The following is a 72,089-nucleotide window of genomic DNA, read 5'->3' as shown; positions in this document are numbered from 1 at the left end:
AATGAACATGTTCTATGAGAATGGTTTCCCGCGTGGAGCGAACTGCCTCAACCATGGCAGGCTCTACTTTGGTCTCTAAGGATTTCCTCTCTGAAAACACGGCACTTTTACCTGAAGAACTCTGTTTCAGCTGCAGGTGGAACACAAGCTGCATTTCACCACACTGTACACCATGGGCACTTCCCCAAATGAATCTTCTATATGCAGGGTGTCCCTCGTGCAGCAAAGTGCCTCAACCTAGGCAGGCTCTAGTAAGTACTGTATGCATTTCTTCTCCCAAAACGCGCAGTTTTACCCGAAGAGCTCAGCTTTAGTTGCAGATGGAACACAAGCAGTATTTTTCCCACTATGTACTCTTTGGTCTCTTCCACGAATGAACTTCTATATGCAGGTTTTCCCACGTGGTGCGAACTGCCCTCAACCACGGAAGGCTGTAGCGAGGACTGTAAGCATTTCCTCTTGAAAACATGGCAGATTACCCAAAGAACTCTGCTTTTGTTGCAGGTGGAACACAAGCAGCATTTATCCCACTGTGTACTCTCTGGTCTCTTCCACGAATGAACATCTATATGCAGGGTTTCCCATGTGGAGCGAACTGCCTCAACCACGGCAGGCTGTAGCCAGGACTGTAAGCATTTCCTCTTCAAAACATGGCAGATTACCCAAAGAACTCTGCTTTTGTTGCAGGTGGAACACAAGCAGCATTTCTCCCACTTTGTACTCTCTGGGCTCTTCCACGAATGAACTACTATATGCAGGGTTTCCCACGTGGAGTGAACTGCCTCAAACAAGGCAAGCTGTAGTGAGGAATGTAAGCATTTCCTCTCCCTAAACACGCAGTTTTAGTGGAAGAACTCTGCTTTAGTTGCAGGTGGAACACAAGCAGCTTTTCTCCCACAGTGTACACAATGGGCACTTCCCCTAATGAACATGTTCTATAAGAATGGTTTCCTGCATGGAGCGAATTGCCTCAACCATGGCAGGCTCTCCTGTGGTATCTAAGGATTTCCTCTCTGAAAACACGGCACTTTTACCAGAAGAACTCTGCTTTAGTTGCAGGTGGAACACAAGCTGCACTTCACCCACACTGTACACAAAGGGCCCTTCCCCAAATGAATCTTCTATATGCAGGGTGTCCTGCCTTCAGCGAAATGCCACAACCAAGGCAGGCACTAGTAAGGACTGTAAGCATTTCCTCTCCCAAAACACGCAGTTTTACCCGAAGAACTCTGCTTTAGTTGCAGGTGGAACACAAGCAGCATTTCTCCCACTGTGTACTCTCTGGGCTCTTCCACGAATGAACTTCTATATGCAGGGTGTCCCTCGTGCAGCGAACTGCCTCAACCAAGGCAGGCTCTAGTAAGTACTGTAAGCATTTCTTCGCCCAAAACACGCAGTTTTACCCGAAGAACTCTGCTTTAGTTGCAGGTGGAACACAAGCAGCATTTCTCCCACTGTGTACTCTATGGTCTCTTCCACGATTGAACTTCTATATGCATGGTTTCCCTCGTGGAGCGAACTGCCTCAACCATGGCAGGCTGTAGCGAGGACTGTAAGCATTTCCTCTTCCAAAACACGGCAGTTTTACCCAAAGAACTCTGCTTTAGTTGCAGGTGGAACACAAGCAGCATTTCTCCCAGTGTGTACTCTTTGGTCTCTTCCACGAATGAACTTCTATATGCAGGGTTTCCCATGTGGAGCGAACTGCCTGAACCACGGCAGGCTGTAGGGAGGACTGTAAGCATTTCCTCTCACAGAACACGCAGTATAACGGAAGAACCCTGCTGTAGTTGCAGGTGGAACACAAGCATCTTTTCTCCCACAGTGTACTCAATGGGCACTTCCCCTAATGAACTTGTTCTATAAGAATGCTTTCCCGCGTGGAGCGAACTGCCTCAACCATGGCAGGCTCTACTGTGGTCTCTAAGGATTTCCTCTCTGAAAACACTGCACTTTTACCCAAAGAACTCTGCTTTAGTTGCAGTTGGAACACAAGCTGGATTTCACCCACACTGTACAAAAATGAACCTTCCCCAAATGAATCTTCTATATGCAGGGTGTCCTGCCTGCATCGAAATGCCACAACCAAGGCAGGCACTAGTAAGGACTGTAAGCATATCCTCTCTCAAAACACGCAGTTTTACCCAAAGAACTCTGCTTTAGTTGCTGGTGGAACACAAGCAGTATTTCTCCCAGTGTGTACTCTTTGGTCTCTTCTACGAATGAACTTCTATATGCAGGGTTTCCCATGTGGAGCGAACTGCCTCAACCACGGCAGGCTGTAGCGAGGATTGTAAGCATTTCCTCTTCAAAACACGGCAGATTACCCAAAGAACTCTGCTTTTGTTGCAGGTGGAACACAAGCAGCATTTCTCCCACTGTGTACTCTCTGGGCTCTTCCACGAATGAACATCTATATGCAGCGATTCCCATGAGGAGCAACCTGCCTCAACCACGGCAGGCAGTAACGAGGACTATAAGCATTTCCTCTTCAAAACACGGCAGATTACCCAAAGAACTCTGCTTTTGTTGCAGGTGGAACACAAGCAGCATTTCTCCCACTGTGTACTCTCTGGGCTCTTCCACGAATGAACTTCTATATGCAGGTTGTCCCTCGTGCAGCGAACTGCCTCAACCAAGGCAGGCTCTAGTAAGTACTGTAAGCATTTCTTCGCCCAAAACACGCAGTTTTACCCGAAGAACTCTGCTTTAGTTGCAGGTGGAACACAAGCAGCATTTCTCCCACTGTGTACTCTTTGGCCTCTTCCACGAATGAACTTCTATATGCAGGGTTTCCCACGTGGTGCGAACTGCTTCAACAAAAGCAGGCTGTAGAGAGGACTGTAAGCATTTCCTCTTCCAAAACACGGCAGTTTTACCCAAAGAACTCTGCTTTTGTTGCAGGTGGAACACAAGCAGAATTTTTCCCACTGTGTACACTCTAAGCTCCTCCAAGAATGAACTCCTATATGCAGGGTATCCCAAGTGGAGCGAACTGCCTCAAACAAGGCAGACTGTAGCGAGGACTGTAAGCATTTCCTCTCCCTAAACACGCAGGGGTTTTTTTTGTTTTTGTTTTTTTTTTTTTTTCTTTTTGCGGTATGTGGGCCTCTCACTGTTGTGGCCTTTCCCGTTGCGGAGCACAGGCTCTGGATGCGCAGGCCCAGCGGCCATGGCTCACAGGCCCAGCCGCTCCGCGGCATATGGGATCCTCCCAGACCGGGGCACGAACCCGTATCCCCTGCATCGGCAGGCGGACTCTTAACCACTGCGCCACCAGGGAGGCCCTAAACACGCAGTTTTAATGGCAGAACTCTGCTTTAGTTTCAGGTGGAACACTAGCATCTTTTCTCCCACAGTGTACACAATGGGCACTTCACCTAATGAACTTGTTCTATAAGAATGGTTTCCTGCGTGGAGCGAACTGCCTCAACCATGGCAGGCTCTACTGTAGTCTCTAAGGATTTCCTCTGTGAAAACACGGCACTTTTACCCGAAGAACTCTGTTTTATTTGCAGGTGGAACACAAGTTGCATTTCACCCACACTGTACACAATGGGCCCTTCCCCAAATGAATCTTCTATATGCAGGGTTCCCTCATTTTCTGGGTAACCTTGAGTCAGTGAGTTGTCCTCTCTGGGCCTCATTTCCTCACCTGTAAAAAGGGAGAAGAGCAGCTGTTCGTTCATGAATGCAACATAAACATACATATTTCCTGCATTCCTGCCATGTGCCGGGCACCTTGGTAGATGAGGCAGGCAGCGTCCTCACCCTCATTGATCTATTCCAGGCCCCCACCTCCAGGGTCATGTAGAATTAAGCACTGTGGTGGCCTGTTGTGAACCGCAGTTCCTGTCGTCAGCTGTAGGCTTCAGCTTTCCTCATCGGTAAGGTAGGGATAGAGGTACCCACCGTGCGTGGTTGTCATGGAAGTCCGGTACCCCGTGTATGGTAATGGCGATTTCTAAATGAGGGCTTTGTTATTGGTGTGGTCTTGGGCTCGAGATGCAACTTGGATCCTTCATCATTGAGCTTATGTTTCTTTTCTTTTTTTTTCTGGACCACGCCACACAGCTTGCGGGATTTTAGTTCCCCGACCAGGCATTGAACCTGGGCCCCCCCAGGCAGTGAAAGCGCTGAGTCCTAACCACTGGACCGCCAGGGAATTCCCATGGAGCTTATGTTTCTTTTCAAAATATGAACTTGGCGTGGCTTAGAACGCATTTTGTGGATGCTAAATCTCTGGCCTTGGATGTGACCCTGGTGCTTTACTAGGCTTTTCTGAGTTGGGCACACCTGTTGTACTGTGAGGCGTCCAGAGACTCAGTTTCCTCTCCTCTCCTCTCTGGAACTTCAGCAAAAGATTCTTCGTTCAGCAGGCTGCTGAGTTAACCAACCTTCGTTTGGGGGGTGTGTAAGTTAGCACAGGTCATGCTAGCTGCTGTAACAAATAAGCCCTTTCTTCTGAGTGGCTTCAGTGTACTAAATGGCTTCAAAGCATTTTTCTCACACATGTTATAGCCCAGTGAGGGTGTTTCTGGTGGGGCAGCCTCATGTGAACTCATTGAGAGAACCAGACTCCTTCCCTAGAGTGTCTTTGCCCTCCCTAAGTCTGTGGAGTCCACTTTAGATGAAGAAGTGTGGAGGGATGTCTTTTGTGCCAGGCCTGGAAAGTAGGAATGTGAATGTCACTTCCAAGTACATTCTGTTGGCCAGAATTCAGTCATGTGACCACACCCAGCTACAAGGGATGCTGGGAAATGTAGTCCAGGGAAAGAAAATGGTTGGGAGAAACATACAGCAGTCTTCACCATAGTGGGTGTGTATTTGTAGATGCCCGGGTGGCCAGTGGAATGAGTGGGAATGTCTCAGATCTATGGGAGGAGGCATCTGGATTAGCTGTTTTCCTGACCTTTGGACCTGCAGTCTCTGATAAGACATATATATTTCACACCATGATCCAGGAGGGATACACACACACACACACACACACCTGAAACAAAGTTTTGTGGAATACTTAGCTAAACCACCTTTGAGTCATTCAATCTGTTTTTTCAATTTTCCTCTGTTCTTTTTCCTTCATTTGTTTCAGTGATGGTTGAGACTCACTATACTGATTTCATCACTGCTCAAATTTTCCAACTCACAATTTGAAAAGCGCTGAAAATGAAAGTAGAAATGTGAGGAACCCTATGGGCAACTTCTACGCTCCTGAGAGAGTACCACCTCAGTTCCCCATGTGTCCCAAGCCCAATTCCAGAAGCGCGTTGGAGGCATTGGGGCAACTCTGGAAGGTTAGAACACTTAGGACAAAATCTACTGGCTTCCCGTGCTTACTGCACCCGCCCCAGCTACTTCTCTGATGTCTTTCCCAGCGCCCTTCCCCCACCTCACAGTGATCTAGTTGTTCTTGGTGCCTGTCAGGCACATTCCTGCCTTAGGGCCTTTGCACTCACTGTTCCCTCAGCCTGGGATGCTTTTCCCGCATCTATTTGCACAGCTCCCTTCATTTCAGTCTCTGCTTCAGTGTCACATGTATTGACCACCCTGTTTTAAAACTAAATCCTCCCCTTCCCCATCATGCCCTTATCCTGCTTTTTGAGCTCCTTCTGGCCACTTGCCACTAGCCAATATCACGTCGTAGATGACTTTGTTTACCAATTTATGGTTTGCTTCTTCCAGGAGAATTTAGCTCTATGAGGGGTCTCCCAGGGCCTGGGGCATAGTGGGTGTTCACTGAATATTTGTTGAGTGAATGAATGCACATGTTTTGGTTTTGTGGTTTTTTTCTCCCTGCCCAGTGGGAAAGCAGCTTCCGCTCATCAGCATTTTGGGAAGGTGAATTGTCCACCGGGTGTTGTAAGAGAGGGTTTGGGTGGGGGTCGGGTAGGAGGGAGAGAACCAAGCTGGGAAAGCTGTTCCCAGGAATTCTGTGGAATCAATAGCTTGGTTGCTTGATGTGAGAACATATGTCTATAGATTATTATTTCATAAAAGAATCGCTTAGGAACTGTGTGGGTTTTTCTGTCCCCCCTGCTGAAATAACAGTGCTAAATCTCACCTCCTAACCAACTTAATCTCCCAAGGCACTGCAGAGCGTGGCGGGGCAGAGGGGGGGTTCCCTCAGGTCCCTCTGGCCTGATTTGCTATATGTGTGTGTGTTTTCACTTTTTGTTGAAGTCTAAAGGTTTCTATGTTTGCTTGGTTTTGTGTTTTGAAGTATAAAGGTATTTCTGCCTCCGAAATCAGCACTTGACACACTTAGAAAATTCTACAAACCCAGCACATTTCACATGCCTCTGTGGTTTCTGTGTTTTCTTGCCCATTTTTGGCTTTGGTGGGGTTGGGGGGCGGGGTGTGGTGGATGGAATGAGAGGCTAAAGCTTCACACTCACCTCTCACACGTGGCGCCCCCATCCCAGGGCCAGTAGTGGGTACAGAGGGAAGTGACCCAGGGACGTGCTTGGGGTGTCCCACCTGGGTCATGGAGGGCACCCAGGAAATTCATCCAGGGCTGGAGGCGGGGGTCCCGGCGCTGCCCCATGCGTTTGAGGGACGGGGGCCGTGCTGAGGGAACATGTTCTGGGAGGATGTGCAGCCTGGTAAGTGCAGGTTGGGAGTCATGGTCCAGGTGGGGGTGGGGATGGGCCATGTGACCAGTTCCTTCCTCCCTCCCTCCCTCCCTCTCTCCCTCCCTCCCTTCCTCCCTTCCTTCCGTTTTTGCTTGCTTAAAATTTTGAGCAGCTTTATTGAGATATAATTCACATACCATAAAATTCCCCCATTTAAAGCATACAGTTCAGTGGTTTTCTGTTACATTCACAGAGTTGTGCAGCCATCCCCACAGTCTAGTTCCAGGACATTTTCATCCCCCCAAATGGAAACCCCGTCTCCTTAACAGTTGCTCCCCATTCCCCCTTCCATCCAGCCCCTGGCAACCCCTAACCTGCTTTCTGTCTCATGAATTTGCCTGTTGTGGACATTTTCTATAAATAGAACCCTACACTGTGCGGCCTTTTGGGTCTGGCTTTCATGCAGTGTGTTTTCAAGGTTCATCCATGTTGTAGCATGTGTCAGAGCTTCATTCCTTTTTTTTTTCTTTTTAAACATTGAGATATTTGCATGCCATTAATTTCTCCCCTTTAAGCGTACAATTCAGTGGGTTTTAGTACATTTACAGAGTTGTGCAACCATCCTCACAATCTAGTTCTAGAACAATTTCACTCAAAAGGAAACCCTGTATATTTTCCTCTAATCCCTGGCAACCATTAATTTACTTTGTCTTTGGGGATTTGCCTTTTCTGAACATTCGTACAAATGGAATCGTGCAAGATGTGGTCTTTTGCGTCTGGCTGCTTTCATTTCATGTATTGTTTCCAAGGTTCATCCATGTTGTAGCATGGATCAGTGCTTCATTCCTTTTTATGGCTGAATAATATTCTGTTGTACAAATGTACCGCATCTGGTTTATCCGCTTGTCAATTGGTGGACATTTGGGTTGTTTCCACTTTTTGTCAACTATGAATAAAGCTACTTGGTGGCTGTTTCTTCAGTTGAGGTGGAATATGGCATTTTCAGCCACCCCCTGCCCAGGACTGTTCTTCCTTTGTGTGCTTACAGGTACACAGGCTTCCCTTTCCCTCTCTCCCTCCCCGCCTCCCCTTCCTCTTTTCCTTTCTCTTCCTAGTCTTCCTGTTCTTCTTGTGTTGTATCTCCTCCTCCCCCAGCCTCAGCCCAGGGCTTAGGAGTCTGGAAATCTTTTCCAGGGAAACCTGGGCAGTCCCACAGGGCAGTTCTGCTCTCCCAGCAGGAACGCCTCAGCCCTGCCTGGCCTCCCACCCCTGGGAGGGAACAGAGGGGACAACCTGATCCTTCTAATCCAGCCCCAGGGGAGATGTGTGGGGACAGGGCCACATGTAGGAAACAGCTTTTCTTTGGGGCTTAAAAATTTTTTTTTCTTTTTTTTTAAATAGGAACAACGCACCCAAGTAGAAAACTCGAATAATATCAGAGATTTCTAGTCAAAAGTCTCCCTCCCTCTCCCACCTCCCAGCTATCTGTACCCATATCCTCTTCCCAGAGGTAAATGGTTATTGTTTGGGGGCCTCTTTTCAAACAGACATTCTGTGCATGTGTAAGCATCTTTCCCTCTCTCTCTCTCTCTCTCTCTCTCTCTCTCCTTCCCCCTCCTTCCCTCCCTCCGTCTCTCTTCATGCCCCACCTCCCCCCATTTTTTAAGGCACTAATGACAAGTTATTCTAACACTGTTCTGCCCTTTGCCTTTAGCTTTTAATGATATATCCTGGAGGTTCTAACTTGTCAAGTTCTGTGTCTTTCTCAGCTGCATGGTATTTATTCCATTGGAAGGCCCTAGCTTGCTGAAGCAGTCCCCATCTGCTGGACACTTAGGTTAGTTCTAGGCTATCACAAACAAGACTACAGTGAGGTACCGTGTGTACCACTGTTGATTTGCATGAATGCAAGCAATGTGAGTACCGTGTAAGTTAAAAGCCCAGAGGTGGAATTGCTGGGGCAAAGGGTGTGCAGAAGAAAATAAAATTTATTAATGAAAAATTCCAACTGTATACAAAATTAGAGAGAACTGCATAATGAACCCTCCTTACTTATCCCCAGGTTCCATAGATCGAGATCTGGCCACACTTGCTTGTATCGATATCTTTTTTGTTGCTGTTGAACTATCAATATTTTAAAGCAAATCCCAGATCTCCTGTCATTTTAATTCTACAAACTCAAGTGTGTATGTAAATAGCAAAACTAAGCATTTTCTTACATAGCCACAATGACATTGTCAAACCTAGTAAAAATTATGGTCATTTGGTATCATCAAGGAATGTGCTTTTTTTTAATTACTTTTTTTATGGAGATGTAATTCACATACCATGAAATTCACTGTTTGAAAGTATACAGTTCAGTGGTTTTTAGTATATTTACAAGGTTGTACAACCGTCACCGTTATCTGATTCTAGAATATTTTCATCACCCTCAAAAGAAATCCCATTTCCATGAGAAATCTCCTCATTTCCCCCAGCCCTCCTTCCCCACTACAAGCCCGTGATCACCATTAATCTACTTTATGTTTCCATAGATTTGCCTGTCTGGACATTTCACATGAATGGAATCATCCAGTATGTGTGTGGCCTTTTGTACTTGGCATCTTTCACTGAGTATAATGTTTTCAAGGTTCGTCCATGTCGTAGCATGGATCGGTGCTTTATTCTTTTTTCTGGCTGATTAATGTTCTATTATATGAATATACCAGGTTTTATTTATCCATTGATAGACATTTGGGTTGTTGCCACTTTTTTGTCTCTTGTGAATATGCTGGTATGGGCATTTGTGCACAAGTCTTTGTGTGGATGTATGTTAATTCTCTTGGGTCTATACCTAGGAGTGGAATTCTTGGATTAAATGATAATTCTGTGTTCAGGTATTGAGGTACTGCCAGACCTTTTCCCCCAGCGGCTGCACCAGTTTACTTTCCCACCAGTAATGCATGAGGATTCCAATTTCTCTTTTCTAACATAACCATCCTACTAGGTGTGAGGTGGTATCCCATTATGTTTTGTTTTTAAAATTTTTTAAATGTATTTTTGGCTGCATTGGGTCTTTGTCGCTGCGCATGGGCTTTCTCTAGTTGCGGTGAGCGGGGGCTACTCTTCGTCGCGGTGCGCAGTCTTCTCACTGCGGTGGCTTCTCTTATTGCGGAGCACGGGCTCTAGGTATGTGGGCTTCAGTAGTTGTGGCACGTGGGCTCTAGACTGCAAACTCAGTAGTTGTGGCGCACAGGCTCAGTAGCTCCGCGGTATGTGGGATCTTCCTGGACCAGGGCTCTTGTCTATGTCCCCTGCATTGGCAGGTGGATTCTTAACCAGTGCGCCACCAGGGAAACCCCCCATTATGGTTTTGACTTGCATTTCTCTAATGGCTAATGATGTTGAACATCTTTAAATGGGGTGGGGGTGTGCATCTAAATTCTCATCTCTGTTTCCACTTGGCGGATGGGACCACTGGTTTTCACTGGCTTGTCTTTAATTTTCCCCGAAACACTTTCCTTCCCTCTTCCCTGCCTGTTTTCTCTGCGCCTGCTTTCTCTGTCTTGACTGAGTAGTCTTTGTGTACAGAGCCCACCAATCCTTCTTGCTGCCTGTCATTCAGGGGAGGAAATCTGGGCTTCATGGTAGTCTGGGCTCATGCCCTTCTCTGGGGCAGCGTGCAGTGTGCAGTGTAGGTATTTGGTGGTGTCAGCCTGCCCAGTGGGGACCCAAGCTCCACCCCTTCCTTGCTGTGTGACTTGGGGCCAGTGCCTTTGCCTCTCTGAGCTTCAGATCCTTGAGGTTAGTGGTGAAGCCCATTTCTTTCCATCTTCCCTTGTGCTTTCTCCTTCTTTCCTTGACTAGATACTTATTGAGCATTTTGCAATTCACATCCCCAAATGGGAGTAGCATGTATCCCTTAGCTCAGTTATTCAGCAGTTATTTACTAAGTGCCTATTGTGTGCCAGGCACTATTCTAGGAGGGGGTTTATAGCATGAACAAGACAAAAATCCCCGCTGTCTGGGGACTGGCTGGCTGGTGGGGGAGACCCATGATAGGACTCATCAGAAGGTACTGAATGCAGTGGAGCAAAAGGGAAAGTGGGTGGAGAGGGCTGGTGGTGCGAGTGGTCATTTTAACCTGCCCTCGCTGAAAATGTGACATTTGAGCAAAGACCTGAAGAAGGTGAGCTGGAAGCCCCGTAGCTATCTGCAGGAAGGGTGTTCCTGACAGAGAACAGCAAGTGCAAAGGTCCTGAGGCAGGGAAGTGAAGATACTTGCCCCAATTCACAGCTGGTAACTTGTGGAGCCACAGTTTGAACCAGGCAGTCTGGAGTTGGAGTCTGTTTTTGTTTTTGTTTTGTAATGAACTTCATTAAGATATAATTTATATTTAATGTGATACATCCATTTAAAAATGTTTTTAATTTAATTTTTCAAATTGAAGTGTAGTTGATTTACCATGTTTCAGGTGTACAGCAAAGTGATTCAGTTGTACATATGTATATTCTTTTATTTATTTATTCATTCATTCATTCATTTGTTTATTTATTTTTGGCCGCATTGGGTGTTCGTTGCTGCGCGCGGGCTTCTCATTGTGGTGACTTCTCTTGTTGCGGGGCACAGGCTCTAGGCACGCGGGCTTCAGTAGTTGTGGCTCACTGGCTCAGTAGTTGTGCCTCGTGGGCTCTAGACCACAGGTTCAGAAGTTGTGCCATACAGGCTTAGTTGCTTCGTGGCATGTGGGATCTTCCCAGACCAGGGCTCGACCTGTGTCCCCTGCATTGGCAGGCGGATTCTTAACCACTGCGCCACCAAGGAAGCCCCATATATATATATTCTTTTTCAGATTCTTTTCCATTATAGATTCTTACAAGATATTGAGTGTAGTTCCCTGTGCTATACGGTAGGTCCTTCTTGTGTGTCTATTTTATATATAGTAGTGTGTATCTGTTAATCCCAAATTCCTAATTTATCCCTCCCCCCAAGTGATGCATCCATTTTAAGGGTACTTATTGGATGCATTTTGACAAATCAGTACTATTGTGTAACCGCCTTCCCAGTCAAGGCACAAAACATTTTCTAGCGTTTGATGTAAGTAGAATCACACAGCCTGTATTCTTTGGTGTCTGGCTCCTGCCACCCAGCACAGTGATTTTGAGGTTCATCTATGTTGCACATCTTAGTGGTTCATTCCTTTTTGTTTCTGTGCAGTAATTCCATTGTGCAGATATAATACATTGCGATGTGTTTATCCTTTCGGCTGTGGGTGCACCTTTGGGCTGTTGCCAGTGTTTGGCCATCACACATGAAGCTGCTGTGAACATTCGGGTACTAATCATTGTGTGACATATGCCATCCTTTCTCTTGGGTAAATACCTAGGCGTGGAATGGCTGGGTTGGATGAGGATACGTTTAACTTTATTAGAAACTGTCAAGCCATTTTCCAAAGTGGCCGGAACATTTAACATCACCCCGAGCCGTGCATAAGAGTTCCAGTTGCTCCACATCCTCACCACCCCTTGCTGTTATCAGTCTTATACATTTTCAAATGGGTATGTAGTGGTGTCACTATGGTCTTAATTGAAATTTCCCTCATGACTAAAGATGTCGAATATCTCATTGGCTTATGCGCCATTTGTAGGTCTCCTTTCACTCATTTTTAAATTGGGTTGTTGGTCTTCTTATTGTGTTGTAGTATTTCTGAATATATGTCCTGGTCTGATACATGTGTTGTGAACATTTTCTCACAACATGTGAGTCCATTCTCGTTATTTGCAGTAGGTGTGTTCTGTAAAGTTGACAAAGTCACCACATTGGGGTGTTTTCAGAGATCCTGCTGGCTTTCCAAGTGGCGGGCAGCTAACTGAGGCCCCCCAGCTGATGTGCCGCTGTGGTGACTCCCCCCACCAGCCTACATCCCAATTCAGATACATCTCAAGACTACCCTGTCTCTTCTGCAAGCACCCAGGCATCCCCGTTCCCACCTTATGCCTCCTCTGGTGCTTCACTTTAAATGGCTTTATGGGATGTAATTCGTATACCCTCCATTTCACCAGTGGCTCTTCGTATATTCACAGAGTTGTACGACCATTACCACAATAAATTCTTGAACATTTTCATTCCCCCCAAAAAGAAACTGGGAACAGTCCCCTGCCAGGTGGCCCTGGACAGACAGGCAAGGGAGAAGAAAGTTGAGGAGGCCCATGTCGCTGGAGCTGAGTGGAAAAAGGAGGGAGGGCAGGGAATGGGGGCAGTGGGAGCAGGGCCAGTTCCTATGTGGCCTGGTGGGCCTCAGTGAGGAGTTTGCTTTGACTCCGAGTGAAACAAGAACTCTGCTCGGATTCAGGGCAGAGGAGGGACAGGAGGTGACTCAGGATCAAACCAGATCCCTAGACTGGGAGTGGGGGTGGGCAGACTGTTGAGGAGGCCGCTGAAGAAATTCAGGCATAATGTGGGTTTGGGAAATATTTATTGATTTTTGAATTGAAGGAAGGAATGATTTCAGCAAAGCAGTAGGAGGCATTTGCTGAAGCAAATGTGCAGGGGAGATGGCTGGAAGGTCTGTCCCAGCCACACCCCAAAAGCAGTCTCTCATGCTTCTGCCCCCTAGAACCAGCAGGGTATCGGGAGGACCCAGCCACTTAACAACCAAAAGCCCGGCTTCCAGGCAGACCTACTCTGTGACCTGGGGCATGCTCAGGGGGGTGTTGCCTCAATTTTCATTCTGTAAAATGGGAATAATCAAGTGCCTGGGTGTGGTCAGTACATGTTTGCTAGTTTTCTTTTTTTTTTAATTTTGAAATAGAGGGTTCATACAGAAGAGTAGAAAACGTGTCTTCCGCCTAGCAATGATCAACTAACACTCTCACAGTTACTTTGTTTTTAAACAGCTTTATTGAGCTTCAGTTCACGTATCATACAATTCACCCATTTAAAATGTACGACTCTGGTTTATGGTACATTCGCAGAGATGTGTAACCATCACCATTTCAATTTAAAACATTTTCATCACCCCCAAAATAAACACTGTGCCCCTGAGCCATCACCCTCCCCCGCCACTCCCATCCATCCCAGGCCTGGCAACCACTGATGTACTTTCTGTCTCTATGGATTTGTCTATTCTGGACATTTCATATAAAGAGAATCATATAACATTTGGTCTTTTGTGCCTGGCTTCTTTCACTTGGCATGATGGTTTCTCTGTTCATCCATGCTGTAGCATGTGTCAGTGCTTCATTCCTTTTCATGGCTGAGTAATATTCCGTTGTGTGGATGGACCACATTTTGTTTCTCCATCCATCAGTTAATGGGCATTTGGATTGCTTTTACCTTTTGGCCATTATGAATAATGCTGCTGTGAACATTTGTGTACATGTTTTTCAGTGCATACATATTTTCATGTTTCCTGGGTAATGTACCCAGGAGTGGAATTGCTGGGTCATAGGGTAACTCTGTTTAACCCTTCGAGGAGCTGCCAAACTGTTTCCCACGCGATCACACCATGTTACATTCTACCAGTAGTAGATGAGGAAGACAGTTATTCTTTTGTATTCTTCTGTCTTCTCCCCCTTTGGGGGAACTTGTTGTTGAATTACAACATGGAGAAAAGAGCACCCATCATAAATGTCCAGTTGGATGAATTTTTTGCACATTGGCCACACCCATGTAACTGGCTCCCAGATTTAAAAACAAAACACACAAAAAACCCCCAGAACATGACCTCCTCCCAAAAGATGCCCCAACCCTTTCTGGCCCCTCCATCTGCCCCCCACCCCTTCAACCCCCAGGGAACCGCCATCCTGATTCTAACTCCATAGTTAAAAGTGGGTGTGTACTTTACACATGAAACCGTACAGTGGTGTTTTCTTTCACTCAACACGATGTTTGTGTGATGATTCCATGTTGTACATACCAGTAGTTTGTTCCTTTTTCATTGCTGTGTAGTATTCCATTATGTGATGGACCGCAGCGTATTCGTGCATTCTTCCGTTGATGGACATCTGGGTTGTTTCCAGTTCAAGGGTGCTGTGAACATTCTAGAATGTTCTACATCTGCCCCATTATTCATAAGGGTGGACTTAGAGTAGCCCCAGGCTCTGTGTGATGCCAGGTAGAAATTATCTGTAGACTCCCCTCCCTTCTTGATGGAGGTGTGCCCCCCCATTGCATGTTCTAGAACCCTCCTTTCTTAGTGAGGGTTGAAAGCCATCATGGCAGTCCCTGCTGCTGTTCTTGGTTCTTTAACTCTTGCTCTGTGGACCTGAGAGATGTTCTCTTCCACAGCACCTGTGAACGAGCCATCCACGATGTCGGTGGGGATGCGGGTGTTGTCTGGGCGTCCTGTCCCTGTGGAGGGTTCCTAACCAGCTTGACAGGGTTCATCCGGGTGGTGTCTGTACACATTCTTCACACTTGCCTGGAGTTTTTATTGTCTTCCATATTGGGGTGGCTCCTGTCATTTGGGGCAGGAGCCACTGGTGTAGACTGATTGGCTTAATTTGCCTCCTGGGTTGGTGTTCAGGGTGGGGCGGGTGGGTAAGCCCTGTGGAGCATCCCCCCACTGTCCTGGGAAGATGCGCCCACCTCCTCTCTCTCTCCGTGTCTGTCTCTGAGACGTTCTCTATGGCATCGGCCCCATCAGCACCTCTGCTCAGTTCTCCCTTCTCTGAGCAGCTTTCTGTGGTGGGGCCCAATTCCACACCGCCCCCGCCTGTGACCTTTCACCTCCTCTCCCATCTGCCCCTGACAGGTTCCCTCTGGGCCCCTGGGCCTTGCTCTTATCCCAGTGGCCGGTCCCCCATTGTGAGCCCTGCCTGATGGTTCCCTGGTCAGCCTGTGATGTGCCCCACCTGCCCACCACGCCCACCCCCAAACCTGGTCACACACCTACTCTGTTCAGAATCAGCTGTGACCACGGAGAACGGTCCCCCTCTGTCATTCAGTCCATGTTTACACAGAGGGAACAAAACAGACCGAAACCTGGGCTCACCCGCTCCTCCTTGCAGAGCCAGGCAATAGATAAGACAAATCAGAGTCACACGTGAGCTAGTAATCGGAGCTTTGAAGTAAAGCAAAGCAGGAGAGGGAGGTGGAAGTGCTGGGTGAGGGGGTGGGGATCACGACTGCCAACAGATTGAGCCTCACCGATCTGGTGCCAAGGTCCTGAGGCAGGTGTGTGCCTGGTGCATTGGAGGAATGTGGAGCAGGCTGGTGTGGGTGGAGGGGAGTGAAGGAGGGAGAGAGGGTGAGAGGTGAGGGCAGAGGTGGGATGGGGGCAGATGGTCACAGTAAGAACTTGGACTTTGATTCAGAGTGAGGCAGGAGCCATGGGAGAGCTCCGAGCAGAGGAGGGACGTGTGAGCGGACTTGCCTTCTAACATGATCCCTTTGGTCACCATGTGGGGATGAGATTGTAGGAGAACCAGGGCAGAATCAGGGGGACAGAGGGGACAGAACCTGGTTGATGTTTGTCACAGCGAAAAACCAACATCACTATGAACCCAACTCCAGAATTGATTCAGATTTCCTTAGTTTCCCCCTAATGTCCTTTTTCTGTTCCAGGACTCCACCCAGCACACCACATTACACTGCGTCGTCATGTCTCCTTAGACCTCTCTTGGCTGTGACAGTTTCTCAGACTTTCCTTACTGCTGATGACCTCGACATTTTGGGGCACAACTGGCCAGGGATTTTGGAGAATGTGCCACTCTCGGGATTAGTCTGATGTCTTTCTCGTGATTCGATAAGCGGTTAGGGGGTTTGGGAGGAAGACCACAGAGATAAAGTGCCCTTCCCATCTTATCACATCAAAGGTACATAGTATGCACTTGACTTATCATGGCTGATGTTGACCTTGATCGCCTGGTGGAGGCCACAATACTTGTGATTCTACACTCGTGGCAGTAAAAATGGTAAGCATGTGCCTAATGCATATCTATTTACATGCATCCATTCGTTTTAATCCTCATAACCCTCTGAGGTGGGCACTACATTTAATCCCATTTTATAGAGAAAGAAACTATAGGGAAAGGGAGACTGAAGTGACTCGCTTGAGGTCACACATCAATTAAGTGGCATTTGAACCCAGAAGGTCTGGCTCCAAAGTCCAGGCCTTAACCGTCACCTGCTTTTTAGAAACTGTATACGTACATGACTCCACTTTGGTACATTATAAAAAAATACATAAAAAGTAGATTAAAAACAGGTGAGGAAGATTTTAAAAAATCAAACATTTTACATAGCATTATATTTATCAATAGTCATTACTAATGATAAAACCTAAAGGCTCTATTTTGAATGATGTTCTTGATAATTAAAGTTTCAGTCAGCTTTTTGCCAGTTCTGCTGATAACATCACTGATTTTCCTTTTTTTTTCTTTTCTCTTTATTTTTGGCTGCGTTGGGTCTTCGTTGCTGCGTAGGCTTTCTCTAGTTGCGGCGAGCGGGGGCTACTCTTCCTTGCACTGTGCGGGCTTCTCATTGCAGTGGCTTCTCTTGCTGCGGAGCACGGGCTCTAGGCACACGGGCTTCAGTGGTTGTGGCACGTGGGCTCAGTGGTTGCGGCTCGAAGGCTCTAGAGCGCAGGCTCAGTAGTTGTGGCACACAGACTTAGTTGCTCCGTGGCATGTGGGATCTTCCCAGACCAGGGCTCAAACCCGAGTCCCCTGCCTTGGCAGGCAGATTCTTAACCACTGCACCACCAGGGAAGTCCCTGACTTTACTTTTTAATGTGGCTTAAAAAGAGCTTACAATAGGAACAGCTTACAATAGGAATGGGACCATCATCTTTATTTTCTGCTTACATTAACTGTGTTTTCTTTTTTTGAGATAACATTCACATAGCATAAAAATTAACCATTTTGAGGGGGAAGGGATAAATTAGGAGTTTGGGATTAACAGATACACAGTACTATATATAAAAGAGATAAACAACAAGGACCTACTTTGTAGCACAGAGAACTATACTCAATATTTTGTAATAACCTATGAGGGGAAAAGCAACTGAAAAATTATCTATATATATATATAGATAGATAGATAGATAGATAGATAGATAGATAGATAGATCTGAATCACCTTGCTGTACACCTGAAGCTAACAGAACATTGTAAATCAACTATACTTCAATTTTAAAAAGTTAGCCATTTTAAAGTGCACAGTTCAGTGGCTTTTAGTACGCTAATAATGTTATGCAACCATCACCTCTATCTAGTTTCCTGCCAACCCACCTATCTGGGATAATTTCGTTTGCCCAAAAGGAAACCCTATACCCATTAAGCATTTTCTCTTTGTTTCTCCTCCCCCCAGCCCCTGGCAACCACTAATTTCCTTTCTGTCTCTATGGATTTACCTTTTCTGGACATTTCTTAGAAATGGCATCATACGATATGTGACCTTTTGTGTCTGTAGATTATGATTTGTAACCTTTTGGTTTCTTTGTTAGTACTTTCTTATGCCTTCTGTCTCTTCTTGTGAAGATAGTTTCATTAAAAGTTGATAACGTGATATATAAGTCAAGTTACTCGAGAATGTATTGTCAAGCAAAGGGACATCACGGTCTCTGCTTTGGGGACCTTGTACCCTTCTGAGGCACCTTGCTGCCTGGACTATCCATCACCTTCTGCCCAGCATCAATCCATATATTGATTACCCGTCCAGCTGAATATGTTTTATCTCCGAGATTAGGGAATAGATAGAAATAGACATTTTACCAATGGAAAAGAACAGAGAGCCCAGGATGAGAGCCAGGCAAGATACGGACATGTGGTCTAAGGCCAAAGTGGCCAGTGGTCACATTGATGGGGAAGGGAGAGACTTAATAAACCAAGCTGGGGACCAAAAACCAGTCATTCATTTGGAAAGAGATGAAGTGGGATCCCTACCTTACACCATATAGCCCCAGATGGTTTAAGGATTCAAAGTCAGATGTAAACTGCCGATCTCAGTTTAGACTTTGGGGAAAGGCCAGATTCTGAAACAAGACACACAAAGAGCTGCTGGGTGAGGAAGATTTGAAGGCCTTGCATATCTCAGCTATTTTTTCTCTGTCTCTGAGGCTCTGAACAGCAGCCCTCCCTGCTTTGTCCTGGGTGGGAGGCCAACCCCTCTCCTAATAACATAATTAGCAGCTTTGGGACCATCAGAATACCTTAGCGAGAAATGGCCTTAGCTGGAGCAGCTGCTTGATCAACCAGGAGAGCTGGTGTAAGGGTGCGTGTGCACTTCACATCCTGCCTGGCTGCCCACTTTTAGCTGCTCTGCCCTGCTGTCCGGCTCAAATTCCAGCGGGCCCTTGACTCTGCTCTTTCCCCTGCACCTCCTGCCTCCTGGCCAGTCCGTCTGCAGACCCTGTTGCTTGGCCATCAAACCCAGACTCCAACCACTTTTCGCCTCTTCCCCTGCCACCATTGCCACCTCTCTGGGCTCCCTGCTCCCATCCCTGCCTCGTGCAATTCTTTCTCCACTCAGCAGCCGGAGGGATCCTGTGAAAACCCAAGTCAGGTCACGTCCCTGGACTCACCCAGAATAAAAGCCCGAGTCCTCACCACGGCCCACCAGACCCTCTGTGGCTGACCCCGATCGTCTCCTCAACCCCGCTTCACCTCCTTGCTGTTGCTCAAGCAACCCCAGCATGTTTCTGCCACAGGACCTTTGCATCTGCTGTTCCTTCTTCCTGGACCACCCTTCCCTGGGTGTCTGAATCACTCCTTCCCTTACCTCCTGCACATCAACTCAGACTCCCCCTTCTCTATGAGGCCGCCCCAACCACTTTCACTAAAAATGCACCCACAGCCCTCCCCGCCCCCTCCCCACAGCACCTTTCTCCCGCCTTCTTGCTTTCCTCCTCTCGGCACCATGTCTCTGTTCTCTGTCATCTGACTCCTGCCCTAGAACGTCACCAGGAAGAGTAGGGATGTCTGTTGTCCTTGCCGCTGTCTCCCCAGCACTGTTTTGTTGAGTGGGGCAGTGGAGAGTCCTGGGAAGGGGAAACCACGTGACCTCAAATCAAATGGACCTCTTTGGCCCGAGTGGGGAGCTGAGTTTAGAAGGGACCCGAGAGGAAGCTGGAGGCCGGTTAGCCACTCCCCTGCAGCCCTCCAGACGGTGAGCACAGACAGGGTTAGACGGACGTTGCTGCTTGTAAGTAAGCCCTGGAGGAGGGTGGGGAGCATTTGTTAAGAAACAGGATGAAGTGTGACATCTTGAAACCAGGACCACAAACCCATGGCTGGCTCAGGACCTGCCCACCCAGCTCCCTGGCCCTCGTGGGGTAGACCTCAGGCTCCCACTTCTCAGGACTCCCCAGTGGTTCTGCCTCAAGCATCATGTGAGAGAAATCGGGCCATGATTAGGGAAGGCTCCTGACAAGTTCAGGAAGAAAAGAATTTCTGCTGGGAAAGGGTAGAGGGAAGGGAGGTCGTGCCAGCAGATGCCCAGTTTCCCAGCATTTTCATGGACACTGGAGTTGAGGCAGTGGGGAGTCCTGGAAGGCTGTCCAAGGATTTGGTGTCCCGAAGTCTGGGTTCAAATCCCAGTTCTTCCTTTTACCACTGAATAGCTTTTTAGTTTGTGTGCATTTGGCTGCAAGTAACAGTTTACGCTGATGAGTGATGGTGGAAACTCTCCTCTTATTTTTTTTTTAACACATTTTTTAAAATGTACATTTTGGGGAATTCTCTGGTGGTCCAGTGGTTAGGACTTGGAACCTTCACTGCTCTGGCCTGTGTTCAATCCCTGATCAGGGAACAAAGATCCCACAAGCCTCGGGGCATGGCCAAAAAAACCCCCCAAAACCAAAAAACAAATTATAAAAAACCAAAAGCTATTTTTGAAACATTTGCAGCGGAGTGTCTCCGTCCCATCTTTGTCCCATCTGCTGGGTCCCCCTCCTAGTTCATAAGTGGGTTTAGTGCTGTAGAGATCCTTCTGGAAGTTCTTTAGACCTAGAAAGGCATTTAGGATATATAGTCTTTTTTTTTTTGAGTAGATATATAGTGGATTTACTAGAATATATATTCTTGTATCTCCTCCCTACTGTCTTTAAGCAGATGGTAACGTTTTATACACTGTTCTGCATTTTACTTTCGTACAGAACAATAGTCGTGGAGAACTTTCTCTGTCAGTATATGGAGAACATCCTTGTTCCTTTTTAAAAAATAGCATCTTTATTAACATATAATTCACATACCATGAAATTCACCCATCTAAAGTGTACAATTCAGCACTTTCTAGTAGATTCACAGGTTATATATTCAAGATTATATAATGTGCAACCATCACCACTATCTAGTTTCAGAACATTTTTATCACCCCCCCCCAAAAAATTTTGTGCCCAAGAACAGCCACTTCAAATTCCTCCCTCTCCACAGCCTCTGGCAACCACTAATCTTTCTGTCTCTGTGGATTTGTCTATTCTGGACAGTTCATAAAATGGGATCATACAATATATGGTCCTTTGTGTCTGGCTTCTTTCACTCAGCATGATGCTTTCAAGGATCATCCATGTTGTACTGTGGTATATCAGTACCTCATTCCTTTTGATGTCTGAGTAATATCCCACCAAATTGAGAGACCACGTTTTGTGGATCCATGCATCCGTTGGTGGACATTTGGGTTATTTCAACCTTTTGGCTATTATGAATAATGCTGCTATGGACATTTGTATACAGGTTTTTGTGTGAATGCATGTGTTCATTTCTCTTGGGTATATATGTAGGAATGATATTGCTGGGTCACATGGTAACAGTGTTTAACTGTTTGGGGAGTTTCCCAGACTACTTTCCACTGAGGCCCCACCATTTTCCATTCCCACCAGCAGTGTATGAGTGTTCTGATTTCTACACATCCTCACCAGCACTGATTATTGTCTGTCTTTTTGATTGTAGCCATCCTAGTGGGTGAAGCAGTCTCCACTTGTGGGGTTTTTCTTTTTCTTTTTTTTGCGGTACACGGGCCTCTCACTGTTGTGACCTCTCCTGTTGCGGACGCGCAGGCGCGGTGGCCATGGCTCACAGGCCGTGCCGCTCCGCGACATGTGGGGTCTTCCCAGACCGGGGCATGAACCCGTGTCCCCTGCATCAGCAGGCGGACTCTCAACCACTGTGCCACCAGGGAAGCCCATCCACTTGTGGTTTTGATTTGCATTTCCCTGGTGGCTATTGATGTTGAACATCTCTTCATGGGCTTGTTGGCCATTTCTATTCTTTAAAAAAAATTTTTTTTAATTTTACGTTGGAGTATAGTTGATTTACAATGTTGTGTTAATTTCAGGTATACAGCAAAGTGATTCAGTTATATATGTACATATATGTATTGTTTTTCAGATTCTTTTCCCATATAGGTGGCCATTTGTATTCTTCATTCTTTTTTACAGCTGCATAGTATTCCCATTTAGATGGACCCAGTTTATTTAACCTGTTTTCCCGTGATGGCCAGTGGATTATTTCCAATATCTCGCTGGTAGACACACACCTTGCCCTAAAAACCTCCTAAATGTATAATTTTGGATATATCAGGTTGTACCTGTAGGATCAGACCATGAGTGAAATCTCCAGGTAAAGGGTAAATAAATGTGCTATAATCTTGACCAATATTTCCCTGTACTGTTGATTCTCATTCCCACATGCCATATTTGTGAATTCATCTACCTGCTAAAATTTCTTTGTAACCCCAGATCAGCACACCGGGTGCTTTCCCGGTCATTTACAGACATGTGCAGAGCAAGGGAAAAATTTGAGTTGTGCTGTGTGCCTGTTCCCAGCTGAGATCAACCAGGGCGACCCTCTGTCTTCTTGTTTCAGCTCTTACTATAGCCAAGTGGCTTTTTCTTGGTCTGTTTAGTGCCACGTTTTTCACATTTTGGGGCTTTTGGTTGCTGGTTTAGCTGTTTAAAATGCCCCGCAAACATTGTGCTGAAGTGTTGGCTAGTGTTCCTAAGTTCCAGAAGGCTGTGATGTGTCTCAGATGAGCTTCGTTCAGGTGTGAGTTACAGCGCCGTTGGTTATGGGTTTACTGCGAATGAATCAGCCGTATATATTAAATCAGGCGTCTTTAAACAGAAACACACGTAAAAGCAGGGTTATGTATTGATCAGTTGATGAAAATGTTGGGACCAGAGGCTCATAAGAAACTGTATTTCCCCCAGGAGCAATAGTTCCTTATTTTCTAATTCAGTGTTTGTGGCAACTTTGTCGAACATAACTACCACGAATAACAAGAATGGATTGTGTAGGGTTTTTTTGTTTTTTGTTTTTTTAAGCTGTGCTTTACTTGGATACAAATTAAGTATAATAAAAGGCACAAACCTTAAGTGCACTGCTTGATGAATTTTGGCAAATATTACCTATGTAACCATCACCCAGATCTAGCTACAGACCATTTCCATCATCCCAGAAGATTTCCTCGTGGACCTTCCTAGTCAGTACTTAGCCCTCTCCCCCTCCTGCTGCTCACTTAAGGCAATCACACCTCCGATTTTTTTCCCCATCACTTTCACTAGAACTTTACTTCAAGGGGATTGCACAGTGAATGGTCTTTTGTGTCTGGCTTCCTTTCCTCAGCATTGTGGATTTCAGATTCATCTATGACCTTGTGTGTATCAGTAGTTTATTACCTTTCATTATCAAGCTGTATTCAAGTGCGTGGATATAACATAATTTGTTTCTCCATCTACCAGTCGATGGACACTGTGCTGTTTCCAATTTGGGGCTTTTGTGAATAATGCTGCTATGAAAATTTCTGTACAAATGTTTTTGTAGACATACTTTTCACATCCATTAAGTCAATTCCTTGAAGTGGAATTTCTGGGTCATAGAGTAGGTGTATGTTTAACCTTAGTTAATTCAGGCTTTTAGTTCTCTTCTGGAACAACATATCTAGTTGAAGGCCATTCCAGGAATATTTGGCAGCTCAGTATTGCCAGGATGCTGGGTCTGTCTCTGATTCACTGGGCCTTCCCCCTCAGGAGTGCAAAATGGCTGCTGTAGCACTGACCATTGTCACCATGCTTCACAACATTCTCTCAAGCAGGAAAGAGTAGGGGCAAATAATCTTCCCAATGTAAGGTTCTGTCTTTTTTATTCAAAAGTAAAAATCTTCCCATGTCCACACTTGGCTGCAAAGGAGGCTGAGAAAGGAAGTCTCTGGCAAAGGGGCAAAAGGCCTATACTCACTGTGAGTCGTCCTCTTAGGAGGGTACATTGCTGAATGGAACCAAATCCAAGTTCTGTTTAAAAGGATATCAGACTGAGACTGGCTGTTGGACCCTCCTGAGCCTCGGAGAGGACCCTGCGAGGCCACATTGTCAGGGGCCTGGGCACTGGCTAGGAACTGGTGGCTTGTGTTCTATGCAAGAGCAAGAGCCCCAGAAGGAAAACTAAAGAGACAAAAGCTTCTAGAGCAGTGGTCCTTGGACCAGCAGCATCAGCATCACCTGGGAACTTGTTAGAAATGCAAATTTTCAGCACCCCCCGCCCCTGCCCCCAACCTGCTGATTCTGAAGTCCATTCTTTCATTCTTTCTTTTAAAAGCCTTCCAGGTGATTCTGGTGTCTGCCCACGTTTAGGAACAAGTGGTCTAAAGCATGTGTGGAATGTTGTAGGGGCTTTTCTTTCCCCTTCGCTTCTCTTAACTCCATTTTTTCCTGAACTTGAAGTGTTCTCTTTTGCTTGATGCCCTGGGCAGCCCTGTGTCTGGTCAGTGTAATCGCTGCTTTTGTTCCCTTCACCCCACCCCGTTACCTGTTTCACTCCTCAGAGTTTCCCCCCTGTTTTTTATACACTAGTATTAAGAAAAAAATTCAAAAACCTTTTCAGATGCCTGATTTTCTTGGCAAGTCTGTGGCTTTATAGCTTCATTTAGAACAGCGGTGAATGGCAAAAAGGGAAAGAGAGAACATACCAAACATTTCTAGTGGGTGACTACCTGTGTAAACAAGGCTTTTAGGAGCTAGACACCAGTTGCTTTATGAACAATCCAAGTTTTATAGGGCACGCTTTTATGTTGTTAAACGAATTCAGTGATTTTAGAACTCTAAAGGTCACTGAACATAAAGGTGGTGTCGATTTTAATTGCTCTCCAAAGAGCTCTTTCTTTCTCTCTCCCCAAAAGTCTGGGTGGATGGATAGATGAAAAGAGAGATGGTGAGGCCTGGATCTGGGCAGGAATAGTGGTCATGGAGAGGAGGAGATAAAGTGGAGAGATTTGGGAGGTGGAATGGGTAAGACTTGGGTGAGGGACTTCCCTGGTGGCACAGTGGTTAAGAATCCACCTGCCAATGCAGGGAACATGGGATCAGTCCCCGGTCCGGGAAGATCCCACGTGCTGCGGAGCAGCTAAACCCGTGCGCCACAACTAATGAGCCTGCGCTCTAGAGCCCGTGAGCCACAACTACTGAGCCTGCATGCCACAACTACTGAAGCCCATGCACCTAGAACCCGTGCCCCGCAACAAGAGAAGCCACCACAGTGAGAAGCACGTGCACCACAACAAAGAATAGCCCCCGTCGCCGCAACCAGAGAATGCCTGCACGCAGCAATGAAGACCCAATGCAGCCAAAAATAAATGAATGAATTAAAAAAAAAAAGAAAGAGTTGGGTGAGTCAGAGGTGTGAGGTCAAAGTTGGTACTTAGTCTCTAGAGTGGGCTGTATCAGCTAGCTGCCTCCACATAACAAATAACCCCCAACTTTAGAGGCTGTTCTGGTTACTGTCGCTGTTTAACAAATTACCCCAAAATGTAGCAGCTTAATGGAACAACTGTATTATGCTCACAGGTTTTATGGGCCAAGAATTTGACATGGAATTTGACATAGTGGGTCTCTGCTCCATGATGTCGGCGGTCTTGGCTAGGAAGACTCGCACGCTGGGGGCTGAGGGCTTGTTCATACGCCATGCATGGCACCTGGGCTGGGATGACTTGAAGATAAGACCATCAACCAGAGCATCTACTCATGGTCTCTCCATGTGTCTAGCTTAGGCTTCCCCATAGCATGGTGGCCTCAGAGTGGTAAGAATTCTACTAAGGTGGCTTAGGGCTTCCAGGGTAAATGTCCTGGTGGACATGGCAGAAACTGAGTTGACTTTTATGACCTAGCTTCAGAAGTCACATAGTGGCACTTCTGTTGCACTGTCCTGGTTGAAGTAGTCACAAAGTTTCCTCAATTCAAGGGGACTGGCAAGATCACACCTTGGTAGATCATGGGAGGTTGTAGACATTATTTCAGCCATCTTTGGAAAACACGATGTGCCACAGTGGATTAAAACAAAACTGTGGTTCCACTGGTTAGAATTTGGCCTTGGCTACCTCTCGTTACTTCTGTCTTACCTGGGTGTGGTCAGCTGTAGGTCAGCTAGGCAGCTCTGCTTCTAGGGCTTGGCTGGCTGTGAGCTTGGATGATAGAGGTGATGGGCATGTGTCTCTTGTCCTCCGAAAGGCTAGCCTGGACTTTGTCACATGGCAGCTGGGCAAAGAGTAGGCTCAGAAACGCACACCATCACTTCCACCACATTCTGTTGGCCAAGGCAAGTCAGAAGGCCAGCCCAAGTTCAAGGGTTGGATAATAAATAGGAGGAGCTGTAAACAGTGGGACTAGGGAGAAGAAGAGTTTTTGGCCCCAGTGGTCTTTTTTCCAGATCCCCTTGCCATCAGCCCTCTCCCATTTTGCTGGGCCTCTCTTCTGAATCAGCGGATTCACAGAGTACAGTCCTTGACCCACGGAAGGCTTTGAGAGTCCTTGTGATGGGCTGCAAAGATGTGTAGAAATGCCAACTCGTTTGTGTCAGGTTGTGTTTGACTGCAAATAACGGAAAACCTAACAGTGGCTTAAACTGTAAGGATTAAGAAGTCTGGAGGCAGGCAACCCATGAGGAGTTGTTAAGAACCTAGTCTTTTTCTCTCCTCTCATCAGTCATCCTCCGTAGGTGGGCTTACCAGCCTCAGATTTATTGCCTCATGATTGCAAAATAGCTGCCACAGCTCCAGTCTTCTCAACTGTATTCAAAGCTGGAAGCAGGAAGCAAAAGACTTTCTCCCTAGAGAAGCTCTGTCTTTATATTCTGGAAGAAAACCTTTCCCAAATTCTGTCTTCCCCAAAAGATTCATTGAGCAGAACCCAACTCTGTACACTTTGGCTTTTACTTATTTGCAAAACTATGGCTAGCCTAGCTGCTAGGAAGCCTGGGAAAGTGAATGGCTGATAAAGGGGAGAGCAGTGTCACTGGCCTCGTCCAATTATTTTAAAGCTATTTTGGCCACAACCCACAGTCAGAAATATGTACACACAGAGACACACAAAATTGAAACGAGTATCACAAACTGATCCTTTTGCTTACCCTGTGTGATGCCTTTTAATATTTCCTATTCTATCTCATTCCATTTGACCCCATACTCTTTAACTTAAAACAAAATTCCTTGTCACAACCTGCTAATTTGATTTCACAACCCTCAAAGGCATGACCCATAGTTTGAAAAAGACTGACTGACTCAGAACAGCGTTTGTTTACATCTTGGAATTGGCAGGGTTTACCCCGAACAGCATCAGGCTTCTGTGAGCAAGGCGAGGAGGGGTGGGGAAATGGTGTTTGGAAAAGCACCAGCTAGACTTTGCCACATCCTCTTCCCCTATCACTTCCCATGAGCAAATGGTAGTGTTCCGTCGACTTTGATTTTTATGACTTGCAAATAACCTGAGGGTTACTAGCATTAAATTAAATCTAAATTAAAATTAGCCTGTTTCTGGAGCTTTGCGGGGACTTTTAATTCTGTATCCTGCTCAGCAGCCTGGCTTCTGCACAACTCCTGATGACAACGCAAAACTCCGATGGCATTCCAAGTGCCGGAGGAATTCACAGGATTTTCTGGAAGGACACTTTGTCATTGTTGCATCGTGGCTGTTCTCTTGAGCTGGTTGTGGTTTCGCAAGCCCATCTTTTCGTGCTTTTGATAGCCCAGTGGTGGAGAAGGAGGTTCTTCAGAATCACAGGGTCTGAGTTCAAATTCTGGCCTCACAGTGTGGTTTGGGGCAAGTGTCCTGACCCCTGGGAGCCTCAGTTTCCTGCGCTGTGGGAAATGTTCCTCCTGTCTCCCCGGGGACTGGGAGGAATCAATAGGTGTGGGGTTAGCACAGGGCCTGATACCAAGGAAGCACTGGGGCAGGGTAGGCTCTTCCTAGATGTATCAGCCAGCTTCGGCTGAGTGCTTTGCAGTAATGAGTGAGCCCTAGATCTCAGCAGCTGACAGCAGCAAAGGCTCCTCTCTCGCTCGTGTGTCCGAGCTTCGTGCATTGGCTGTGGCTTCGTCCACGTACCCATTGTCATGCCAGGACTTGGGCAGAACCGTGCAATTGCTTTTAAAGCTTCTGCTCTGAAGGAGCGCAAGGCGTCCACTCCCCTGTGCGTAATTTGGGGTTGCAGCTTTGCATGCTAATTGTGTGTCCCCCACCTCCCCGGGTCACTTTTTCAAAAGCTTTTTGAGTATGTGTGTGTCGAGGAAGGAGAGGGGCGTCTAATGTCACCCCTGGTTGAGAACCACTAGTCCTGATCTTGCCCAAAGTCAAGGACTGGGTCTGCTTTTGTTCGTTACGGTATCCTCAGCTCTCCCCCATGCTGGACACAGAGCGGGCAATTAGTAAATGCCTTTCTCACCAGGCTGCTCTTTGAACGAATGATTGGGTTTGTTTAACCACCTGTGTAAATTCATTTGTTCACCCCACAAATATTTAGTGACCCCCTACCATGTGCCATGCTCTGTGCAGGCTCTGGGTGTCCCACAGGGAACAAAACAGACAAAATCCCTGTCCTTGTGGGGGGATTGACATTTTGGTGTGGGAGACAGACGACAAAAAATCAGGGAGACGTATGATTTTTTGATGTTCAAGTATTTTCAAAATAAAAAATTTTCATTTTGGAAAACTGCAAATGTGCACAAAGTAGAATAGTAAAACATGGACCCCATCAACCAACTCTTTGCCAATTTTCAGTTTTCCGCCACTCTGACAGACCAGCGCTGTCCAAGAGAGCTTTCTGCCACCGTGGGAATATTCTAGATCTGCGGTGTCCTGTGTGGTAGCCAGCAGCCACGCGTGGCCGTCAAGCCCACGAAATGTCGCCACCGTGACCGCGAACTAAATGTTTAATTTCCTTTACACTCTTAAGGTAAATCTTTTTTATTTAAAACTTTCACATTCCTCCTTGTCCCCTTTTTTTCCCATTTGTTTATTGCAGTAAAATATACATAACACAACCTACCATCTCAGCCATTTCGAAGTGTACGATTCAGTGACAGTAAGTGCGTTTGCATAGTTGTGCAACCTTCACCCCCATCCTTCTCCAGAACTTGTAGCATCTTGCAGAACTGAAACTCTGCACCCACTAAACAATAACTCCCGGTTTCTCCTCCCCTGCCCCCAGCCCCTGGCAGCTGCCATTCTACTTCCTGTGTCTCCGTCATAAGTGGCATCAGATGGTATCTTTGTCTTTTTGTCACTGGCTCATTTCACCTAGCTTAAGGTCATCCATGCTGTTGCGTGTATCAGAATTTCCTCCCTGAATGCTATTCCATTGTAAATAGACACCACATTTGGCTTATCCATTCATCTGTTGATGGACACTTGGGTTGTTTCTACCTTTTGGCTCTTGTGAATAGTGTTGCTGTGATTGTGGGTGTATAAATATGTCGTCAAGACCCTGCTTTCAATTCTTTTGTGTATATATCCAGAAGTGGACTTGCTGGGTCATATGCTAATTCTATTTTTAATTTTTTGAGGAACCGCCAAAGTGTTTTTCACAGCAGCTGCAACATTTTACATTTCCACTAACTAACAGAGCACCAGGGTTCCAGTTTCTCCAGGTCCTCGGCAAGACTTGTTAATTTTTGGTTTTTTGATAGTAGCCCTTCTAATGGGGGTGAGGCGGCATCTGTGGTTTTGATTGCATTTCCCTAATGATTGGTGGTGTGGATCATCTTTTCCTGTGCTTATGGCCATTTGTATATCTCCTTTGGACAAATAACTACTCAAGTCATTTGCCCTAATTTCATTTCATTAGCTTGAACTTAAATGCGCGTAGTCACACATGACTAGTGGCTTCCGTATTGGACAGCGCAGGTCAGTATGCCCCTGACCTCCCAGAACTGGATTATTTTGCAGTAAATCACAGACATTTGATCATTTCACCCCTATGTATTTTAGGATGTATTACTAAAAGGTAAGAACTCTAAAGGAAAAAAAGCAGAAAAACAAAAAAACTATGCCACTGTTATACCTAGAATCTTAATCACAATTTCTTAGTATCATCAGATATCCAGACAGCATTCAAATTCTGTCTTTCCATTCTCAGTGGGTTCATTTGTGTCTTTCAAGGCTCCCTCTGTCTGCTGGGTTGAAAGATGCAGGCTCCTGGGTAGCCTTGTGCATGAGTGGGTAGGGGGCACGTATCACTGGTTGTGTGTGGCCCATGGTTTCCCCTTCACCACTCTATTTAGCCTCGTTTATCTCACCTGACAAATGGGGTAACAACAGGGGTTTGGAAGGACCCAAGGAGACCTGGTACCTGGCAGTTGAAGTCGGACCACGTGCATAATCAAATGATATGTAAACCCTTCCATATGGTAACTCCATTTTTAATTTTTTAAGGAGCCTCCATGCTGTTCTCCATATTGGCTGCACCCATTTCCATTCCCACCAACAGTGCAGGAAGGTTCCCCTTTCTCCACACTGTCTCCAGCATTTATTATTTGTAGACTTTTTGATGATGGCATTCTGACGGGTGTGAGGTGATACCTCATTGTAGTTTTGATTTGCATTTCTCTGATAATTAGCAATGTTGAGCATCTTTTCATGTGCCTGTTGACCATTTGTATGTCTTCTTTGGAGAAATGACTATTCAGGTGTTCTGCCCACTTTTTGATTGGGTTGTTTGTTTTGTTGTTATTGAGTTGTATGAGCTGTCTGTATATTTTGGAAATTAAGCCCTTGTCAGTCACATCATTTGCAGGTATCTTCTCCCAGGCTATAGGTTGTCTTTTCCTTTTGTTTCTGGTTTCCTTTACTGTGCAAAAGCATATAAGTTTGATTAGGTCCCATTTGTTTATTTTTGCTTTCATTTCTATTGCCTTGGGTGTAAACCCTTCAAAATGTGCTCAAGGGCCAAATGTGACAAAAGGCACCAGGTGGAAAAGCTGGGGCCTGGGGACTTTTGTCCAACCTGACTGTGCTGTGGCCAGAAAGCTTTGGGAGTTGCCCCACTAGGTAAGATTCACAATGGCAGCTAAAATGATTGTGTAACAGTATCTATCGCTTACAAATACTTTACTACACCAGAGGATTAAAGGCCTAAGAGCCTCTCCACTGCCCTATGTGAAAATAAGGACTATGATTGTGCCCATTTTACAGATGAGGGCACTGAAGCCTAGAGCAGTGAAGTCACTTGCCCGACTTCAGCCCATGTGTGGGGAAGTGGAGATTTGAACTGCTGACTCCAACCCCAAACTGTAACCCCATGCTGGGCCTCTTGGCATCAACCTGATAGGTGACATAGATGCCAACCCTGGCACCTGAACAGGGGACCCATCTCAGAGGAACCCCGGACCTACTGATCATTGACAAATGGTTTTCGTTTTATTATGGAAACTTTCGAGAAGATGTACATTAACTAGAACGGTGTACTGAGCCCCCAGGTAGCCATCATCCAACTCTAACAGTTACCAACATTTGCCATGTCTGTTAGCTCTCCTCCCCCACTACAACTCTATGCTGATTATTTATTTTGTACAGTTTTGGTTTTTTTTTTTTTTCTCGGTACGCGGGCCTCTCACTGTTGTGGCGTCTCCCGTTGCAGAGCACAGGCTCCGGACGCGCAGGCTCAGCGGCCATGGCTCACAGGCCTAGGCGCTCTGCGGTATGTGGGATCTTCCCGGACCGGGACACGAACTCGCGTCCCGTGCATCGACAGGCGGACTCTCAACCACTGCGCCACCAGGGAAGCCCTGTTTTGTACAGTTTTTTAAAGGTAAAATTAACATGGTTGAATTGATATGTGTTGACATATAGAAACCTGAGCTGTGAATATTTAAACCCCCATGTAACAGACACCCCATCACCATGCAGAACCTTGCCCTCTCCCCAGAAAGTCCCCCTCGTCCATTGCTCTGCTGTTACCATCTGAATGAAAACACATGGATAACAGATTCTCACAGGCTGGAGCCTCCCACTGGACATTCACCCGCAGATCCCCTTTGGAGAGCCCTGTTCAGGAGACACCCACCTCCTGGCTCTACTTCTGGTCCGACGTTTACAGAACTTGGGCCACACCCAAAGCTTGGGGCATGGAGGAGGGGGGAACCCACATGGAGCTGGCGGCGCTCCCAAAGCCACCTTGGGCGCTTGTGATCACCCTGGTCCAGGGCAGTGCACCTGGAATCTAGATGGGCCAGGATCCCGTGTTCCAGGGTCTTGTGACAGATGCTTTCTAGATCATTCCAGGGCCTGGGGCTCTCCATAAAAAGGAGAAGCAGCTCTCGTTCCTGCTCTCTCTTCCATCTGCTCGCTTTATCGCTTTTTTGGATCTGAGCTATCCCAGGCATTCACAAAATGCTAACAAAGGCTGTCACCCAGCTTCGTCTTATCTTGACCCTGTGGCGTGTTGGCTTCACATTTAAAAGAGAAACAATATGAGGAGAGGACAGTCTGTGGGATAGTGGTTAAGGGCGGGGACTCTGGAGTCAGCCGACCTTGGCTCAGACCCCAGCCTGACCACTGACCACTGGAGGGATATAGGGCGTATGGCTCACCATTCTGAGCCTCGCCTTCCTCATCTGTGGAATGGGGCTGCGAAAATCACCTGCTTCATAGGGATTCAAAGACGGTGAACAGGCTGATACGTGCAGAGTACTTCAAACCAGCAGCCATCATCATCGTCGTCACAGCCACCATCATTACTGTCATCAGGTCAATCCTTGTTATTTGTGGATTCCATATTTGTGAATCCGCCTATTTGCTAACATTGTTAACCCCCAAATCAGTACTCACGGCGCTTTCCTGGTCACTTGCAGACGTGTGCAGAGCCGTGAGTCTATCTTGAGTCTCCCGATGCACGTGCTACCAGCTGAGGTTGAACGCGGCGACCCTCTGCCTCTCTGTTCAGCTCGAGAGCTATAAGGAAGCATCCTCTTTAGCGCCCTGTTGTTTTGCACTTTTGTGCTTTTTGTGGGTGGTTTTGCTGTTAAACCCGGCCCCTCCCATGTAGGGCTGAAGGGCCGCCCACTGTCCATAAGCACAGGAAGGCTGCGATGTGCTCTGGAGAGATCGCGCGTGTGAGGTGACCTGCCCTCAGGCATGAGTTACAGCGCTGTGGGCCTTGAGCTCGGTGTGAGCGAATCAACCGTTTATGTTAAACAGGGTGTCTTTATTGTTTTTTTAAATTATTTTTTAAATAAATTTATTTATTTATTTATTATTTATGGCTGAGTTGGGTCTTCGTTGCTGTGCGCGGGATTTCTCTAGTTGCGACGAGCAGGGGCTACTCTCGTGGTGCGCGGGCTTCTCATTGCGGTGGCTTCTCCTGTTGCAGAGCACGGGCTCTAGGTGCCCAGGCTCAGTAGTTGTAGCGCACGGGCTCTGTTGCTCCACAGCATGCGGGATCTTCCTGGACCAGGGCTCAAACCCGTGTCCCCTGCATTGGCAGGCGGACTCTCAACCACTGCACCACCAGGGAAGTCCCAAACAAGGTGTCTTTAAACAGAAACACACATAAACCAAGGGGATATATTGATGGGTTGATGAGAATGGGACCAGAAGCTGGCAGGAAGCTAACCCTGTCTTTCCCCAGGGGCTGCGGCTCAGTGGCCATAATCCCAAATTCACGGTGACCTTATAGGACATAAGCACTTCAGATGATGAGACCTGACTGTATTTTGCTAGATTGAAGTGCTGATGGATTATATCATATAATGTTATATACTATTGCATGATGGGTGTGTGTGTGAATATATATATATATATATGTACACACAGTGTATGTAGATATAGTGCAGTGTGTCTGCATATATATATGTGATAATGTACAGTGTTGTTTGCTGTGGGTTTTTGGGTTTTTTTTTGTTTTTTTGCGGTATGCGGGCCTCCCACTGTTGTGGCCTCTCCCCTTGCAGAGCACAGGCTCCGGACGCGCAGGCTCAGCGGCCATGGCTCATGGGCCCAGCAGTTCCACGGCATGTGGGATCTTCCCAGACCGGGGCACGAACCCACATCCCCTGCATCGGCAGGCGGTCTCTCAACCACTGCACCACCAGGGAAGCCCCTTTCCTGTGGTTTTAAACTGGTATTTGACCTCTCGTCTCTCTGGCTACATCTTTCTCCTTTTCACTGACTGTCTCACTCACAGCCTCTCTCTCATTCTCTCTCCACAGCTGGCCCCCAAAAGGACCCTCCCCACATCCCCAGCTGGGGGCCCTGCGTAGAGCTGGAGTGGACGCCCCCTCCTTCCCTTCATGATTCGTTTGTAGCGCAGGTAACCAGCCAAGCATCCCGCTCATTCCCGGAGGGGCCGTGGTCTCCCGTCCACCTCCCCGGAAGGGACGTTCCTTCTTGGAAGAGCCTGGCTCAGCCACATCCTTCAGCCCCGCCCTCTCCAGCCTGGGCCCCCTGGGTCATTCGGGCCATTCCCCCCCAACCTCCATGCCATCTGCAGGCAGGATCTCCCTCCCCGCTTTCCGTCTTCTCCAGGTTCTCTGCAGATCCTGCCTTGTCATCCCCTGGCCAGGCCTTGCCCACCTTAGGCTGGTTGGGAAGGGCAGGGGCTCGTAGGCCACAGAGCTGGTGACATGGGAAGACAGTGGGTGTGGGCGGAGATATGAAGCCAGAGAGAGTGTGTTATCTTGCCGCACGGATGCAGCAAGAGCCTTGGAAGGGCCTCTCTGGGGACAGTCCCCGGGGCCAGCTCTAGAGGCGAGCGTGTTAGGTGTGTGAGGCTCCGGGGCCATGTGTTTCTGTTCTAGACTGGGCTTGTTAACCCAGGGCCCGTGAAGTGTGTACGTGTGTGCATACGTGTGTGTGTGTGTGTCCCATGACACACTTCCCCCTGGGAAAGAACGTGTAACATTTCTGGCCCACATGCATGTTTCTGGCAAGAGGGTCTTTTGTTTTCATCAGACTCTCCTGGGTACTGTCCAGAGAAGCCCCTGAAATAACCATATGGGTTCCCTCCCTGATATTCTTTACGTCACAGAGCCGTCGAGGGTAATAGGGGCTGTAGTGGTGATCAGGAAGTTCAGAGAATGCTATTGAGGGTTAGGGGTGGTGACCCAGCTGGGGGGGGCACGACAGTCACCATGTCCTCAGTGAGTTCGGGACAATCCCCCTCCCCCTACCAAGAAGAAAAAGAGAGGGTAACAACTCCATGGCCCTGGACTGGGATTGTGTGTGATTTCTCATCGTGTTCTGTCTGCGTGGTTGGGAGGCAAGGCTGCGTGGGCTGATGGAAGGATAGGCGGATGGGGACTTCCCTGGCGGTCCAGTGGTTAGGACTCAGTGCTTTCCCTGCCCGGGCCCGGGTTCAGTCCCTGATCGGAGAACTGAGATCCCGCAAGCCTCTCAGTGCGGCCCAAAACAGTAAAAAGGAGGAGCGGATGGAAGGACGGGTCAGTTTGTGTGTTTGGAAGACAAGAAAGATGGGCGGTTGGGTGGAAGTTTGTAAAGATGGGTGTATGGAAGCTTGGTAGGATGTCTGGAGCAGTGGTGGTTGGCGCAGGGGTGGATGGGCAAACAGAGAACTTGTTTTCTCACTTGTAAACTGGGGCACACGGCATCCCTTTCCCATGGGGGCTGAACAAACTAACATTTGTGAAACGCTTGGGACAGTGCCTGGCACATGGTAAGCAGGAGCCAAATGTTAGCCGTCCTCATCCTCATCATTCTGACAGGCTCGGCCCGGCTCTGGCGGTTCCTCTGACTCAGAGCGCCTGCCCTCCTGGCCCCTCTCCCTCTCTGTTCCCTTCCTTGAGAACCACGCTGCATGTGTCTTCCAGGGGGACCCAGAGCCTGGGCCCCTTCATGCCGCCTCCCCTCCCTCCCTCCTTCACCCAGTCACGTGTAGGACAGGAGCACAGGCTTGGGGCCAGACTTGTGGGTTCAGGGCTGGCTCTGCCACCTGCTAGCTGGGAGACAGAGAACCATGGTCTCAGCTCTTCCTTTTACTCATCTGCAAAGCGGGGGTGGCAGGACCCACCTCGAGGGATCCTGTGGGGATTAAATGAGATACATGTGTGTGAAGCACTTAGAATGGGGCCTGCATGTGATCAGGACTCAGTCTGGGTTGATGTCATCACCATCATCATCAGATGCTGGGGAGAGAGAGGGAGGAGGAAAAGGCAGCTGTCTGTCTCTGATCAGGAGGCTCTGGTATGGAGGGCACCTGCCCCACCCCTACCCATGCCCCTAGACTTAAGGGGACAGAAACCCTGACCCCTCCAGGGGTCTTGGCCCCAGGGAATGGTCCTTGCAGGGAGGGTCCTGGCACGCTGCCGACATCTAACTTGTCTCCCTTACCCTCTTCCCGCCCCGCCCCGTCCAGTGGCGATGGATGATGAGGATGGGAGATGCTTACTAGACGTGATTTGGTGAGTAATGGGCTTCCCACCCCACCCCACCCTCCCCCACCCTCTCCCTCCCCTCCCCTGTCCCTCATCTCCTCAAATGTCTCTCCCCTTCTCTCTTTCAGTGACCCTCAGGCCCTCAACGACTTCTTACATGGATCTGAGAAGGTGAGTGCTGGGGCAGGGAGAAGCATCCCCAGGGCAGGGGCCTGTGGAATTGGGAGCTGAGAGACACTCCCCGCTGATGCAGTAGACATCTGCCCCTTGCCTTCCATGAGCCAGGCCCCAGGGTTATGGCAGAGAGTGAAAGAGATGGCAAATCCCTGCCCTCACTCCATACACATTTCCTTGGTAAACAAAGCAACCGAGAGCTAATAAAGGTGATGGTGGAAAGCACCATGCAGAGCAGCATAAGAAATAATAATGTCACTTGCACAACAAAAGAGGTTTAAAAGAAAATGAATGGGAGGCGGAAGCAGGGGCTTCTTCTCTAGCTGGTGTGAACCTGAAGGATCAAAGGGAGGTGCCCATGGCGCTCTGGGCAGGGGAAGGACAGGTAGGAAGGTTGGAAAGTTTGAGAAAGAAGGCCAGTGGGGCCGGAATGAAGGGGAAACGAGAAGGTGGTAAGACTGGAGTGGACAAAAATCACCAGGTCATGAAGGGCTTGGAGGACTTGATCGAGGAGTTCAGACTTTATTCTGAACGTGACAGGCAGTTCTGACGGGTTATTAAGCAGGAGAATGCCACATTCCGTTTGCCCTCCAGAGAACGGAACAAAGTGGGGGAGAGTGGATGTCTGTTGAGCCATGAGGAGCTGTATCAGTCACCCACAGCTGCATAACAAGTTATCCCATCACTTAGTGACTTAAAACAACATTTGTTAGAGCTCTCAGTTTCTGAGGGTCAGGAACTGGGGAGTGCTTAGCTGGGTGTCTAGCTCAGTGTCTCCCCTGAGTATAGCAGTCAGGATGTTGCCTGGAGCCACTGTCATCTGAGGGCTTGTCTGGGGCTGGAGGATGTGCCTCCACAGTGACTCACTGCCGTGGCAGTTGGCTGGAGGCCTCAGCTCCTCACCATGTGGGCCTCCCCCTAGGATTGCTTGAGTGTCCTCACAGCATGGCAGCTGGTTCCCCCAGAGCAAGTGACCCAAGGGAGAGAGCCAGGAGGAAGCTCAGTGCCTTTTATGACCTAGTCTCCAAAGTCGCACACTGTCACTTCCGTCATACTGCATTTGCTAGAAGCGAGTCACTAAGCGCGCCCACACTCACAGGGAGGGGACGGAGCTCAGCTCCTTGAGAGGGGATGTATCAAATAATCTGTGGAGCGGAGGCGAGTGTGGAGCAGAAGTTGGTGGCCTGGGCCCCAGGGCAGGCACGGGAGGAGGTACCAGACGCTGGCTCTGGGATCTGTCTGGGAGGCAGGATCACTAGACTTGCTGGTGGCTTAGACGGTGAGGAAGAAAGAGCATCCAGAATGCCTCCTGGACTTGACCTGAGCAGCTGAGTGGGTGGTGGTACCGTTCTCTGAGACTGGGAGTTCGAGGTGGATGCCAGAAGTCCAAGGGCGGCTATTGGATATAGCAGTCTGGGGTTCTGGAAAAAGATCAGCTGGACAGAGAAACTGGGGAGGCTTGGCTGTGGACAGCCATTCATTGGGCGCTTAGGGCCTGTTGTAGACATTGCCTATGTCTGCAGGAACGAGACAGGTCCCTGTGCTCCCAGACACGGGAACACACGCACGTTAGGCGCCCGGGTGGCAGGGCGTGCCGGGTGCTTGGGCTGGGCAGTGGAAGGAGTGACTTAGTAGGAAGGGACGGACAGTTGTCGGGAGGAGGTGACAAATGTGACCGGCCCTGCCAGATGTGTTACCAAAGACGCTTGAGCAAAGCCACGGAGGCAGGATTCTAGAGTTCAAGGCAGGCATGTCAGGAGAGGCTCGGACTCAGTGCTGGGGTTGCCTCGCATTTTAATCTTGCAGCCAAGCCCCTTTCTTTGGGGCGACTTTTCTGGAGGCGGAGTTTCCTGTACCCCTCGAATCTCCCCCCGCAACCCCCCCACCTCGTCTTTGTCTTTTTGTCCCATGTAACCCTCAATTGGTTTTTGTTCTAGAGGTGGGCCGGCCCACTGCCCAGCTGACCTTTGACCTTGGGTGGGGGCGGGTCTTGGTGCAGCTTGACAGTCATGAGCTCCTGGATAATCCCGGGGAGGCCCGAAGTGCCTTCTATGAAGGTCCTGGGGTAAGTGGCCCGGGGGCTCGGGGAAGGCCGTGGGCTCCAGGCATCACCCAAGTCGCCTGTGGTGGCAGCCAGTGGGGGAGGGGAGAAGGGGTCGCACTCATCCCCTGAGGCACTTTGCCGGGACGGGGGCAGGGGGCAGTCACTGAGGAGCAGTGTGGGGTGGAGGTGAGGCCGGAGCTGCTGGACCCCCAGCTGTGCCCTCCGGCCCCTCAGAGAAGGAGGTGTGGTCCTGAGTCCCTGGCCTTGGAGGGCAGCTGCTACAGAGCTGGAACAGAGGCAGAGGCTGGCTCTGGAGTTCACAGTGGGCAGGGCGGGGGCGCTGGGGGGTCCTGTCCCGGCCCAGCCATGGGTGGGGTGTGTGACCTGGGGGAAGGGGATCGACTGTTGTGGACCTCAGTCTCCACCTGGAAGATGAAGGCAGGGGTGATGAGCAAAGCCCAGAGCGGGGAACACAGTGGACTTTTATTGAGCACCTACTGTGTGCCGGGCCCATTACTCAGTGCCAATCGTCCCTCCCTCTTCTTCCTCTTCTGTGGCCTCTCCCCTCCCCGCTTCGCTCCCCATCCCTCCCCATCCTTTTTCCTCCTCCCCCCCTTCTCTCTCCCTCCCACTCCCCCCTCCTCCGTCTTCATTAACATAACTATCAGTTACCAAATACCTGTCATATGCCAGGCCCTTTACAGTAATTTTCATTTAGTCCTCACAACAACCACAGTAACATTCCAAATAATTTATCTGGCATAATATAAATGACTAAATCCAGAACCCAACAAATACACATTATGTTCATGTTATTACATTTACGGAAGAGTAACAATGTGCATTATTCTTACCCGTGCCATCCTCTTAATGTCCATAACGTCCCTGGTCAGGTTCTCAGCACCTCCTGTACGTGACGTCAGTGAACGTCACGACTGTCCTAGGAGGCGGGTTTGGTTATGGCCATTTAGCGGTTAGGAACTCAGAACTGCCTGGTCCTTGGTTGGGGGCTGAGCCGGAGCCCCATCCTGCCAGGCACTGCCCTCCACTCAGCAGCAGGGTGACCCCTTTCCCCGGTCTGGGAGGCAAGGAGGGAGCAGTGCCCACCTCACTGAGCTGTTATTAACGACAACATGGACAGTAATAATGACAGTAACAATGATAGATGATGTTTCTCGCGTGCCAGCCAAGAGCCACGTACTGCTCTGAGCCCTCCACTAGGATTAACTCAGAATCCTTCAAACTACAGGTGTTGTTATTTTTTTTAAATTTTATTTATTTTATTTATTTATTTTTGGCTGCGTTGGGTCTTCATTGCTGTGCGTGGGCTTTCTCTAGTTGCGGCGAGTGGGGGCTACTCTTCGTTGCAGTGCGCGGGCTTCTCGTTGCAGTGGCTTCTCTTGTTGCAGAGCATGGGCTCTAGGCGTGCAGGCTTCAGTAGTTGTGGCTTGCGGGCGCTAGAGCGCAGGCTCACTAGTGGAGCATGGGCTTAGTTGCTCCGCGGCATGTGGGATCTTCCCGGACCAGGGCTCGAACCCGTGTCCCCCGCATTGGCAGGCAATTCTTAACCACTGTGCCACCAGGTTTTGATCCATCGCCTGGTCAAGTATCAGTGGGTTTTCCATGCCCTTGGCATAATTATTACTCGTGGAATATTTGCTCTAAAATGCATGTATAGATTACACACTCGTGTCCTGGATTGCCATCCAGGAAAGCATTTAAGAAACATCAGGTTCGGGACTTCCTTGGTGGTGCAGTGGTTGGGAGTCTGCCTGCCGATGCAGGGCCCTGGTCTGGGAAGATCCCATATGTCGCAGAGCAACTAGGCCCGTGAGCCACAACTACTGAGCCTGGGCGTCTGGAGCTTGTGCTCCGCAACGAGAGGCCGTGACGGTGAGAGGTCCGCGCACCGCAAAGAAGAGTGGACCCCGCTCGCCGCAACTAAAGAAAGCAATCGCACAGAAACGAAGACCCAACACAGCAAAACAACAACAACAAGAAAAAGTTAAAGGGCATTAAAAACAAACCAACCAGATATATGTGGGTAGGCATTTTCCATCCCAGTTACAGAATGAGAAAACTGAGACTCAAACAGGGAAAATGACTTCCTCAAGGTGGCAAAGAAGGAAGAAGAGCCAGGCTGTAAATTCTGGTTCATCTGATGCCAGAGTCCTTTCCCCAACCACAGTGCCCGCACCGCTTCCAACTCAACTTCCTCCTCTGCTCCTCCTCCCTCCCCGTCTTTTCAGATGGACTGAACTGAAACCTGGCCCTTCTGTGAAGCCTCCTGACACCAGCGTTTGCCCTGCTCCCCTAGCCAGTCCCTCCGAAGGCAGCACAGTTACAGACACAATCACGCCTTTAAGCCATCAATCCTCTGAGGTGTCCCTCTTCCTCATCTCAGTTAACAGCATCTACTCAGTTGCTCAAACCCCAACCTGCCCTGCCAACCTCGATCTGTCCTTTTCCTTACCAGCTCTCCCTGTGATGTGTGACCCGTCAGCATGTCTGAATCTACTTCTAACATGATCCCTAATCCTTGCGCTTCTGGCCTCTTCACTGCTACTCCAGCCCAGGCCACCATCTCCACTGAGAGCCTTCCAGCTACTCTCCAGGATTCCCGTCTTGCCGCCCACAGCACCCTCACAGCAGCTAGAGCTTTGCACAGCCTCCCCTGTTTCCCGTGGCAGAGTCTGTGCTTTGCCGCACCGTGGCCTGGAAGTGGGTATCAGCCTCAGCAGCCTCCTCAGTGTGGCTTCCCACCCCCGCGCCATCCACCTGCCAGTGTCTGCCACTCCATGTCACTCCCTCGGACTTGGCCCCCTGCTGTACTTTCCTCATGTCGCTTTGTGGTGGACACAAGGTCTGACTCCCAGGTGGCTGTTTCTGCTTCCTCTTCTTTTCCTGGCAAATGGGATTCCAGTTTGGATCGGGTGACAACAAATTTGAGGGAACACACTGGTTCTCCCCACTCCTGGAACTGGGGAGAACCAGGGGGGAACACGACTTACGCTTTTGCCCTGGAGACAAACCTTGAGGGTCCGGGATAACGGTGGCCACTTCCCTTTCCACTGCCACGGGTCAGTTTAGAAAGAGCACGGGCTACAGTTCTGGCCAAGGAGACGTGAGGGGCGTTCCGTTGGCCGCTGCTACAAGCTTTCCTCACTTTTAAAAAGGGGAACAAAGAAGGGAGGGAGCTGCTCTCTGCCCTGCACCCTCCGAAGGTTTGGGTGCTCCGCGTAGAAGAGGGGATTCTTGCTGCTGCTGCTGCAGCCGACTTGCAGACGCTGGCCACTGCTGGCAGGCCTTGACTTCACCGTGGAGCCACTGGCACCACCACGTGTCCTGAGAGCTTAAACCTATGCCGACTCCTCTGTTATTACGGCCCAAAGCATATGCACTATAGATATCTAAACTCACCTTTTTGCTGCTTTATCACTCCTACCTTCCCGCTCCTAAAATGTAAGCTCTGTGAGGGGAGGGGCCTGTCCCTCCATCACTATGTCCCCATCACGTGGACTGGGCATTGTCTGGCACAGCTACAGCAGGTGCTTGATAAATGCTGGCTGCATTAATGCATGAGGGTCCTCCAGGGCAGGGACTCAGTCACTGTGGTTTCTGGGAGCGGCAGGGGCTCAAAAGCCTTCACTGGATCAACAGGCAGGGAAGCCAGAAGACAGCTTCTTAAGAAACAAATTTAATACTATATACAAGGGAAAACGTACAGAAACAACAAAGGAGACGCAACAAGGCTGGAGGTGCCCATCCCAACTAGCTGCCCACGCAGAGGGCCGATGCCAGCCCCTAGCTCGCCCTCCTCCTCCTACGGTTGGAAGGGCTCCACGGGCCACCTTGCCCTGGCGGTGGGATCCACGTGGTCCTGAAGCCGGTGCCACTTCATGTGGGCATTCCGACCCTTGATCTTGCCAAACACCCTGAGGAGGCACCAGAGGACACAGGGGTCAGAGCAGGGGGAGGCGGGTAGCCCTGAGGGGGGCACCCCAGAGGGCTGAGGGCAGGCGGTGTGGGAGCATCCAGGGAAAGGACGGTACCTCTCACACTCCCGGCAGGGAAAGAAGCCCTGGCCCTTGCTGCTCCCCGGCAGCTCAGGGGTCCGCTTCGAGCCGGTGTTTGGGCTGGAGTTGGGGATGGACTCCCTCCTGTAACTCTCAGTAGTCCTCTGTAATTCGGGGGTTGGACGGTGGCTGGGTTTCCTCCGAGGGCTACGAGTGACCTGCAGAGGGGGCAGAGGTGATGAAAGGGTGCTGCCGCCCGCCGCCCTTCTAAGGGAGAAGCAGGTGTCCAGAGCATCCAGCCGTCGCGGGGTGCACCCCCCCACCGCCAGCCAGCTTGGATGGGCACCGGGCATCCAGATCCGTGCTGAACTCCTGAAGCCCTATCCCGAGACCCTCTACCTTCGCTTCTGTCCTGTCTGCTTCACCCAGCTCTATCGACCCTCTTTTCCGGCACTGGGGCTCGGCCGCAGTCAAACTTGTTCATTGTCTTCTGCATGTAGTAGAACTCGAAACACTGGGCTACTGTTTTTGTCTGGACCTAGTGGAGGAAGACAGAAACCGGCTAAGGACAGTGCCTCAGGAGTAGCAGTGAGTATGGCCTTGACGCCCTAAATCTCCTCCCCATGGGGCCAGCCGCCACTTTTTGAAAGCCCTCCTGAAACCTTTCTCCCCTACGGCTTGGTATGCTCCACTGCTACGGGGGACAGAGAATCACAAAGTATTCCTGGAGATGAAGGATTTCAGAGAGAAGCCACCAGAGTCAACACCATCTAAGCTCTGCACGCTCTGAGCAACAAGGCTGGCCCAAGAAGGCTTCTCTCCAGGAAAACGCACACAAAGGTACACACGAGGACGCTCACTGTGACATCATGTGGAGCCACATGTCTACCGACTGGGACTAATTAAACCAGAGTGTCCTTACGTGTTGGATACCTCATAGCCTTATGTGACAGATAGGCAGAGCCCTCCAAAAAACTGAAGAGGAAGGAATACTTCCCAACTCAGTCCGTAAGTTCAACATTTCTCTGATACCAAAGCCACACAAAGATATTACAAGGAAAGAAGGCTACAGACCAATGGCCCTTATGAACATAGATGAAAAATTTTAAACCAAACTTTAACGAACAGAATCCAACTATGTGTGTGTTTGTGTGTGTGTGTGTGTGTGTGTGTGTGTATACATATAAAGGACAATATACCATGACTAAGTGGAGCTCATCCCAGAAACGTGAGGTTGGTTTAACAATCGAAAATCAATATAATTCATCATATTAAACTTAAAAAAGAGAAGTCATACGAGCATCTTGATAGGTGCACAAAAAGCATTTGATACAATCCAATGTCCATTCCTGATGGAAACTCTCAGCACAATAGGAATAGAAGGAACTTCTCTTCAACCTGATAAATGATACCTACAAAATCCCTACAGCTAACGGTGGAGTGGTTTCCCCTCAAATATCATGAACAACACAAGGATTTCCACTCTCACCACTTCTACTCAATACTGTACTGGTGGTTCTAGAGTGCAAAAAGGCAAGAAAAAAAGTAAAGGCATCCAGGTTGGAAAGGAAGAAAGAAAAGTGTCTTTATTTACAGATGATATGACTGTCTATGTAGAAAATTCAGTGGAATCCACAAAAAAGTTACCAAAACTAGTAAGTTAGTTTGGCAACATTTCAGAACACAAGATCAATATAAAAATCAATTTTATTTCTATACATACTAGCAACAAACCATTGGAAACTGAAATAAAAAAGAACTCTATAACATCATAAAAAACACAAGTACTGGGCTTCCCTGGTGGCGCAGTGGTTGAGAGTCCGCCTGCCGATGCCAGGGACACGAGTTCGTGCAATGGTCCTGGAGGGATCCCACGTGCCATGGAGCGGTGGGGCCCGTGAGCCATGGCTGCTGGGCCTGCGCGTCCGGAGCCTGTGCTCCGCGGCGGGAGAGGCCACAATGGTGAGAGGCCCGCATACCGCAAAAAAAAAAAACAAAAACAAAGCAGAAAAAAACCAAGCGCTTAGGAATAAATCTGACAAAAAGTATGCAACAACTGTACACTAAAAACTTCAAAACATTGCTGAAAAATTAAAGATTGAAATAGAGAGATATACCCTGTTCACGAGTCAGAAGACTCAATATTGTTAAGGTAACAACTCTCCCCAGTTGACGTATAGAGTCAAAAACACTACCAATCAAGTTCCTAGCAGAAATTTTTATTTTGAAATTGTCAAGTTATTTCTAAAATTCATAGGGAATTAAAAAGGATGTAGAATACAAAAAATAACTTTGAAAAAGAATAACAAAGTTGAAGGACTAACATTTTCTAATTTCAAGACTTAGAATAAAGCTACAGTAATAAAGACAGTATGGGAATAGCTTAATAAAAGACAAACAGATCAATGGAACAGAATACAGGTTCCAGAAGTAGATGCATATATATATGGCCAACTGATATTTAACAAAGGTACAAAAGCAACTGAGTGGAGAAAGTATGGTCTTTCCAACAAAAGGTATTGGAATAAATATCCATATGCAAAAATGAACTCACCTCGCACCCCATACAAAAATAAACTTAAAATGGATCATAAATCTAGAAATAAAACCTAAAACTATAAAACCTCCAGAAGAAAACATAGGGGAAAATCTTTGTGACTTTGGGTTAGGCAAAGATTTCTTAGATACAACACGAAAAGCACAGTCTATAAAAGAGAAACTAGTAAGTTAGGCTTAAGCAAAATTTAAAACTTTTCTTCAAAAGACACTGTTGGAAGACTGACAAATGGCATATTGGGAGAAAATATTTCCAAAGCATATATCTGGATAAAGGACTGGTGTTCAGAACAAAATAAGAACTCCTACAGCTCAATAAAAACACAGACACTCCAATAAAAACAGAGGCAAAAGATATGAACAGACAGCTCACCAGAGAAGGTGCACAGAGAGCAAAAAAACACAAAGATGCTCAGCATCATTAGTCATTAGGAAAATGGAGTCAGATGCTACTGTACACTCATTAGAATGGCTAAAATTAAAGAGACTTAGCATACCAAGTGTCGACGACGGTGTGGAGCAACTGGACCTTTCATAACCTGCTGGTAGGAATGGGAAGTGGTAGAGCCACTTTGGAAAACAGTCTGGCAGTTTCTTTAAAAGTTAAACATACATCTACTATAAGTTACCGTCATTCCCCACCTAGGTATTTATAATCCCAACCCCGTGTCCGCAAAAAAAACAAAAAAAAAAACAAAAAAAACCCCAGTACATGTCCGTACAAAGACTTGTATGTAAATGTGCAGAGCAGCTTTATCTGTAGTCATCAGTAACTGGAAACCACCAACAGGTGGATGATTAAATGAACGGTGGTCCGTCCACACAGTGGTATACTCCTCAACAGTAAAGGGATGAACTATGGGTACACACGACAACATGGATGAATCTCAAAATCATTAGGTTGAGTGTAAGAAGCCAGACAAAGCAGATCACATGCTGTATGATTATTCCATTTATATAAACCTCTAGAAAATGCAAACTAATTTAGAGTGACAGAAAGTAGACAAGAGTTGACTAGGGACCCGGGTGGCAGGAAGGAAGGGTTGCAAAGGGGCAGGAGGGAACTTTTGGAAGTGAAGGATACTCTCATTATCTTGATCATCGTGGTGGTCTTACAAGTGTATAACTATGTCAAAAACATTAAATCTTACACTTCGATTATGTGCAATTTTGCGTACATCAAGTTAAAAAAAAGAGCAAAATAATCAGCAGGATATTAAGTATATGATGTCATCCTTTTTTGAGAAAGTGCATATAGGTGTGTAAAATCCGTATGGGCAATAAATACCTGTCAGGTTATCAATCAGAAGTAGGATTGTGGGCAGGGGTCTGGATGGCTTTATTTTGAACATGGGATTCATTTCTGTACCGTTTCAGGTTGTTCCAAGCAATGGCATTGTAGTTGTCAACTGTTCACAGCATGAGCAGAGTATCACCCCTGACAGGCCCTGCAGTTCTAGCGCCTCGGCCGTGTGAAGGAGCCTTGTCTACACCAGCCTGCCATGTTCGCCTTACCATCTTGTGTATCAAGTAGAAGTCCTTCTTGTAGGCACAGAACGCCTTCTTAAAGAGCCTCTTCTCCATGGAGGTCCAGATGTCCGAACCTATTGGAGAAACAGCCAAGAGGAGGAAGGCTGTTTCTCCTTCTGGGACCACAGCCATGGCTGAAGTGCAGACTCCCCTCCTTTTTCAGGCCACCGAGCGCCACTTATATGCCAAGATTTCTGCTAAGCCCCTTACTTGCTTTATCTCACACAATCCTCACAAAAACCTTAGCAGGTAGGGGCGATTACCATCCCCCATTGACAGGTGCAGCAACTTGAGGCTTCCTCTGGTTAAGAGACTTGCCAAGGGCAGGCGTGGGCCCCTGGTTGCCTGACTCCAAGGCTGGAGTGCTCAACTGGGAAACCTGAGCCCACCCCAACCTGGCACCCCCCTTCTGGCCAGGAAGAGCCCACGAGGGAACCAGTGCAAAGGGGAAGGTTGGATCCAACTAGAGAACAGCACCCACTGATACCCCCAGAGAGGACGGGCCCTTCTGGGAGGGCAGGTGCAGGCCCCAAGAGAACTCCGGGAGGCACGTGCAGAGCTTGCCATGGAAAGTGACTGGCTCGCAGGGGCCTCAGCCAGGCCAAAACCACGCGGGCAGCCACGCTCGTTACCTGTGGAGTGATAGTTGGCGAGAGGGTGAGTCCGTGGCTTCTTCGGTCCTCTCAGTAACAGGGTCTCCAGGGCAACCTGGAATGAGAGGAGTGGTGGGCAACTCTCTGAGGGAGGGAAGGTGAGGTAGAGGCCCACCTTCATTCTTTCATCCATTCAGAAAGTATGTGCAGCCCTCCCTAAAGCCACCCCTACCCCAGGGCGACTCAAAGTGTGGTCGGTCTGTGGAATGGCCACCAGTTGTGAACCACTTGGGACACATTGCCTACAGCACTAAGCGGACTGTTGAGTGCAGCTGACGTTACCTTTTTCATAGCAAGATTTACTTGATGACGAAACAGTGTGTGGACTTATTCTGGCACAAGCTCCTTATTTCTTCAGGGAGCAGCATTTGGAGTGGCACTGCCCCCGCCCTACCCCATGTTATGGTCCTCATAGCACTAATCATTATCTATCACTTTTAAAAAATGTATTTCATGTGTTCACTCTCCTAAAATGTAAGCCCTGCAAAGAGAGGGCATTTGTCTTGCTCAACAGCGTAACCCCGGTCAGGACTCGCTATGCAGTTTGCAGGACCCAGCGCAAAATGGAAACACGGGGCCCTGTGCTCAGAAACTATTAAGAATTTCAAGATGGTGGCAGCAGAGCATTAAACCAAGAATGGGCCCCTGAGCTGGCCCCAGCCTGATACCGTGTCATCACCAGGTATCAGGAGGACCCAGTAAATGTGTGCTGATTACTCTGCTGAGCACCCACCACGTGCCAGCCACTGCCTCTCAGCTTGAGAAAAAGCACCATGTAGCCCTGACTCTTGGGTCTCCAACTCGGGTGACGTGACTTCCTCTCCCACTACACACAGTTGGACTTCTTCATTTTCTAAACTTCAGGATTGTGAGGAGGGTCCTTGGAGGAGGCAGAGGCATTTCTGTTGCATCAGAGGTTTGCATACACCATTTTTAACCCAAAAGTTAATGTTCAGTAAATAAACCAGATTAATACAGGCCCTGAGTTGGTTCTGCTAGGCACCGCCTCCCCACTGCTACGCTGAGATGAGGTAACGCTGGAGGAACCCTGGTGCTCTGTTGTCACCCCAGAGAAATAACTGATTGAGCCCGTATGTGTGCATTTCCCCTATGTTCAAAAGGACACTACCAGTCCCAAAGCGACAAGGGAGAAGGGTGGGTGGCCAGCCTTTGGTTCTCGTGAGCTGCAAAGCCCCGAGTAGAAGGCACGTGTCTTGCGCCTAGAGCCCCTGGCCCTAAGAGACCAGGGAGCTTCCCACAGCTCCTCTGAGCCCCCCTCGCCTGCACCGCACCTGGATGTTGCCCTGGGCTTCATGCAGGCAGTGCAGAGCGAGCTCCAGGTTGGTGCCCCCGCCCGGCATCACGCTGGAGCAGGCCACGTTGCAGAGCTCGGTCACTGTTTCCAGCAGGCAGCCCGGCAGCGAGAAGGAGAGGAGACACAGAGGGTCAGCAAGTGCCAGAGAGGAAACCTCCCCAACAGCACAGATGGGGTGGGGCTCCTGTCACCATCTCCCTCACCTCTCTGTTACAAGCAGGCTGAGGGAAAGGAGCGACAAGGAGGATGGGCAGAAATCCTGCTCCTGGCACCTGCTCTGGATGGCCTGGCCAGCTACTGGGTGAGAGGAGAGGTGGGGCAAGGGACTGCAGCACAGCAAAGCAGTCCTGTGCTGAAGGCCAGCTCTGCCCACCCCACCCCAACCTGGGGATCACTGCTTCTTGGTCAAGGTGAGAACTGGGAGGAGAAAACCCTTGGGGATGGAGGAGGGCCCTCGGGAACCTGGCCCCAAATTCTCAGCCACCTCTATCCTGTGTTTTCGGGTTGGTCATCACATCTCCCCATGGCTTCCAGACCAGAGTAGCTACATGCTCGTCACTTCCAGCCAGTGATCTGTCCTGGAGCTCTGGGATCTCAGCCTGAAACTGGCTTCCTATGTTGATGTGTCTGAAATGAGGCCACACACACGGACATAGAGACATATGTGTGTGACCAAGATGGGAAATACAAGAGAGATGTGCGGTGAGCCCTGCTCACCAGGGCTGTGGAACCCACCTTTTGGCCATCTCTCAGACACAGGGAGTGCTCATCAGCGCAGTAGACACGCGCAGGTATTCCAGAGACCTCTTGAGGGATACTTCCTTCCTTCCTCCAATTTGCTTTTTCGCCAGATTTCTGGCTTCAGGCGTTTGGGGTCTAGGACAGGGGAGGTATGTGCTGATACCTGGCATTCTTCTGTATCCAAGGGAACATCCAAGCTACAAAACAGTATCTCACTGCGCCATCACCAATTCTATCTAGAACCCCAGGGTGCTGGGCATTCTGTCTGCAGACATCCAACTATGGTATGTCTGGACAGAAGGAATATTGGGGAAACACCTGGAAAAATCCACCACTTCTCTCCTAGAGAGGTTCTGGGTCTAGACCTGACTTTCCCGTGATGAAGGCTCCCTTGGGAAAAACCGACACTGGAATGCAAGGAGGGTAAAAGCATCCCCACGTTGCAAGGACCCTCAGGTTCTAAGTCTGTTCCAACTCACGGTTCAGTGCTGATCTTGCTGTTGTCCTTCACCACACTGATGCCAAAAGAGCCGTCCATGTGATCTGGAAAACACCCAAAGAAGAGCCTCAAGGAGACTGGCTACAACTGACCCATGAGGCCCTTTTTGCCTGCCTTTCCAGAGCAGCTAAAAGCAGGCTCTTCAAGATTGCATGGTATACACACACTACTGTATATAAAATAGATAATCAAAAAGGACCTACTGTATAGCACAGGGAACTATACTCAATACTCTGTAATAACCTCTATGGGAAAAGAATCTAAAAAACAATAGATATGTGATTATGTATAACAAAATCACTTTGCTGTATACCTGAAACTAACACATTGTAAATCAACTCTAATCCAATATAAAATTGAAAATTGGAAAAAAAAGATTGCATGGTATGGAGTTTCCTCAAAAATTAAAAGTAGGACTACCATATCATGCAGCAAACCCACTTCTGGGTATTCATCCAAAAGAACTGCAGTCAAGACCTCAAAAAGATATCTGAACTCCCATGTTCACTCCAGCACCATTCATAATAGCCAAGATGTGGAAACAACCTAAATGTCCACTGACAGATGAGCACATAAAGGTAATGTGACATCAACATACAATGAAATACCATTTAGCCTTAAAAAGAAATTCTGCAATATGCAACAACATGGATGACCATTGAGGACATTATACTAAGTGACATAAGCCAGTCACAGAAAGAGAAATACTGCATGACTCCACTTATATAACGTATCTAAAGTAGTTGAATTCATATTGATAGAATCAAAGAGTGGAATAGGGGTTACCAGGGGTTGGGGCAGTGGGAAATGGGAGGTTACTAATCAATGGGCATAAAGTTTCAATTAATCAAGCTCTAGAAATCTGCTGTATAACATTGTACCTATAGTCAACAATACTGTATTGCACACTTAAATCTTTGTTAAAAGGGCAGATCACAGATTAACTGTTCACATCACAATAAAATAAAATAAAAAGATTGCATGGAAGGGCGATAAGACTTCTGAAAATGTAGAGTAAGGAACTCGGCAAAACAACAGATTTACTGACAAAAATCATTAAAAAAAAAAGAACAGTAAGCTAAAGTCTCTGCAAGTTGGCCTAAAGGCATTCAGCATTTTAAGAAATACTCATTCAAGAAAATCTACTAAATCTCGGGAAGAACAGTGAGAGTCTGTGGCACTGGAGCCATGGCCCACTCCCTTACCCACCTAGCCCCCAGCTCTTTGTAACGGAAGCTCTACCCAGGTAGGTGCAGCCAAGGAGATGGGGGCTTCTTCTTCCCCTGGCTCCCATGCTTAAAGAATTAAAGCAAGATAAAATAAAAATTTCTCATCAAAGAGAAAATGCCATCAAGAGATGGAAATTAGTTTTTAAAAAGATACAAATGTGGACTTCCCTGGCGGTCCAGTGGTTAAGACTCCACGCTTCCACTGCAGGGGGCATGGGTGTGATCCCTAGTAGAGGAAGTAAGATCCTGCATGCTGTGCGATGCAGCCAAAAAAAAGAAGAACCAAATGGAAATAGTTCAGGGGTTAAAAAAGTACAATAACCAAAATAAGGCTCAACAGTAGATCTGAGCTGGCAGAAGAAATGATCAGCAAACCTGAAGATAGAACAATGGAGACTATGAAATCTGAAGAACAGAGAGAAAAAAATATAGGAAATTGAAGAGAGCCTCAGAGAAATGTGAGATGTCATTAAATGCAACAATATATATGTATTGGGAGTACCAGAAAGAGGGGAGAAAGGGACAGAATATTTAAAGTATTAATGGCTGAAAATTTCCCAACGTTGATGAAAAACAATATGTATATCCAGCAAACTCTACAAACTCCAAGAAAGATTAAACACAAAGAGCTCTACATCCAGACATAACATAGGCAAAATGTGGAAAGCAAAAATAAAGATAAGATCTTGAAAGCAAAAAGGGAAAAACAATTTGTTACATACAAGGGCACTACAGTAAAATTAACAGCTAACTTTTTAAGAGAAATGATGTAGGTTACAAGGCAATGGGATAATATATTCAAATTACTGAAAGTAAAAAAGTGTTAACCAAGTATCTTATATTCAGCAAATTATCTTGCAAAAATGAAGGTAAAATAAAGACACTCCCAGATAAATAAAAACTGAGGATACCTGTTGCTGGCAGACCTGCCTTACAAGAAATATTAAAGGTGAAATATTATTCAGCCCGCAAAAAGGAACAAAGTACTGATACATACTGCAACTTGGATGAAACCTAAAAACATCATGCTAACTAAAAGAAGGCATTCATAAAGGACCACATACTGTATGATTCCACTCATATGAAATATGCAGAATAGCCACATCGATAGAGACAAAGTAGATTAGTCGTTACCCACGGCTGGGGATGGGGAGGATGGAAAGGAGGGACTGCTAATAAGTACAGGGCTTCTTTTGGGGATGATGAAAATTTCTGAAAACTGATGGTAGTGATGGTTGCACAGCTCTGTGCATATACTAAAAACCATTGAATTCTATACTTTAAAGGGATGAATTGCATGGTATGTGAATTATATATCCCTAATAAAAATAAATAGTAAAGAAAGTCCTTCAGATTGAAAGCAAATGACATCAGATGGTAACTTGAATCCAAACCAAAAAAAAAAGCGAAGCGCTAGTAAATATGGGTAACTATAAAAATCACTATGATTACATATTTCTTTTCTTTTTTTAATGGCCTTAAAAATAACTGCATAAAACAATATGTATTGTGGGCCTCTAACATATAGAAATATAATATATGTGACAGTAACTGCACAAGGAGCACAGCTGCATTGGAGTAAAGGAATATCACCTCAGACAGTAACTCAAATCCACAAGAATAAATGAAGAGATCAGAAATGGTAAATAAGAAGGTTAATATAACAACCTCTATAAATCATGCTTGCTTTCCTTTATCCGCTCAGTGTTTTTACACAAAATAAAATTATATAAAGCAATAAACATGACCAGTACGGTATTACTGGGTCTCTCACATATAATAGCAAAAGAGTTAGAAGGAATAGAGCTAGATAGGAGCAGCGTTTCTATATTTCACTGTTAATGAGTTATTACACATCCTAACAGATTCTGATAAGACATATATTTTAAGTCCTAGAGCAACCACTAAGAAATGACTAAGAAACAGTGAAAACTTAACGGAATTAAAATGTCACACTAGAAAATACTCACTTAATACAAAAGAAAGCAGGAAAGGAGGAACAGAGGGAGAAAAAGACATGTAACGTATAGAAAATAAAAAGCAAAATGGCAGATGTAAATCCAACCATATCAATATAACATTAAACAAGAATGGATTAAACAAACCAGTCAAAAGGCAGAGTTTGTAAGACTGGATAAAAAACACATGATCCACCTAATGGTGTCTAGAGGTAACATGCTTTATTTTCAAAGACACAAATAGGCTGAAAGTAAAAGAAGAGAAAAATATATACCAAGCAAACAACAACCAAAAAAGAGAATGGAATGGCTATACTAATGTCAGGCACATTAGACTTTAAAACCAAAAATATTACTAGAGATAATGATAAAATTATTGTAATAATGACAAATGATGTCACAATCACATCCTAATGATAAAAGGTCAAGCCGTGAGGAAGATGTGACAATTACAAACATATACACACCTAAAAACACACCCCCAAAATACACCAAGCAACAAACGACAGAACTGAAGGATGAAATAAACCATTAAAAAATAATAGTTGGAGATTTCAATACTTTCAACAGTGGATAGGGCAACTAGGCAGAAGATCAACAAGGAAATTGAAACTAACTAGACAAAACAGACAAAATACAGCATTCCACCAAACATCAGTAGAATACATTCTTCTCAAATTCACATGGAACATTCTTCAAGACAGACCGGATTCTAGCCCATATAACATGCCTCAATAAATTTTAAATTTTAAAATAAATTTAAGGGAATTCCCTGGCGGTCCAGTCATTAGGACTCCACGCTTCCACTGTAGGGGGCATGGGTTCGACCCCTGGTGGGGGAACTAAGATCCTGCAAACCGCACAGCACAGCCAAAATAAATAAATAAATAAATTAAATAAATTAAATTGAAAAAGAAACAAAGTATGTACTCTGACCAAAAGAGAATTAGATTACAAATCAATAAAAGGCAGCAATTTGGAAAATTCACAAATATGTGAAAATTAAGCAACACACTCTTTAATAGTCAGTGTATTAAACAGGAAGTGGAATGATAAATTAGAAAATACTTTAGCTGAATGAATATAAAAACACAACATACTAAAACTTACAAAATGTAGCTAAAGCACTGTTCAGAAGGAAATCTATAGCTGTAAAATATCTGTATTAAAAAAGAAGAAACAATTCAAATCATTTATGGTCAACTGACTTTCCACAAAGGTAGCAAGACAGGGCTTCCCTGGTGGCGCAGTGGTTGAGAGTCTGCCTGCCGATGCAGGGGACATGGGTTCGTGCCCCGGTCTGGGAAGATCTCACATGCCGCGGAGAGGCTGGGCCCGTGAGCCATGGCTGCTGAGCCTGAGTATCCGGAGCCTGTGCTCCACAACGGGTGAGGCCACAAACAGTGAGAGGCCCACGTACCACAAAACAAACAAACAAACAAACACCTCACAATGAGCTACCACTTCACACCCACTAGGATGGGTGTAATAAAAAAGACAGCTAAGAAGTGTGAGCAAGGATGTGGAGAAACTGGAACTTTCATACAATGCTGGTGGAAATTTAATATGACCCGGCCATTTTGCAAAGCAATCTGGCAGTTCCTTAAATGGTTAGACATAGTTACCCTTTGACCCAGCAATTCCACTCTGAGTTATATACCCAAGAGAAATGAGGACTTATGTCCAACAAAAACTTACACATAAATGTTCTTAACAGCACTGTTGGCAATAGCCAAAGGACACAAACAACCCAAATGCTCGTCAACTGATGAATGGATAAATAAAATGTTGTCTATCCGGAGAATTCAATATCATTCATCCATAAAAAGAAATGAAGCACTGATGCATACTACAACATGAACCTTGACAACATTATTCTAAGTGAACAAACTAGACACAGAATGTCACGTATTTTATGATTCCAATTACAGGAAATGTCCAGAATAGGGAGACCCGTAGAAAAAGTAGGTTGGTAGACTGGTGGTTGCCCAGGGCTGAGGGGTTGGGGGCTACAGGGCCTGTGTGTCACCGCTCGTGGATATAATCTTCTGGGGTGATGAAAATGCTCTAGAATTAGATTGTGGGATGGGTGTACAATCCTAAGAATACACTAAAAAATCACTGTACACTTTAAATGGGTGATTCATATGGCATGTGAATTATACCTCAATAAAGCTGTTTAAACAATTACTCAAAAGGGCAGGCAGAAGGGTGCTTAGGCTAAATGGTGTCTATTTTCTTTCTGGCTACACAGTTATAAGCACCTAGAAGGCTGCTGGTCCCAGATGGTCCTGGGATAGTTCTGAACAGCAACGGGACCCCCAGAGCAGACCCAGGCGTAGGCCAGAGAGAATGGCTGGACCAAATTCTACAGGGGGTGGGGGTCTGGCCCCCCACAGGCCCATCATGGGGTGATCAAGCTCACTCACCAAGCATGGCGCTGATGAGCCTGTCGGGACGGGCCCGGGCAGATGTGGAACAGAGAGTGTTGAAATACAGCCCAGAGCCCTCCCGGATGGGGCTGAGCATCGGGGGCGGTGTGTAGGGAGGTCACTGGGACAGTCCCTTCAGGAGGTGGTCCATCAGGAACACGGGCGAGCACAGGCAGCTCTGGCGGCATCCTCCCGGGCCCGGCTCCCCAGACATGGAGGGCGGAGGAGGGATGAGCAGTGCCTTGGGCCGTGGGAGCTTCTTCCGCTTCCTGTGTTGGCTGCTCTCCTTGCTGTCTCTCTCTTCCCCGTCCTTCTCCTGTCCCTGGAGAAGAAGAGACTTCAGAACCACGGGGGTCACCTGAGGCCACCGGCCCCAAAGCTCAGACCTCAAGATGGCCTGAGAGTGGGAAAGGGTACTGACCAGCCAAATGCACACCCAGCATGGCCATGCCCAGAGTCCTCAGCGCAGGAAGCCGGGCAGGGCCACCACGCCTGAGCCAGACTCCAGACCCTAAGCCGGGCGACATTTGACGCTGGGGCCTTCTCAGGCACCCACACCCCGCCCCCCCAAGGAGAGGCCCTCACTCAGACCATTTTGGAAACTCATATCCGTTGTTAAAGTGACTGGCACTTAAAGTGTGGGGGCCAGACGGATGCAACAGCATGACAAAAGGAAAACCTGTTGCCCTCAAAATGACAGCAGCTCCTGGGAGACAAACAGTGGGCTCCATGCACCCCGTACCCGAGTCCAGCATGGACTTCTCCAGGTGGGGTCTTCCAGCACAGGCTGAAGAGACGACGGCTTGAGCTTGCTACACTCTCTCTTACCTCCACGCAATCTCCCCTCCTCTCTGCCCATCTTACCCCTCCTCATCCTCCAGCTCTCAGCTGCAACGCCCCCTTCCTCAGGCAGGGTCTCTGGTGCCCTTGGGGCTCCCACAGCTCCCTCTCCCAGCCCGGCCCGTTCTGGGTTGTCAGTGTCCGGGGATTGGTCTATCTACTCCGCTGGGCTGGGAGCCCCAGGAGACGGGGGCAGGCCTGTTGTGGTCGCTGCAGTGTCCCCAGCCCTGCCCAGCACAGGGCCAGACACAAAGGAAGTTCACTGGAGGTTGAATGGATGAATGAACACGCAAATCAAGCTCTTCTGGAGTCAGGATTTGGGGGCTTTTCTCACAGCTCCCACTGGCAGCTGGAAAGCAGCTGGAAGGAAGTGCACCCACCTTGCTCCCCAGGGGATGGTTCGCTGGAGCCACTGGCACCGAAACAGGGACCACCAAAGGGGCTGCGGTCATGTTGTCCAAGGACTTCCTGCCTCCCGGGGAACTCTGCCTGTGCCCTTCTGGCCTCAGCACCTTTCTTTGTGGCTTGCAAAACTCCATGCCACACACCTACACACAGAGAAGAGCCAGCCCTTTAAGAGACACAGTACGTAGGGAGCAAGGGGCCCCTCCAGAGCAGCACAGCCCTGACTCCCAGCCCCCAGCCAGGCTCCCCGCAGGAGGACGGCTCCATCCTGAGATGAATGGCAGCTTCGCGCCCCTTCACCTGCGGCTCCTGCTTCCCTCGAGGTGACGGCCACTGTTCGCTGTGAAAACACATGTGGCTGCTCAGCCCTCTCTCTGTATAAAACATCTGGCTGCAATTCTTGCAGACGTAAGTGCTCCTTGGCTCTGCCCAGTCTGTGGGACCACCACTGTGCTGGTTCCTGTGGGGAAGAAAGGGAGAATGGGACTCCGTCCCCAAACACTGATCCTCTGACAGACAGCTTTGGACGAACCCTAAAGAAATGGACATGATGCCCCCGATTCTCCGTGGCCTTGTGCTCACCCCTTCAGGAGTGAAGCATCCAGAGCTCGCTCACCCAGGGCCAGCACATCAAAGCCACCAGAGTTCTCCCGAGGGGCTTCGGAACTTACCAGCCACCCGCCATGTTCTCCTCCTTCATCGGGTGGGGGAGCCGGTAGATATTTCCACCCTGAAGACGAAAATACATCTGAGCCAACATATCAGAAATGAGATGCAAGAGTGAAAACTATAAGACTTGGAAGAAAACACAGGTATAATTCTTGGCGACCCTGGAGTAAGCAGTGGTTTCTTGGATGACTCCAAAACCAAACAAAAGACAGACGTATTGGACTTCATCAAAACTTACAACTTCTGTGCTTCAAAGGACATCATCAAGAAGTGAAAAGACAGAATAAGAGAAAAAAGTTGCAAATCATGTATCTGATAAGGGACTATGTATATTTCTGTATTAGTGATACATAATGAACTCTCACAGCTCAAAAATAAAATCACAACCCAATTTAATAATGGGCAAAGAGTCTGAATAGACACTTACCCAAAGAGGATATACAAATGGCCATTAAAAGATGCTCAGGATTATTAGCCATCGGGGAAATGCAAATTAAACTATAATGAGATTATCATTTCCCACCCACTAAGGTGAACCAACTGGACAGTAACAAGTGTTGGTGAGGATGCAGAGAAACTGGAGGCCTCATACACTCTGGGTAGGGATATAAAACAGCACAGCTTTTTGGGAAAGTCTGGCAGTTCCTCCAATAGAATTACCCTAGAGCCCAGCAATTCCCCTCCAAGGTATTTCCCAAGAGAAATGAAAACATATGTCTAAACAATAATCTGTACACAAATGTTCATAGCACCGTTATCACAATGGCCAAGAAGGGAAAACAACCCAAATATCTATCATCTGATGAATGGATAAATAAAATATGGTGTTTCCATACAATGCACAAGTTACCAGCGATAAAAAGAAGTGAAGTTCTGACCCGTGCTACAGCACAGAGGAACTCTGAGAACATCAGGTTAAGTGAAAGAAGCAAAAGACACAAAAGGCCACGCAGCGTTAGGATTCCAATCACATGAAGTGTCCAGAATAGGCAAATCCATGGAGACAGAAAGTAGATGCATGGTTGCCAGGGGCTGGGAGGGATGGAGAGATTGCGGGTGACAACCAACGGTGTGGGGTTTCTTTTTGCGGTGATGAAAGTGTATTGGCAAAGAGTGGCGATGCGAGCACGACCTCGTAAACAAACTAAAAACTACTGGATGGTGCACTTCAAGATGGCGAATTAGATGGCACGTGAATATTAAAGCTGTGGGAAAAAAAAGAGGAGGAGATAGCTGTGGTGCGACAGGAAGGATGCTGGACCTCGGAACATCACGAAGAGACGTGGCCAAGCTCTCTGCGCCCAGGACCTCGTGGGCACGATGTGGGAAGACCTAAGCTGCTCCAAAAGGGCGGGCCAGTGCCAGGCCTGCAGTAGGGGCCAAGTCGGACTTGTGGACCTGTGATTCACAACCAGAATAGACACAGCATTTCATGTACAAATTTCAAGGGTAAAGGAGCTCTGCCTTTACATTCTCTGAAGAAGTGAAGGAGGCAAATCCAAAAGGAAGTGAAAGGCAGAAAGAAAGCAAATAGAAAAAGCTTAGTGAAGAAACATGATGCAAAGTGTCTCTGACAACTCTAAAGCCCTGTTCTGTTTTGTGTGTGTGTGTTGCAGGGTGGAGGGTGATGGGAGGAACCATCACTTCTCTGGAACTTCATTCGCCCCTCTGTAAACAAACTGCATCTGAGGATTTGCTGAGGTTAAATACAGTGCCTGGACAAGTCAGAAACACGGACACAGGTAAGGACGAGACTCTGCCCCCCGCATGGTCAGGTCCCGTGAGAGGGCCCTGGTACCTGGATCCTGTTGAGTATCATCAGCTTGGACTTGGAGTCCCAGGGGGGATCCGCTGGAGGCCCGGCCAACGACGAGAAGGAGGCCATGGCTACCTGGCTTGGAGAAGCTGCACAGCAAATATCCATTTTCACTTTCTCCTTCCGGAAGTGCTGGACCCCGGAGTTGCCAGAGAAGAGCCTGTAGCCTCCGCCCCAGGAGCAGGCCGGGCCCTCTCCACCTTTTGTGGCCCCGGAAGCCGTGCCATTCTCAGCCTGGGCCTGCTTCCCTGGGAGGTGGGCTCTGGATGGCTCCTCCCCTCCTAACTGGGTCTGATGCAGGCCCCGAGGGAGAAGATGTCCCTAGGTCCAAGGTCCCTTTCGAGGATCTCAACTGCTTGGCCAGAGAGGAGATGTCTGGGTTTCCAGGAGGGTCCAGGGATGCCGCCGTGGGGGCAGGTGGAGCAGCAGCCACTTTTGGTCTTCCCTTTGGGTCCTGGCTCACGCTGCTGGGGGAGGGCTCTGTGGGTAAAGCGGGTGTGGATTTTCTCCTGCGGGCTAGGGATCCCTCTGGATCAGGGTTCACGGGGCCAGCATGGAGAGAGTCAACAGTGGGTGCCACAGGTGGGGGTTGCTGTGGCCACGGCCCCTGCAGTGACTTCAGGGCAACTTGCTTGCCGTCGGGTGTGGGAAGCTGGGAGGAGGCGGCGGCCACCTGGGTGTGGGAGAAGATCCGCTGGGACTTGGTGATCATCTGGAACACCTGCATCTGCTCGTGGCTCACCAGAGACTCCTGAGCCTTCAGGACCAGCTGCTGGAAGAGCGGTGTGGCATCCGACGGGAGGCCGCTGGACTTCTGGCCGTCCTGGGGGCCAGGCTCACCAGGGTTCTGCCACGAGAAGGAGTCGCAGTCGAACTTGCTCTTCTTGGAAGACCAGGAGTCGTCTTCCCCGCTGGTGCTGACATATCTGGGGTCGCCCGAGGCCTCCCCCTGGGCCTTCAGGAGCGTGGGAGGGAAAGACGGCGTGTCCTCCAGACCGGTGCACTGGCTGGGTGAGGGATCCCCAGCAGCGGAGTCGCTGCTGAGCCCGGGGCCCGGCTCGGAGCCCTCCCGGGACGGCACTGCAGAGGGCTTGTGGACGACAAACATACTGTTTCCTTTGCTCTTAGGGCAGCCCGACAGGTTTCAGAGCCACTGGAAACTGTGGCTTGATGGCTGGGAACTGGCGGGGACAGTCTGGCCATGGAACAGAGGCAGGCAGGCGGGCAGGGAGCGCCCTCGGGCCAGCCCTCCAGGGATGATGGGGGCTGGAGCAGCGGCAGCTCCGGCTCGGCTGGGTCGGGGCCGCTGTTGTCCGCTGCCCGTGAGTGGATGGCTGTGAACACGTCCATGGCAGGCTCCTTCCGTGGGGGCCGGGGATCCTCGGGAACCTCAGTGCCCAGGGCTCCTGGGGCCGCCGGGGTGCTGGCTGGGCCGCAGGGGGAGGACCCTGACGAGGGCAGGGAGGAACAGGCCGTGATCCTCCCTTCGCCGCTGTCTGAAGGCCCTCCCAGGGCTGGCCCGGGAGAAGGGATCTTCTGGCAGATGATGCTGCTCACGATACAACGCAGGAGGTCTCGGTTGGACAAGAGGGAGATGGGGGATGGGGCTTCCGGGAGCACCAGGGACCACAGGCTCGCGGGTGCGGGCTGGGAGGCCACCTCGTGCACACGGGGTGAGTTCCCGCAGGGCTCCTCCTCCGGAGGGGCCTCCTTGAGGATGCACAGGCCGTGCTGGACCTCGTAGTGCTGGCGCACGGAGCGGTAGTCGCTGTAGCTCTTGCTGCAGCCCTGCTCAATGCACACAAAGGGCTTGGACTTCTGGTGGGTGAGCGTGTGCCCAGTCCTGGAATCACATGAGGAGAAAGTTAGTGGGTGTCTCGGCGTGGGTCACTAACTGCAGGAACCCAGGCGTGTCCCCAGGGGGCAGCAGCATCGCAACTCAGAAACTGTGCTCAGACCCTATGAGGAAAGACCCCTGCTACGGCCAAAGCCCTCTGGAAGGGGGAGCTCTTGCCCTCACCCCTAAGCAAACCCCTAATCTGAGATTAAAAACATCAGTGGGAGTCAAGTCGGAGTTCCCCAAAGTGGGTTCCTAAGGAACACCAGGCTCCAGAGTTGCTCCCTGAGGACTTGGGCTCAGCTGGCAAATAAGTTTGGGAAAAACACTCTTTACTTCTTGGAGGTTCCTAGGAGCAAACTGAAAAGCCACAGAGCAGATAAAGAGAGATCTGTTGAACTTTCCATGTCTCTCAAACTTATTTGCCCACAAAACCATGTTTTTAAAATAGACCCTTTTAGCATCCCCGAGAAGCAGAGAACCAGAGTTCTGAGAACAAACTTAAGGAAACGCTAACTTGGGGATGATCCTTCCTTGAACAAAGGAGTCCTTGCCTTCCCACAGGAGTCCTCTAGACAGCTACCTGGGAGCCCCACAGCAACAACAACAAAAAGCCAAATGTGCCTATAATTTCTGCAAATATAAAAGAATGCAAGTATGTATTATATTTACATCATACTTATACCTGCATTAATATATTATAAATATAAACAAATGGGTAAATCGCCCTCTGGGTTCCCAACAATCTTACTCCGGATGGTTCTAATCAATGGAACCCAGTAAATAATGAAACCCTTTCCCAAACGTGGACCCTTGGCCTCCATCTGAGGGAAGCAGCAGAGAGGGCATCTGGAGACCCACTTTCTAGCCCTAACTGTTACCAGCTTGTGACAGGAGTAAATCATTTCCCATCCTTAATGGCGAGAGGGGAGAGGATACAATGAAAGCGGGATTCATCGAAGCCTCAGTAAAGGCTGGGCGAGCTGTAAACATGCAAGGGATCGTCCTCTCCCACTTACGAGTCTCTCAGTTTGAAAGTCTGTCTCTTCTCCCTCGGCAGCAAGAAAAGCTTATCATTTCTAAGACATGAAGAACAAACGGAATTCTGCTCCTCTTACACTGAGCTTGCTTTTTAAAGTCAAATTTTGAAAAAAAATCGAGTTAATAAAAGGGGGAATTGAAACAGGAAAAAAGAGAGTGAACACTGCATTGCCATGTTCTAGAAACAGGCATTTCAGAACCCCTCACGCCCTGGTGTTATCCCAACATATATTCCTCATGGAGTGCATATCTGTTCTGCTCAGACACCTACCAGGGACTCTGAAACTTTCTCTACACAGTTAGCCCAACTCCCTCCATGACAAAATTGCCTCTGGAGTGTGTTTTTAAAGCACATGGGTCCTGTCTGCAAATCGCAGCGGCGCTCTCCTCACTGGAGTGAATCTGGAGGCTGGGGAGGGCGGGCTGTCCGGAGCAGTGTAGGCCCTGCCCCCCACCCCAAACACTGGCCGTGGGAGGAGCACAGGTCGCACACACCTGGGACACCCGACGGTGCGGGGCGGTGCAGGTGGATGGGAGGGGATGCAAAAGAACCGGGAACACGCCCAGCCCCCAGCAGCCCCCTGAACAGACATCCCGACCAGACTCCTACATACAGGTGGTCCTGACGCTTAAAGGCCTTGCTGAAGATTTTGCACACGTGTCTCCTCTCCTGGCTGTGCGTCAGGTAGTGCTTGCTGAGAGGACTGGCGCTGCTGAACACCTTCCCGCAGAGGCTGCAGTCCAGGAGTGGGTTCTGAGGGGACCTGTGCTGCCGCTTTCCTCTCCTTGTGCTCCCAGACGTGGCCCTGCCTCCTTCGTTAGCCTCTTTGGGCACCTTGAGCACGCCTAGCCCCAGGTCTAGACAGAGGGAGAAAGCACACGTTATGACATCCGGGGACATCGGAGCCCGGGCCGAAGCACTCTACCACCCTCGGACCAACTTCAGCAGCTGAGTCCAATTCAGGGAGTTGGCCGAGAACCCCAACTTCAGCAGCTTCACTCGCAGAGAAGACCAGGCTTAGCACCAGGTGAGGGGGAGAAGAGACCCTGGTCAAGCCACACCTCCAGGGCGGCACCCAATCTTGAAGCCACACTTGGGGGGTAAGGGAGGGGACAGCAACAGTCTGAGAGCTTCCAGGACAGAGTGACTCGACAGGCAGGACTTCATGACGGTAACATCAACAGCACACTTGCAAGTGCAATCCAGAAATGCACAATGCAAAATCTTAGAAAAGTTTAAGTCCTTTCTCCCAGCCAATTCCACTCTGGTTTTTTAATTAAGGAAATTAAGGCCGATCTGTACAAATTAACGGAGATCTTGCAGTGAACTGCAAGCGAGTTAACTGCAGCATTGTTTTTCCTGGTGAAATGTGAGAAACCACCTAATAACTGACACGAGGGCAGGTGGGTGACTGCATTCTGGTCTCAATGGTCTATGGCGCAGGCATTTAAGATACAACTGTAGGAGAATATCCATTGACGTGAAAGGATGTTCATGCTGTACCACTAAGTGCTGTGCCACTAACAAGAGAATTGTTGAAAAACGGAATGACCTAGTCTTTAAAAGGGAAAAATAAATTTGAATAGAAACAAACAGAATGGGATTGATTGGTAGCATCATGGATCAACTTAATTTTCCTTTTCCTATATATCTGAATTTTCCATGTTTCTCTACTCCTTGGGTAAATGAGTAGTTTTTTTTTATAATTTCATTTTTGATTTTTTTTCTTTGACCCATGAGTTATTTTAGAAGAGTGTTCTTTAGTTTCCAAATACTTGAAGACTTTTTTCTCTTATTTCTTTTACTTATTTATTTATTTTTGGCTGCATTGGGTCTTCATTGCTGCGCGAGCTTTCTCTAGTTGTGGCGAGTGGGGGCTACTCTTTGTTGCGGTGTGTGGGCTTCTCATTGCAGTGGCTTCTCTTATTGCGGAGCATGGGCTCTAGGCTCACGGGCTTCAGTAGTTGTGGCACGCGGGCTCAGTACTTGTGGCTTGCAGGCTCTAGAGCGCAGGCTCAGTAGTTGTGGCGCATGAGCTTAGTTGCTCCGCGGCATGTGGGAGCTTCCTGGACCAGGGCTCGAACCTGTGTCCCCTTCACTGGCAGGTGGATTCTTAATCACTGCGCCACCAGGGAAGTCTGCAATAAAGTATTCTTAAATTAACATATGTACTTGTGTGTGTGTGTGTGTGTGTGTGTGGTACGCGGGCCTCTCACTGTTGTGGCCTCTCCCGTTGCGGAGCACAGGCTCCGGATGCGCAGGCTCAGTGGCCATGGCTCACGGGCCCAGCCGCTCCACGGCATGTGGGATCTTCCCAGACCGGGGCACGAACCCGTGTCCCCTGCATCGGCAGGCAGACTCTCAACTACTTCGCCAACAGGGAAGCCCCACTTTTTTTTTTTAACACAAAATGCTACTCCACACTGAATAGACCATAGTATAGTGTAAACATAACTTATGGGCACTGGGAAAGAAACAAACAAAACTCCTATGATTGGCCTTATGGTGGTGGTCTGGAACCGGCCCTGCAGTACCTCTGAGGTATGCTGATACTTGAGTGACGGCAGTCAAAGCTGAGAGCAGAGATTCTCTAACTCTGGTTTCATTAAGAAATAGCTGGTGAGACTGTGTTAAAAATTCAGGTTCAAACACACCTAGTGCCCAGATCTTAGTTTTTAATACTATTCTCCAATAAAAGTAACCAGGGCTCCTTGGATAAACGGCTGGTTCTAGGACTGGGCAGGAAATTATACAGGATGTGCTTAGAGTATCTTGTAGTTCCAGAACAGAAGTCTCTCAGCCTCCATCTCGTTGTCTCTCTTTCTCTCATACACACACACACACACACACACACACACACACACACACACAAATGGGGTATGTCAAAGAGACACAGGAGCCAACTGAAAGAGCTCCCAATAGTCAAAGCTGGAACAATCTGAGCAACAAAGTAGCACTGGATAATATCCCAGTCTATAAAATCTCCGTGAGCCCATGCGGATATAAATGAATGACTGAACCAAGAAATAAATGGCCGTGCATGATTCCAAATAATTTGTGTGGCTATTCTGCCCTCAAGAAGTTGAAGCATGACTCTTCACACCTTACGCAGGAACTGTGCACAGTGACTTCCTTCCACAGATGACAGTATTGGGGGCGGGGACAAAGTTTACAGCGTAGAAACATGACAAACATTGTCAGCCAGGTGGTGGAGGTTAACGTCAACAGTGACAAGTCACACTGATACTGTGCACCCTGAATACCATGTGAGGACAGTGGCACTTCACTTCTGTGGTCTTCCTCCCCCTCGGATCATAAGAAACATAAGACAAACCCCAGCTGAGGCACATTCTCCAAAATACCTGACCACGACTTCTCATAACTGTCATCAAAAACAAGGAAAGTCTGGGAAACTGTCACAGCCATGAGGAGCCTAAGGAGATGTGACAACTAAATGTAATGTGGTGTCCTGGGAGGATCCTGGCACAGAAGAGGGACATGAGGTAAAAACTAATGAAATCTGAATGAGGGATGGACTTCAGTTAATAATAATATAGCAATATTGGTTCATTAATGGTAACAAATGTACCATACTCATGTAAGATAAGAATAGGGGAAACTGAGTGTGGGGTATATGGAAATTCTCTATACCATCTTCCCAATTTTTATGCATATCTAAAAACTAGTCTTCTAAGAAAGTTTCTTTAAAAAATTTAAGTTCCAGGGCCCTACCTCCAATGATTCAGATTAGGAAAGTCTGTGGTGGGGTACAGGAATTTGCATTTTTTACAGGACCCCTAGATGATTACGATGCAGATAATTTGGGGTTGAGAAAACACTGCTTTCTGGGGGTGGAGTTTGTCTGGGGGGAGGTAATTCACAAGAAACCTTTGCCCAACTCTCCTCTTACATTCAGAAATTCTTCTGGACCACCCACTTGTGGTTGCCACTGTATTCTGACCGCAGATAAGATGGGGGTGAGTTTGGATAACCACAAACACTTTGGGTTCCCTGCCCCTCTAAGCAGCACTACTGTAAAAGTTTCCATTTGTTTAAAGCTGTTAAGTTTCAGCTTAATTTCTTATGCAGCAATAGGTAACTAATATACCACCCGACCATGAAGCCAGAGACTTTCATTTCCAGTGTCATCGGGCTTCACTTGTTATGGAGGGTGGGACCCACACGGTGACAGCAACAGCATGAGTGCCAGCTCATACGGGGCACCTGCCAATATCCGATTTACATTTTTCTCATCAAGGCTTCCCTGGTGGCGCAGTGGTTGAGAATCTGCCTGCCAATGCAGGGGACACGGGTTCGAGCCCTGGTCTGGGAAGATCCCACATGCCGCGGAGCAACTAGGCCCGTGAGCCACAACTACTGAGCCTGCGCATCTGGAGCTTGTGCTCCACAACGAGAGGCCGTGACGGTGAGAGGCCCGCGCACCGCGATGAAGAGTGGCCCCCGCTCGCCGCAACTAGAGAAAGCAATCGCACAGAAACGAAGACCCAACACAGCAAAAAAAAAAAAAAAAAAAAAAAAAAGTTAAAGGGCATTAACAACAAACCAACCAACCAGATATATGGGGGTAGGCGTTTTCCATCCCAGTTACAGAATGAGAAAACTGAGACTCAAACAGGGAAAATGACTTGCCCAAGGTGGCAAAGAAGGAAGAAGAGCCAGGCTGTAAATTCTGGTTCATCTGATGCCAGAGTCCTTTCCCCAACCACAGTGCCCGCACCGCTTCCAACTCAACTTCCTCCTCTGCTCCTCCTCCCTCCCCGTCTTTTCAGATGTACTGAGCTGCAACCTGGCCCTTCTGTGAAGCCTCCTGACACCAGCGTTTGCCCTGCTCCCCTAGCCAGTCCCTCCGAAGGCAGCACACAGTTACAGACACAATCACGCCTTTAAGCCATCAATCCTCTGAGGTGTCCCTCTTCCTCATCTCAATTAATAGCATCTACTCAGTTGCTCAAACCCCAACCTGCCCTGCCAACCTCCATCTGTCCTTTTCCTTACCAGCTCTCCCTGTGACGTGAGACCCATCAGCAAGTCTGAATCTACTTCTAACGTGATCCCTAATCCTTACGCTTCTGGCCTCTTCACTGCTACTCCAGCCCAGGCCACCATCTCCACTGAGAGCCTTCCAGCTACTCTCCAGGATTCCCGTCTTGCCGCCCACGGCCCCCACACAGCAGCTAGAGCTTTGCACAGCCTCCCCTGGTTCCCATGGCAGAGTCTGTGCTTTGCCTCACCGGGGCCTGGAAGTGGGTCTCAGCCTCAGCAGCATCCTCAGTGTGGCTTCCCACCCCTGCACCATCCACCTGCCAGCATCTGCCACTCCGTCACTCCTTCGGACTTGGCCCCCTGCTGTACTTTCCTCATGTCGCTTTGTGGTGGACACAAGGTCTGACTCCCCAGTGGCCGTTTCTGCTTCCTCTTCTTTTCCTGGCAAATGGGATTCCAGTTTGGATCGGGTGACAACAAATTTGAGGGAGCACACTGGTTCTCCCCAGTCCTGGAACTGGGGGGAACACAACTTATGCTTTTGTCCTGGAGAGAAATCTTGAGGGTCTGGGATAACGGTGGCCACTTCCCTTTCCACTGCCACGGATCAGTTTAGAAAGAGCACGGGCTACAGTTCTGGCCGAGGAGACGTGAGGGGCGTTCTGTTGGGCGCTGCTACAAGCTTTCCTCACTTTTAAAAAGGGGAACAAGGAAGGGAGGGAGCTGCTCTCTGCCCTGCACCCTCCGAAGGTTTGGGTGCTCCGCGTACAAGAGGGGATTCTTGCTGCTGCTGCAGCCGACTTGTAGACGCTGGCCACTGCTGGCAGGCCTTGACTTCACCGTGGAGCCACTGGGACCACCACGTGTCCTGAGAGCTTAAACCTACGCCGACTCCTCTGTTATTACGGCCCAAAGCATACGCACTATAGATATCTAAACTCACCTTTTTGCTGCTTTATCACTCCTACCTTCCCGCTCCTAAAATGTAAGCTCTGTGAGGGGAGGGGCCTGTCCCTCCATCACTATGTCCCCATCACGTGGACTGGGCATTGTCTGGCACAGCTACAGCAGGTGCTTGATAAATGCTGGCTGCATTAACGTATGAGGCTCCTCCAGGGCAGGGACTCAGTCACTGTGGCTTCTGGGAGCAGCAGGGGCTCAAAAGCCTTCGCTGGATCAACAGGCAGGGAAGCCAGAAGACAGCTGCTTTAGAAACCAATTTAATAATATATACAAGGAGAAACGTACAAAAACAACCTAACAAAGGAGACGCAACAGGGCTGGAGGTGCCCATCCCAACTAGCTGCCCACGCAGAGGGCCGATGCCAGCCCCTAGCTCGCCCTCCTCCTCCTACAGTTGGAAGGGCTCCACGGGCCACCTTGCCCTGGCGGTGGGATCCACGTGGTCCTGAAGCCGGTGCCACTTCATGTGGGCATTCCGACCCTTGATCTTGCCAAACACCCTGAGGAGGCACCAGAGGACACAGGGGTCAGAGCAGGGGGAGGCGGGTAGCCCTGAGGGGGGCACCCCAGAGGGCTGAGGGCAGGCGGTGTGGGAGCATCCAGGGAAAGGGCGGTACCTCTCACACTCCCGGCAGGGAAAGAAGCCCTGGCCCTTGCTGCTCCCCGGCAGCTCAGGGGTCCGCTTCGAGCCGGTGTTTGGGCTGGAGTTGGGGATGGACTCCCTCCTGTAACTCTCAGTAGTCCTCTGTAATTCGGGGGTTGGACGGTGGCTGGGTTTCCTCCGAGGGCTACGAGTGACCTGCAGAGGGAGCAGAGGTGATGAAAGGGTGCTGACCGCCCCGCCACCCTTCTAAGGGAGAAGCAGGTGTCCAGAGCGTCCAAACGTCGTGGGCTGCACCCCCCACCGCCACCCAGCTTGGATGGGCACCGGGCATCCAGATCCGTGCTGAACTCCTGAAGCCCTATCCCGAGACCCTCTACCTTCGCTTCTGTCCTGTCTGCTTCACCCAGCTCTCTCTTGACCCTCTTTTCCGGCACTGGGGCTCGGCCGCAGTCAAAATCGATCATTATTTTCTGCGTGTAGTAGTACTCGACACACTGGGCTACTGTTTTTGTCTGGACCTAGTAGAGGAAGACAGAAGCCGGCTAAGGACAGTGCCTCAGGAGCAGCAGTGAGGATGGCCTTGACGCCCTAAATCCCCTCCCCATGGGGCCAGCCGCCACTTTTTGAAAGCCCTCCTCAAACGTCTCTCCCCTACGGCTTGGTATGCTCCTCTGCTACGGGGGACAGAGAATCACAAAGTCCTCCTGGGGAAGAAGGAGTTCAGAGAGAAGCCACCAGAGTCAACACCATCTAAGCTCTGCATGCTCTGAGCAACAAGTCTGGCCCAGGAAGGCTTCTCTCCAGGAAAACGCACACAAAGGTACACACGAGGACGCTCACTGTGACATCATGTGGAGCCACATGTCTACCGACAGGGACTAATTAAAACAGTGTGTGCTTACGTGGTGGATACCTCATAGCCTTATGCGACAGCTAGGCAGAGCCCTCCAAAAAACTGAACAGGAAGGAATACTTCCCAACTCAGTCCGTAAGTTCAACATTTCTCTGATACCAAAGCCACACAAAGATATTACAAGGAAAGAAGGCTACAGACCAATGGCCCTTATGAACATAGATGAAAATTTTTAAACAAAACTTTAATGAACAGAATCCAACTATATGTATGTGTGTGTGTGTGTGTGTGTGTGTGTGTGTATACATATAAAGGACAATATACCATGACTAAGTGGAGCTCATCCCAGAAACGTGAGGTTGGTTTAACAATCGAAAATCAATGTAATTCATCATATTAAACTTAAAAAAGAGAAGTCATACGAGCATCTTGATAGGTGCAGAAAAAGCATTTGATACAATCCAATGTCCATTCCTGATGGAAACTCTCAGCACAATAGGAATAGAAGGAACTTCTCTTCAACCTGATAAATGATACCTATAAAATCCCTACAGCTAACGGTGGAGTGGTTTCCCCTCAAATATCATGAACAACACAAGGATTTCCACTCTCACCACTTCTACTCAATACTGTACTGGTGGTTCTAGAGTGCAAAAAGGCAACAAAAAAAGTAAAGGCATCCAGGTTGGAAAGGAAGAAAGAAAAGTGTCTTTATTTGCAGATGATTTAACTGTCTATGTAGAAAATTCAGTGGAATCCACAAAGAAGTTACCAAAACTAGTAAGTTAGTTTGGCAACATTTCAGAACACAAGATCAATATAAAAATCAATTTTATTTCTATACATACTAGCAACAAACCATTGGAAACTGAAATAAAAAAGAACTCTATAACATCATAAAAAACACAAGTACTGGTCTTCCCTGGTGGCACAGTGGTTGAGAGTCCGCCTGCCGATGCAGAGGGACACGAGTTCGTGCCCCGGTCCTGGAGGATCCCACGTACCATGGGGTGGCGGGGCCCGTGAGCCATGGCCGCTGGGCCTGCGCGTCCGGAGCCTGTGCTCCACGGCGGGAGAGGCCACAATGGTGAGAGGCCCGCGTAGCGCAAAAAAAAAAAAAACCAACAAAAACAGAAAAAAAACAAGCACTTAGGAATAAATCTGACAAAAAGTATGCAACAACTGTACACTATAAACTTCAAAACATTGCTGAAAAATTAAAGATTGAAATAGATATACCCTGTTCACGAGTCAGAAGACTCAATATTGTTAAGGTAACAACTCTCCCCAGTTGACCTATAGAGTCAAAAACAGTACCAATCAAGTTCCTAGCAGGAATTTTTATTTTGAAATTGATAAGTTATTTCTAAAATTCATAGGGAAATAAAAAGGATCTAGAATACAAAAAATAACTTTGAAAAAGAATAACAAAGTTGAAGGACTAACATTTTCTGATTTCAAGACTTAGAATAAAGCTACAGTAATAAAGACAGTATGGGAATAGCTTAATAAAAGACAAACAGATCAATGGAACAGAATACAGGGTCCAGAAGTAGATGCATATATATATGGCCAACTGATATTTAACAAAGGTACAAAAGCAACTGAGTGGAGAAAGTATGGTCTTTCCAACAAAAGGTACTGGAATAAATATCCATATGCAAAAATGAACTCACCTCGCACCCCATACAAAAATAAACTTAAAATGGATCATAAATCTAGAAATAAAACCTAAAACTATAAAACCTCCAGAAGAAAACATAGAGGAAAATCTTTGTGACTTTGGGTTAGGCAAAGATTTCTTAGATACAACACGAAAAGCACAGTCTATAAAAGAGAAACTAGTAAGTTATGCTTAAGCATAATTTAAAACTTTTCTTCAAAAGACACTGTTAGGAGACTGACAAATGGCATATTGGGAGAAAATATTTCCAAAGCATATATCTGGATAAAGGACTGGTGTTCAGAACAAAATAAGAATTCCTACAGCTCAATAAAAACACAGACACTCCAATAAAAACAGAGGCAAAAGATATGAACAGACAGCTCACCAGAGAAGGTGCACAGAGAGCAAAAAAACACAAAGATGCTCAGCATCATTAGTCATTAGGAAAATGGAGTCAGATGCTACTGTACACTCATTAGAATGGCTAAAATTAAAGAGACTTAGCATACCAAGTGTCGACGAGGGTGTGGAGCAACTGGACCTTTCACAACCTGCTGGTGGGAATGGGAAGTGGTAGAGCCACTTTGGAAAACAGTTTGGAAGTTTCTTAAAAAGTTAAATATACATCTAGTATAAGTTACCCTCATTCCCCTCCTAGGTATTTATAATCCCACCCCCATCTCTGCGGAAAAACAAGAACCCAGTACATGTCCGTAAAAAGACTTGTATGTAAATGTGCAGAGCAGCTTTATCTGTAGTCATCAGTAACTGGAAACCGCCAACAGGTGGATGATTAAATGAACGGTGGTCCGTCCACACAGTGGTATACTCCTCAACAATAAAGGGATGAACTATGGGTACACACGACAACATGGATGAATCTCAAAATCATTAGGTTGAGTGTAAGAAGCCAGACAAAGCAGATCACGTGCTGTATGATTATTCCATTTATATAAACCTCTAGAAAATGCAAACTAATTTAGAGTGACAGAAAGTAGACAAGAGTTGACTAGGGACCCGGGTGGCAGGAAGGAAGGGTTGCAAAGGGGCAGGAGGGAACTTTTGGGGGTGAAGGATATTTTCATTATCTTGATCATGGTGG

The 72,089-nt window shown here is 48.1% G+C and overlaps 1 long non-coding RNA gene and 1 pseudogene across 1 annotated transcript; one reads left to right on the top strand and one right to left on the bottom strand.

The window, feature by feature from the left end:
* Positions 1–28,554: 28,554 nt before the first annotated feature.
* On the top strand, positions 28,555–38,306 carry LOC132480165 (uncharacterized). Its single transcript, XR_009530609.1, has 7 exons — positions 28,555–28,709; positions 31,392–31,562; positions 33,703–33,872; positions 33,961–34,061; positions 36,123–36,168; positions 36,270–36,312; positions 38,253–38,306. It is a non-coding gene; the product is annotated as an uncharacterized LOC132480165 (long non-coding RNA).
* A 2,705-nt stretch (positions 38,307–41,011) lies between these two features.
* Positions 41,012–67,279, bottom strand: LOC132479615 (zinc finger protein 541-like; annotated as a pseudogene).
* Between the last annotated feature and the right edge of the window lie 4,810 nt (positions 67,280–72,089).

Source organism: Mesoplodon densirostris, chromosome 19 (genome assembly GCF_025265405.1).
Source record: "Mesoplodon densirostris isolate mMesDen1 chromosome 19, mMesDen1 primary haplotype, whole genome shotgun sequence".
NCBI lineage: Eukaryota > Metazoa > Chordata > Mammalia > Artiodactyla > Ziphiidae > Mesoplodon > Mesoplodon densirostris.
This window is presented reverse-complemented; position numbering and strand designations above follow the sequence as displayed.